We start from the raw sequence: 53423 nt of genomic DNA on the forward strand, positions 1-53423 counted from the left end.
GAAATCTGCCCATGATAAAAATATATATTATTTAAGAATATTTTAAATAAGTATACAAGAATAGGATCAATGAATGATTCTTAGCCAGACAACAGAGCTAGCTTTGATGTAGGACATCCAGAGTGACCGCCCTATATCTTAAGATCCAAGCGGTCCAAAAAAAAAAAATAGTGTGTATATATAAGAAAAGAATTAATATGTATATATTAAAAATAAATAAAATATTTGAACTAAAATTTTATATATAAAAAGGATCCTAATTTTTAAAAAAAATAGGTATTATCTATTGACATATCAATAAAATGAGATTGGCTAATTTGTTTTTATAAGTACTTCAACACTATATGTTTGTAAGTCATTTTTGTGTTTCAAAAGTCCAAGTAGTAGATCCAAACTGTTCAACATGATATCCATACTAAAACGTACTTGGATACCAAATTTTACATTTTTTTTTTTTACAATTTTTAAAGGTAGGTAGAAAATAATTGTTTTTTATGGTTCAGAATCTTATGAATCAATGAATGTTCTACCTATCTTAAATTATAGTAAAAAAAAATCTAATTTTTTTTTAAAATTTGGTCTTCAAGCACATTTTAATATAAATATCATGTTGAACAGTTCAGATCAACTATTTGGATTTTAAAAATGCAAAAATGTCTTATAAACATATGTCATTAAGTAGTTATGGAAGCGTATTAGTCAGTTTCATAAAAAAAAAATTATATATAAAGATCCTAAATTTTTCTCCCGTCAAAGGACTTCAAAATCTTCATAATCGGCCTGCCAGAAAGTTCTCAAATATTTGCTTTCATCGATTTGTAATTCCATTTGGAACAAGTTTTACACCTTTACATCAATATTCAAAATATATTTTTTGTACAAGGATATTCTATAACGCAATGATTCAAATTCACGACTTCTACAAAAACATAAAAAAGAAAAAGAAAGGGAAAATGGATAGTGCTTCAGGGTTGTCTATATGTATCGCAGGAAATTGAAAAGGAGATCTCCCGTATCAAAACGTCTTCGAAAATGATGGTTTTTTTTTTTTAGATTCCAAAAAAAATGATGATTTTTTGCACTAATCTTTGCACGATCCAAACGTACCCTTAATATTTATCTAAACCAACAATACGTTTTATCTAAAATCTCCTTTGATTCCGTGATTCGTGTCTCCGAGTGTTGTGGAACCTCTGTCCTAGGACCGATATGACAATCAGTTCAACGGGTCGTTAAGCTACTGGTAATAACTTGGTATACAAATATCTACCCAAGGGCCTAATTAGTAGATCTGTCTCTTTCATCTCTGATTTTAATTATGAATCATGCCAAGAAGTTCGTGTTATTGATAAGAACGACAAAGCGGCCACTAGGATGAACCACCTTCTTTGTATTATTGAGGTCTAATTTGGCGTAGCTTCTCTGCTCTTTGATGTTTGTTGTTTGGAATAAAAAAATGACACATGCACATCAATCAATGCCTCAATGGGCTTCAAGGATCCTTTAAAAAGATTCAAGAATTATTTAATAATAACAAATGGTTTGACAAAACAATATTAAATGAATATTTATATTAATACCTTATCCATCAATTCTATATTAAATCTGGCGGGTGTATTGTTCTTAATTTTTAGAATATTAATGCCTTATCCAGCAATTCGATATTAAATCTAACAGCTGTGTTGTTCTTACTCATCTTTTATTTTTAGATCATAAATAAACCAAATTTCTTTTGAAATGAGCAGTTTTGGCCTCAAAATTTCCCCTCGTTTCAATTAAGTTCTTGGTATTTTACTAGTTTTCATTCAACGGATTCCTTGCAAACAACCAATATCTCTCTCAGTACAAATAAAAAATATATTTTAGTTTCTCGTTTGAAACTTGAAGTTTTGAATTATAATGGAATAACCATGATCATATGTTTTTGAATTCCTTCTCATAATTTGTTTTCTTAATAGAACTTCTATTTTTGTTACTCTAATAAACTCTACTACATCGTTACTATCTAGAATCAACTAGTTAATTATCTAATAACATTTGATAGGTAATATACGGCTTTTGTATTTGTAATTATGCGTGCAACTAAACGGTACCCATGTTAATAAATAATAATAACAAGCTGAAACCTGAAAGATCAGTGTTCATTACTGCACAAACGGCAACACAATTTAAAAGCATAGAGAATCAACAATTCAGTACAAATCCACTTTAATAAAGCGATCGAGTTAGTATCCTCTGCATTAACTCAAAAGGGAATCTTTGAATTAAAGCATCTAGACCACCCAATCCGTTTTAAAATTCGTGTTATCTAGATGCACACTAATATTAAAGCACCTGTTTTAAAATCAGATGGTCGAATTAATTCCGTTTAAAATCAGACGGTCGAAATACATTAACTCAAAATATTCTCTTTTGAGTTGATGCAGAGGATACGTGCTCATCATCTCTAACATCTCACACTAACCTCATACTCTTCTGAATTCTGATCCATTTCCTATTTTCCTCCGTACAGCGGCGCTCTCTAAACCCTTAAACCAGGTTAATCTGGCTTTCCTTTCTCTTTTGGCATTTCAGTTTAGTAATTGTTTTGTATTCGTACTCTTTTGAGTTGATTTTCTGAAGTTTCCTAGATCTTCTGCATGAGAAATTGAGAAGCATACTCCATGGAGAGATTCTTTGATTATTTTAATTTTACCTTCTTATCCTGTTTAGAAACGATATGATATCATTTTTGCGACGTTTCAGAATATTTCATCCTTTTGAAGCTAGTTTTGTAAATATGTAAGTGAATCTATTGCTCGTAGCAAAACTGATTAGTTTTTTTAGTCTGATTTCTTCACTTGTATTGGATGAATTCCAATGAAGCTTGAAATTTGTCTTCGGATCATTTTATGGGTAACTGCTAGTCAAGTTTGGAACAGATCTTGTGGTAATTTGTGTAATCTAGAGAACTTTTTACTGTTGATTTGGTTTTTAATGATTTAAAACCCCAAAAGTTCAGGTCAATTTCAGTTTTCTTTGCATTTGAACTGATCCTTTGTTTTAATATTTAGATGACACTCTCTTGAGGCAGGATTAGTGAAAAGTTCATCGATTTTTTTCATCACGGTCTCACAAATTGTAAATAGACTATTTTTAATCACTGTTGTAACTGATCTTGTAGTAACAGCAGCGAGCTTCAAAATCCCTCCACCGAACGTTGTCTAAAAAGAGAAAGAAAACACTAGAAGTTTTTTTTTAACTGTTCTGTCCTTGGTCATTAGATCAGAAGCACCACTTTCAATAGATCACAGCTACCTGTTGTAACATCATGCTCATTTAATCACTATTAGATGATAGTTAGTCAACAGAGTTTGTTATAACAGAATTAGTTTAATATTCTGTTAGAGATGTAATTAGGTGGCTGTTAGCAATGTAAATAGGTAGTTAAATCATTCTGTTAGACTGATGGTTAAGAGATGATTCTAGTCACTTTGTTGACTATATATAGAGCATAGACAGAGATGTACAATTACACAAGAATATGAAATAAAGATTCACAAATACAATTCTCTATCTCTCTACCCTTCTCTGTTTCTTTTAATCACTTTTTGGTTTTTAAAGAATAGCAAAGATGGAAGGAGCAATGATGCGATGGATGGCATCTCATGGCACAGCACTGAAGACAGTCGTGCCTCAACAGGTGCGCTTAGGTGGTGGCGGTGGCCGTAGCCTGGCAGTTCTAGTGCAGTCACGCTTTCAGTCCTCAACAGCAGCTGGCGCACCAGCAGCTGGAGCCCGGCTGGAGGAGAGTGGGTTTGAGAGCACCACCATTTCTGACATTCTCAAGTCCAAGGGGAAAAGTGCTGATGGCTCTTGGCTCTGGTGCACGACTGACGACAGCGTGTACAATGCAGTTCAATCTGTATGCCTTTGATTGATCTTTTTACTGATGTGTGGTTCTAATTACTGATTAATTGGTCATCTCTGATTTACTTGTTTGCTTTTGCCTTTTTTTTTGTTCCTTTTTTAGATGACTCAGCACAATGTGGGTGCCTTGGTTGTCGTCAAGCCAGGGGAAGAGAAGTCTATTGCTGGGATTATTACAGAGAGAGGTACTTCAATTTAAGACCATTTTCATATGTGGCCCTGCTAAATGCTACAAGTCTAGATTCTAGAAGTGCTTATTCTCTAGCTTTCAGTGAAGTACTTAAACACTAGTCTGTATCCTTATTGCTTATCCGTCAACTCCTAAAATAATATCCAAACTAGTGATGTGACTCCCCCAAGCATAGTAGTACCCAAAAGGGTGTTATGTTAATTGCAAATGAAGTGTAGTTCCAATTATTCTGTTGCTAATTGAGATTCTATATTACATTGATTCATTGTCAGATTATCTGAGGAAAATCATAGTTCAGGGAAGATCTTCAAAATCCACCAAAGTTGGTGATATCATGACTGAAGAGGTATTCCACCACCCGTTCCTGGAAATCATTCACTGTATTGCCAACTACAGTACTGATTCAATCCAAACAAAACCTAACTCAACTTGCTGTAGTAGCATATTTTGCTGGTTAGGTGGTCGTGTCTGATTCAGTCCAGCTGGTACTGATCATTTTCTTTATCCACTACTAATAATGTGAATTTTTCTTATGAAATTTTGTAAGAGTGAAATATAGTTGTGTGCTGAATTGTAGTTTGCTTTTGTTTCCCTTTCTCATATTGATTTCTTTTATTTGCTTTAATCTTTGATTTCAGAACAAGCTGGTAACTGTCACACCGAAAACCAGAGTTCTTCAAGCAATGCAGCTTATGACAGGTTAGTGAATTTATATAAAGATCCTTAGATTAGATATATGGTTCCTAACTGCTGCTTTTTTCTTTTCTTTTTTCTTTTTTTTAAATTACTAAAACCTATGGTTCCTAACTGTTAATGATATATTGCAATTTGCAAGTTAATTCCAAAATTTACTTGTCTACAATGAACTCCCAACATCTTTAGCTTTGCATACCCGGCCTTCTATATATTATTTGATTATTTGCTATAGAAACACACTATTGGTAAGAAGATTTTAAGTGGCAGGTGTCCAAGTGCAATTAATATTTTCGCATTTATTAAATCAACAAGCCATATAAAGAAAGATAATTTTTGTTGTATCAGTTGGTAAAAAAAAAAAAATCACTTAAAAAAAAAGAGGAAAATAATATTTAGAGTTTCCTTTTAAAGTGAAGTTAGATTTTTATTCTTTTACTTGATTTTAAGTTTTGCTAAAATTGAAAGGGTATTGCTTCATGGGGGGAAGCTGTGTTGTCTATTGCAGAAGAACGTTTCACTAACAAGTTGGTTCTTTATTGGTTTTGGCAGATAGGCGTATCAGGCACATTCCAGTTATAGACGACACAGGAATGGTTGGGATGGTGTCAATTGGTGATGTGGTGCGTGCCGTTGTGACTGAGCACCAGCAGGAGCTTAACCGTCTCAGTGCTTTCATCCAAGGCAGTTACTGATAAAATGGATCCCTCTTTGATTCTGATGATGCCGAAAAATATGTTTGCTCTTGAATTGCATGTTGCTTGTTGCTAGTCTCTGTTTGCTGTGTATATATGCTCTGTGTTTGCCTAGCAGCTTTGCTGATTGAGAACAGCTGATGGAACTTCAAAAGAATAAAATTGTTGCTTTTGTTATGCTTAATGAAAGGAGCGTTCTTTCCTTTCATTTTTTTAGTCCTTGGAAAATTGCTCCTATTCTCATCCCATTGAATTACCAAAGTATCCATCATTTTTTATCCCATTGAATTTGGACTTAAACCAAAATATTCCATCATTTTTTTAGAATTTGGACTTAAACCAAAATATCCATCATTTCTTATCCCATTGAATTACCAAGAAGATGATTAAGAAAGTTCCATGGTATTGAACGGTATTTTTGTTGCTATTGCCACATTACCTGCATTATGCAGGTAATGGCTGCATAACTACAGGATAACTGTCCTAGATACTTGTATAGTTATATGGAAGTTCTTTTACTAATCTCAGAGATTACCATAAATTTTGGTTCAATCAAAACGATTCAAGCCTCTTTCACTATTAACTTTTATGTTTTTGATCCTCTCATCATTAATGTTTCTGATTCGTGTTTAATGAAGATTATTCAAATCTATTCAAATAAACTGAATTTTAAAATTATTAAACTAAATGATAATATATTAATTTAAATTATAATAATGGAAGCAATGATGGTAGCAATGAAGATATGGTGTATTTGAAGCACTCGCTACAGGGTATAAACTGTTACATAGTAACATACTTGGCATGAAGCATGAACCTCAAGTAAAAAAAATAGTGGTCAAATAGAGAACCAAAATGATACGGAGCAGCGATGAATATTTACTATTTAAGTAGCTATCAAGTACAAGTAATAAAAATAAATCCTAGGATTTTTTTTTTTTTTTTGAGTGGAAGAAGTCCTAGAAGTTGGCCAAATAGAGAATAAGTGATACAGCGCAGCAAATTAAAAATTATCTCCATTCTATTATTAAGCATGTTGGACGTCCGATCCGTCAACGGCTACGATTGAAAGATGAAACTTTGGATTTGATCCCAGCCCTCTAATTACATAATTTGTTTTCTTTTGATTAAATACATTTGTTTTATGTATAGAAGTCTAAATTTAGTTAAAAAGATACTCACCACATGTGTTGCCACACAATACGTTACAAACTCTGAAATTTAGCGATATATTTATCTGTTTCTTATTTCTTTGTTTCCGTATTTCTCCTCTTCAATTGAGAAGACTCCACCTTCAATTTTCTTATTTCTTAATTTTCTTACTTCTTCGTTTCTATACAGATCACAATGGAAATCATTTTTTTTTATTTCCTTATGTCTCTTTATTTGTTTTTATACATATTATTGTGGGCAATTTAGAATATATTTCTAATATATAATATATGAATGTGTGTGTGTATTCTAAATTGGAAACAAAGAAGAAGAATATAAATTGAAACGTGTGTGTGAATATATATTTTCCTTATAATATGTATGTGTGTCTATATATATATCATATACATACACACGATAACACTTTTTATTTTTGTTTTTTGTTTTATATCATATTATATGTCGATATTGAATTGTTGTAAGACATTTGATATTAGATTCGAATCGAGCTATTATTTGATATCATTGGCACTTAAAAATAAAGAATCATCACATCATCAAATTGTTATCATAGATCACGATTAAAGTTAATTAAAAATACATAATCATATAAATTTTCTATTAACATGTATCTTAATTGTTGGATAATTATTATTTTCATTGATATATATTTTTTATAATATGTCCCCGTTGCAACGCACGGGTATGATACTAGTATTAGTATTAAATTATATAGAGTACCTATCGCGGGAATAAATAACAAAGAAGTAAAAATCTCTAGATTAGAGAACAAACTGGTACGGCCGTCCAATAAATATTTTCAATTAAGCAGCTATCAAAGGAATAAGGAACAAAATCTCTACAAATTGGTGGCTGAGTCAATACCCCATTAGAGGAAGTCAGAATCTGGCAAAGTATAGGCTCAGTTAAGAATTTATATTCATCTCAAAAACCAAATTTTATTCTATTGAGATCTCTGATGACAGCACCTAGTTGAACATAATTTTACAGGATATTTTAAATTCCAAGGCAAAATTAACATGCACTTTTTGTGAAATGATATATCATTATCAAACCCTTGGAAAATGATGTCTATAATTGTGCCTCAATCGAAGGGTTTACAACAACATATGCTGATTTATATGGAAAATAAATTGCAAAATGAATGATGAACATTTGCTTTTTGTAAGAACAAGTACCACAACAGTGTCTGGCTGACATTCTACTCTTGATTAGAGTTGGATGAAGCAAAGTTTCTGAGGCCAAGCTTGAACATATCAAGATTCAACCCGTTTTCCACTAGGACAGATGTTACTCCCATCTTTGAAACCTGAAATTTATGTGTTCCTCTCAGAATTTAGTCTTCAGGTTTAGTATGATTTATATTAAAAGAAAGTAGTAAACAAATACAAATCTAATTAACTGTTATGTATACTTTATTATCTCAAAAAAAAATTTGTCATGTATATATTGCTTTGTATGGCCCTTGCTTAAAAAGAAAAAAAGAAAAAAAAATGCTTAGCACAAGTGCGCAACCCAGAAGAATTTGCAAAACTATAACTATTGGCTGAATGAGGTCACAGATTGGAGCCTCAGCAAATATAATATCAGTGATTACACCAACTTGTTTGGGACTAAAGGCTCAATTGTTGTTATTGTTTTTATTACAGTTCTGTGATACAGTCAGTGGCCCTTTTTGGTGCACTACCTTCACAGGCCAATGCATTTTTTTTCAAGGTTCCAGAAGCCATATGTAGGTGTACATTTTCTATTATATCAAGAGTTAGACGCATAAGAAAACACCGTACATAAGCAGTGCTTGGTCATACCATATCGGTGAACCATTAAACTTAGTTTATTCAGACGATTTTTGGTCTTTTCTCAGGTTATTATTGTTTTAAATACTTAGGCAAGGTCCAAAGGTAAAAAATTGTCTATAGGCAAAATGTCCAAAATGGTCAGGTTCAACACTGTCACATACAGTACCGGGTGGGATGGGAGACTAGATGAGGAATCTGTATAAGAAAAAGAAAGCCAACGAAACAAGTACTGCACATCCTTTTTCTTCCATCAAGAACATAAATTGCACACATTTTTGTATCAGCACAGGGAAGAAAAAGTTTACCGAATCAATGTTTCTGTCCTCATCATCAAAGAAAAGCATCGACTTGTACGGAATGTTAGTTCTCCTCTGAATGTTTTGGAAATGCTCAGTTTTGTGACTCCAACTTGAGAATATTTCCTGTGCCATTAAATGCAACAACAACAGCGGGTTAAATTAAGTGACTCGCTCTTTGCTTGCTTATCGATAACATATAATATCTGAGTCTGGATGCTTACGGTAGCCACAAAAAGGGATTTTATGCTGAGTTTATCAAGAAACGTGTTTGCAATGTCAGGAGTTGGTGATCTGGAGGCGATTGCCATGTCAACCCCTTTATCCCTCAGTGCATACATTATCCCCTTTGCATCTCGGTAAAGTGACGGCTTTTCTCTTTTAGACCGACATTCGCTGTTAAAAATAATCAATTTAAACAAATGATTGACATAGAGAAACTATTGCTCGTTAGTAGGTAAAATTTTATGCAAGTCTAAGGTGAGAAGTCATTTTGCCAAAATCCAAAATGTTTAGCATCAGCTATAAACTTAAGAAATATAGGTTTTAAATTAAACACTGAAAAATCCAAAAATCCAAAATCCAAAATCCAAAATCCAAAATGTACGACAAAATGTTGGCGCAGTTCGTAAATTAAACACTGAAAAAAGAGGGGAAAAGAGAAAAGATAAACCAATAGAAAGGCCAGAGGGTGTAGTCAAGATCGAACACTACTAAACGAGGAAGCACCTCAATTACGCTCATTATGCGCAGCGCCTCCTCTTTCACCCTCTCCTCCCCCATCTCTCAAATCTTTTCCAACCACAGAAGCTACCGTCTTTTCTTTTTCTTTCCCAGTTCCAAAGGGAAACAAAAGCTCTAATATGATTGGTAAAAAATGGAGCCGTGTTAGACTAAAAGTACGAAGTTAATTATTGGGCTTTCAGCCCGGCCCGAAATTGGTTGGGCTATTCTTTCGATATGCTATGTTTGTTTTTAGGGTAAATTCGCCTTGGGTCATTGAACTTTCGTCTTTGTAATGAATTGGTCACGGATTTATCTTCGAATAATTATTGAACTTTTTATTTGTTCTAATCAAATTATTCCGTTATAATTTTCACTGAAAATATTAACAAAATGTGACATAGCAGTCATCATATTTGATAAATTATTAAAATCTGTAATTTATTTTGGGAACATTTTGGAGACATCAATGATTTCTACTTGATGGCTTCTCTTTTGCTGTTCGATTTGAAGGCCATGCCGATTTCTCCTCTGTTCGATTCCTCAAGTTTTTTTTTTTTTTTTTTTTTTTTTTTTTTTTTTTTCTGTTCTTGTTTAGTTTTTAAGGGTTAGTTCGTAGTTAGGTAATGTGGTTGCTTGTTAAATGTTGGATGAAGCTAAATTTCTGAGGTTTGAGGCCGCTTATGAAATGATTTTGCTAAACGAATTAATTGTAAAGTTTAATTAAAACTTTGTTGTATTGATTTATAACTTGATATGTCCTTGAATGTTGACTCTATTTGGCTTCATATTAGGTCCCTGGGAGTATAGCATAACTTGAGCTAACCAGATAATAAGTTTGATTTTGACTCTTTAGCTTTATAATAGCGACTCTTCTCTTTTTTTCTCTCTTCCAGCGTACTCTTCAGCTTCTTTTTTCTTATAACTTTGTACTCTTCTTTCAAACCCAATAAGTACACTCGAGGTTAATAATTTGCCTACTTGGGTCTTGACTCTTGACGCTGGAAAAAAGAAAGAGATGTCAGAAGAAAGGAAAAAAACAAGAGAGAGAAGATGAGAATTAGTTTATGTTCCAAATAAAAGGTTACATCACTTCACATTCTGTTAGTATTTGGATGAAAATTGTAACGGTATGAATTAATTGGAACAAATAGAAATTTTAATAGTTACTCAGGAACAAATCAAACTTAAGTGACTAATTCGGACAAAAAGTAAGTTTAGTGAACTTCAGAGAAATTGACCTTATTTGTATTTAGTCTTTTCATTGGGATTGAACATATGTGATATGTTGTTCTTCTTTCATTGTTGTAATAGCCAACTGTGTCAATTTTTTTTTTATCGTAACTATTTTCAAGCACATTCGAAACCCAGAGAATATCTTCTCTTTTTTTTTTTTTGAAAACCTTCGCAGAAAAACCCAGAGAATATCAAAAAGAAGAAAAGGAGAAGGAAAAAAAGAAAGGAATATAAGCCATAAAGCCAAGCCCTGAAGTCTAAAAGTATATGTGCGAGGAGATCAACACACTGATAATCTTCTGACATTGAATTCAAATGACTATGAAATCTTTCTCTGGCCCCTTTGATGTCAATGAAAAATAAATGCCCGAGCTTTCACCCCAAAAAATTGTTAAATTAAACAATGACTAGATGTAAACACAGTTGACATTTCTTCAAATAGTCCAGTATTGTAATTTCAGGATCTTATTGTTTCAAGAAATGAAAATGAACATGACTGGTCGAATTCAAATTGTAAATTGCGCCTCTTACAAGCAAGCAATTCTCTCCGGACATAACAATTTGCATCCCAAAAAAGATCAAAGCATCCACTTCTTTGGAGTTTTAACTTTTATTTATACATTTGAGGCTGAAGAGACCCATTCTCTTGGACAGGTATCCTCTGTAGTACCGCACGGGTGGGGTCCACTACTTTATGGCCCAGATTAACTCAAATTAAACTGGATCCAATTACTTCACGGAACAATACCTTTGTAGTACTCAAGAGGATACGATTCCCATTTTCTATACATCTTTCCTGACATTGAGGAAACTGCTGAGGCCTTCCTTTGGGGCTATTTATCATATAATTGCACTCTTTGCAATGTTTCATTCCTGGTTATTGCGCATAAAACAGTGAGTGCTTATTCCTATACACTGAAATTACTTCCATTCCAGGCATAGGAGGAAACAAGGGATGCAATTTCTGAGTTTTGGTTTCTACTACTACATCATACTCAGATCCAATTCAATATGGTCATCTATCAGATAACTGAAGAGAACCATGTCAATCTTGCAGAGAAAAGAATGAAATCAAAGCCACTGTAAAATAAATTTGATCGGGAAGTAATTGGAACAATAATCCCCATATTTACCCTCACAACTATTATACCACTCTATACCGACTTTACAATTTGTGAAATTGAAAAAAAAAGAAAAGAAAAAGAAAAATAAAGCTTTCCCAAAAAAATGTGAAGAAAAAGAATCTAATCCCCGGTAAATAGACTTAGATTTCGATGGACATTGCATTCCGTAGAGTAGAAATCGTTTTTCTCAATCAGGGATTGGAAAGCAGGAGCACTGAGAGGGGAATCAGGAGTGAGCGATTGGGGGACAGTGAAACACGTAGGCAACAAACAGCAACTGATTTGAGATCTAGATGGAACTGAATCACTCACAGGTTCACTCTTCTTCTTCATCTTCCTCCTCTTTGTGGCGATAAACCTTGAAAATCCATGGCAGAAAGACCTTTTGTGGCGACTATTTTCTGTTGCCTGGATGGAAGTTGCATGATTTGCTTCTCCGTTATTAGCAATTCCTTCTTCTTCTTCTTCCTTCTCACCCTCCTCCTCGGTAGAAGGCACGATTTCATCTCCATTACGCATATACGATCACCGATCGAGTCGACGCCAGGGAGAGACAGAGAGGAGAGAGACAGATAGAGAGGGAGAGAGGAGTTATTCGGGAATTCGATTATTATCGCGTATTAATTAATATGTTTAACTTTACTATTTTTTTTTCTTTTTTTCCTTTTTAGTAATGCTTAAATTAAATGGTTGGGCTAAATTACACGTGAACCGCGTCCTTTCGGGAAAATAAAAGAAAACTGACTAAGCCTCCCCATTGGCCAATCACACGAGCCACAAAGTGCGAATCCGATTGCTCTGCATTAACATACCGTTTGAATTAATTAAATGACCGTACGATCATAATTTGGGCCAATCCGGTCCACATCTATAATGCACCGTCTCTTTAATATTAGTGCATTCAAATCGGACGGTTCATATCTTAACTTAAAATTTGAGTTAATACAGAGGATATGGTATTCCAATAGTGCCGACTCACGGCTCTCAAGTACCAGACCCACGAGTTTCTTACATTCTATATCTCCATTTATGTTTTTACTGGAGAGATTATTTTCTTTTCATAGTTTTGCGATTTTGTCCCTAAATTTTCTGACATTTGTATTTGTTTCTTAAGTCTCAATGTGACCGTATACTTGGGATTAAATTTCATCACTGGGTTGTGCAATGATGACAGAAAATATACTATATAAATCAGATGCTTTGGATAAGATGAAAATTTTGATTTCTAAAAAGGTAATTAAAATTTAATTACACAATTGACAGTAAATACTAGCAGTTTCTACTATCACGATTATTAATAATGACATTATGTATGAATTAGAATACACAATATATTAGTCACAACAATTATAAATATCTTAATATAACTATAGAAAGTTTAATCATGAAGATTCGATCTTATTTGTCAAGTTTTTAAAAGCTGTTATTAAAATCTCAATAATGAAGATTCGATCTTATGTTTTTAGTCAAACAAGATATCTTCTAGAATTAACAAAATATGAAACTAAATTTAAAAATCAGGACTACATGTAAACCCTAAAAATAACTTTTGTAATATAATAATGAAAGCCTTATCAGATTTTATTGTTTTGTTATTTTTAAGTTTCCTAAATAACATATTTGTTATTTTCGATAAACAAACTGCATAAAAATTACAATTATACATTGTTTGAATATTAAATATAATAAATTCATCACTATTTTTTTAAGGCTGAACAATATTATAGAAATATTATATGAATATGAATACAAATACTTGTAAAAAACGATTGAGCTTACATAAAGATAAAGTGATAATGATTTTTAAATATAGAGCTGCATCTAGCATCTGGCATCGTCGTTACTTGACCCAAGGAATGAGACAAGGCATCTAAATCTTAGGTTGAGAACTAAAGAGTAATTGGAAAATTGATTGAAGTAAAAAATATGTTATGATAAATCTTGCATGTTAATGGAAAATAAAATCAAAATATAAACTTAAGATATGTTAAATTTAGTTTATATTGAAATCGAGTTGGATTTAAACCGACGCAAAAACACACCCGCGTGTAGGGATGAAAACGGACCAAATATTATTCAATCAAATCCGGATCCACATTTAAAAATTATGTATGAATATATGTTATTTAATATGTAAATATTCATACAGATAGTACTTAGTAGTATATATATAGTTTTGAATTTTAATTATACATATTTAATTAGTAGATATATACTATCTAATTTAATATATATTATGAAAATATATATGTATCTACGAATATTTGATATCCAATCCATATCTGTATAATATCTTATCTGTATCTAATCCGTCTAATATCTGTATTCCAGTATGAATATAATTTTACCACTGTCTCCGATCCGTTTTCACCCGCACTTCATATAAATACAGCGAACAACTTTTTTTTTTGAACACCTAATTTTGAAATGAAAAGAATTGAGGCTGTTTTTTTTGTTTTTTAAAGAGAGGAAACACTCCCAAACATAACAAAAGCAACTGGAGAGGAACTGCTTCAGCAACCAAAATTCTCAGCCGGTAGTAGCTGCTATTCTATCCCTTATCTATGCAACCAAAATGAGAGATATTATGCGGTTTTCTCTCTCCACAATCACACGAATAAACCACAATGTCCCTTACAATTCCCAAATTCACCCTTCCGTTCTCTTCTCCAGCAAGGAAATGCCTGACATGCATAGCACAACTAACAAATGTGCCAGCCAGTATTACCAGTACCCCTAGTGTAAGTGTAGGCAGGAGAGAGGGGCTTTTTTTCCTGACGGCAGTGGCGACGACGGTAGCACAACAATTACCGAGCCTGAGTAAATCATGGGCACTTGTGCTTGAGGCAGAAGATGACTTGGAATTGTTGGAGAAAGTGAAGAATGATAGGAAGAAACGGCTTGAGCGCCAAGGCGTAATCAACTCCTCCGCTGCTGAGACAGGTCCTCTCCGTGCCTCATTTTATTTTTTTTTCTCTTCCTTTATAATCTCTTCTTTTGTTAATTGACATATTAAGATCCTAAGATTTGGTCTTAATTAATTCTTCAGGTTATCTACAAGATCTGGTGTACAAATTGAGCAGAGTAGGGCTGGCTATAGAGAAATTAGATCTTTCAGCAGCCAGTTCTGTGTTAGGTCCGAGTACAAATGTTGATTGGGTGCAAAATGTTAACAAAGCCTTCACAAAGGTTTGATATTTTTTTTTTCCTTTCTTTTTTCCCTTTAAAATGGCTCTATTGTATTGTATTTTTCTTTTATCTTATGATGTACAAGCGGTGAATTTAATGTTGGATATGATGTAATTGATTCTGATCAGCTGAGCTCGAGTCCTGAACAGAAAACCGAGGCGGGTGAATTCAGTTCCTCCTTGGCCTCCTTGTTTTCGTCAGGTACACCAGATACAACTCTAAATCATTTGTTTTTGTGCTTAAATTAACACATGATGAACTATCTTTCGTTCCTTTTGGGGTTTGCAGTGAGCAAGCAAGATGTAGAGGCCTCCAAAGTGGCATTTGTATCATCAGCAAGCGCATTGGAAAAATGGATTGATTTGACTGGATTAAATAGTCAAATAAAAGGTCTTTAATGGATGACACCTGGGTAATTTATCCTTTATTTTTTATTTTGCTGATTTTTTTTGGAAAGAGGGAAAAAAAAATTGACATTGATGAGTTGCGTATATATTGCTCTCGTGGCATTTTCTCTGCCCTTCCCATTACTTCAGTGCTTTACAAGTTCACATTTTACTCCAACGCTTGGTCCAACTGGTATTAGAGAATAAACGGATTTACCTAACTTTTCTTTTTTTATATATTTTAAATGGTGTTGCTTTAATCCTATAGAAAGAGACTTGTGAACTTTCATGAAGACAACAACTGCACTTTAATTATTCTCATAAATAATGTGATGTGCCAATCATGGTTCTTTAATAATCATTCAATCAAGTAGTTTATTTTATTAAATCATTAAATCAAGTCAGCGTATTCACATATAAAGTTCAGGGTCCATTGATTCCCACTTACAACCTGAAATTCATTATTTTTGTAGAGAATTTAGATAATTTCGCATATGTACTACTGTTGTTGTGCTGAAACTGTAGGTTGGGTTCTCCATCCACTAAAAAAATGCAATGCAAATTTAATAATTTTTCTTGGGCCAAAAACAGACCGGTCATTTTGTGAAAACACGATTCAAAGAACCACCAAGCTGAAAATAATTTCGGCCTACTAAACTAAAAACATGACTAATAATGTTATCATAAACATCATGAACCATATCTACAGCACTAACAATTTTAAGTTTTACACTTTTTGCTGAGACCATGAAAAAAACGGTGTTTCCTTCTCCTTGAATGCTTCTCACGTAGTCTTGATGTGACATCTGGCAAGAACTCGATCTGTATCAATTAAATGACAACATGTATCAGGATAAAGAAGGAAAGGGTACATATACAAAGATACACAGCTACAGCTGAATGATAACAAAATGATCCCTTTTAGAAGAACCAAATAAACACAGGATGATAACAAAAATAAGAAAAAAAAACATTGCAATTGCCGGTGGTGCTAGGCAGAACTTAAAGCCTCAGTCATGATATTTAGCTAATTATGAGAAACTTCATTATCCAATTTATACCAAATCATTCATAACCCTCAATAGTTAAATTATGCTTATATACTTAGTTATATAAGACTCGTGCAATGCCAACCAGCTCGAGTCATCTACACTCGCCTGTTGCAGTCGAACAGAAAGCAAATCAACAAAAAGAAAAAGCAAAATATATGTGGCTATCAAAGTGACAAGACATGGTGTCTGGAAAATAGTAGCTGTCGTAGAACAGAAAGAAAGTGCCCTGGAGAGTAGTAAAGTTACCTTACAGTTGTTCCGAATGCCATAAGCAGAGAGAAGAGATTTTTCATTTATCAATTTAGCTCCATTGCATACCAGGCAATAGTTTGCCCACACATGCTTCCTACCAATACACAATCCAATTTCTACCAGTAAGAAATTTTCATTCAGTGCAGTTCAGCAAAAAATGATAATCTCTCTTACTGATTAGAGTTAGTACTAGGCCTTTTTCTTTTCCTTTTGAATTACACAGTCAAAATAATTGAGGGGCTGGGTTAAGCCTTCCAGTTAACACCAACTTGATGAATAATTTGTAAACAAAATAAATTTATGTCCTTCTCTTCTCCTTAAAGGTAGCAATTGCGTGTGTATACATGCGCAGATCTCAATTCAAAATATTATATATTCGTTTATACCTTAAAAGCAACAAAAATCAGCCCATTCTTAAAAGGAGTACAAAGTATAAAACAAACCGCCACGTCAACAAAAAAAAATGATTTTAAGTGTAGCCCTCTATTCCTCATTTCAAAAGATGCCAAAAACAAGCACTCCATTACCTCACAGTTTGCCTCCCAGATGAAAATGTGAGAAAGGAAAGGTAATTTTGGTAAATTCCATGAAATTTGGAGAGGAATCTGGTTGTACTTTGTCATGCTTTGCAAGCATATCATAAAGTTCTCCTTTGGAGTGGTATATAACTTTATATGATCATTGTATATGGAGGGGCAGACATAAATATTCCTTCTATAAAGAAAAATAGCCTACCAAGAGATGTGTCGGTGACCCATATTTGCTTGTTCCATCTCATTTACTTTCTTTCTGACGGCCACTTTTAAATCCTTTACTGTAGCTGAGTTCAAAACTGCAACCTCTGTGAAATAATCATAAAATAAATATTAAGCAATACCAATGAAGTATAACTGAACCAGTTTAAAAAGTGTGCCGATCACTACTCACTAGCAGAATCATCCATTTATGTACTAAATTTGATTTTATATATGTTGCACAGGTGAGGGTAGACGAGTACAAACCAGTGATGCTATATTGTGTATTAATCGAAGAAGATAAGACAGTTTGTCCAATTTAGACAAAAGTGGGGCAAATATAAGGCAAAATAAACTTCAACTATATCTATTCCTCCTCATTCGTAACAGCAAAGAATGATCTGAATTTTTTTTTTTTAAAATAGAGGTTTAAAAAGTGAATGTATATGTACCGAAGGAAGTGTTATCCATCTTTAGAATAGTCAATCTGATCGCACTGCCGAGCTCAAGGTTGATGAGCACATCCGCATCTGAGACGGAGAGAGAATGCTTAGGCACATCAGACAGTATCGGATCTTGTAAGAGAGTAGAGAGGAGAGACTCAACGCGCTGCCTCGCCTTCTCCCTGTTCACTCCCTCTATTTCATGCCTTGATGAAGAAGAATCCATCCCTTGCTCTCCCCTCTTTCACCTTCCTCAACCCCAGCAGTTCAATTTTTACGCGATACGGGAAGGAACTGGAGTGAGAGAGATGAGAATTGTTCGTCCTTGGGTTGAATTTGGGCTCGAAGTTGGGTCTTGGGCTCAGTACGCTCTTTCAGCCTGTCAGATCTCCTGGTCTTTTATGTCATTTCCAGTTAGTTTGAGATCCATACAACTTTTAGTTATGGTAAGCGAGTACTTTCCTATTTGAGGAATGACTACCCGTCTACCGCAGAGATAACAATTTACCGATCTATTTCATTAGTAGTGCATTTACATGCATTTAAATATAAAATTTATAAGTTTTTGAGTTTATTTGATATGAAGTCAAGCGGTCAAATGTTTGAGTTTTTAAGTTAATTTTAATACATTCATTTTTTAATTTTTTTACTGCTTGATTTGACACTAAAATAACTTGAAAATATAAAAAGTTTGCATGTAAACGCATCACTCATAAAGTAAATTAGCTTGAACTGATTGTATTCACCATTTGAATTTGATTTGATAAATTTTGGAGTTGGTGTTATATAAACTAAAATGACACTGATGTTATATTAGTCATACTCAACAAAAATATGTTCTAGAAATTGTTGGGTAGTTGCGCCGAATTGTTTGGATGCAGTTTTACATTATGATCGGAATAAAAAATAACGAGGATAGAGTTCAATTCAATTGAAAAGAGAAGAAAAGATTTGATTCCAAACTGAATTTTGTTGATGGGAAGCTTCAATTATAGATTGAGAATTCAGTGTTTGAAAGTATAGAAAAAGTCTAAGTTTTGACTTAATTTACAAAACATGCCATTAAAACCTGGGTTACGAATTATTACAAAAATTATAATGAAGTAAACTGCTGATAGCAAAATAGAACAAAAACAAATTGAAGAAGATGAAGGACACTTAAATCAAAAGATTTTTTTTCTCTGCTAAGTGCATTTGGAAACTACATCTTAGTTACGTACGAAGGAAGTGCGAAGAAGAAGACAACAAGAACCATTGAGTCTTAACATAGCGTTGAAATCGATTATCATCAAATACCTCCATTTTTCACACGATTTCATTGAGCAACTTTTTTCTCTTCAAATCTAGTCGAATCAATTCTTCTTACCTTTAAATTATACTACCGATCACAAACGGTATACGAATTCTTTTTCTATTTTGCGTTTGTGAAGTCGCGCTGCCATTCCGATCAGAGGGTTAGAATGAAGGGAGAAGTGGAATTGCTATGGAATGAAGTTTGAAATAGATTTAGGACAGAATCAGAATTGAATGGAATTGTATATTACATTTAAATAATATCAATGCAGTGATTTATTACATTTAACAACGTCAACGATGATTGAGAAAGCTATCTTCATTTTTCCCCGTCATTACAAAGGGTAAGGGGGGGTGTCCGATGGGCATCGGATCAAATCCTGTTCGATAGGCTGTTGGAACTGTCGGATCTGTTTTAGGATTCGCACCCATAATTTTGCGTCTGCTTTAAAATCCATACACACGAATCCTAAAGTAGATCCGACGGTTCCAAGAGCCCATCGAACAGGATTTGATCCGATGTCCATCGGAAACCCCCCCTCTCCCCATTACAAAACGACCTGATCACCTGAACACTGACCACAGCCTCCCCATATCAAGCTCAAACTCAAGAGACGCCAAGGAAATAAATGCATCATAATCTCTTTTACCATCAATTAGATTTTACTCGAACAGAAATCTCGTCCAGGGTAACGCAAAATAAATTATACAAAGAACAGACATCAAACATCCTATTAAGACATCTTTTAAATGAATCAAGTAATAATCTTAAAAATAAAAGCGTACATATCCTAGCAAAACAGAAAAGCCCGGGGAGGGGGGTATAAGAGCTAAAAGTCTTATTCATCCATGTTCTGTTGAAGAAATTAGCAACATGAAATGCAAAGTGTAATAAACAGCATCAAAAAGCACAAATGAAGTATTCAAAGGAAGAATAAATACATCAGTACCCCTCCATAGCTATCTTATTGTCACTTTTATTAGAACCCGTGCGCCGTATATTCCCTGCCAAAAGACGGGACAGAATATCAGCCTGCTTTGTGTTGCCTTCTTCATTCAACCTCGCCACAAGTTGGTCACATCCCTTCTTATCTACCACCCCTCCCTTGGCCTTTATCTTGCACAGCAGAGAGTAGGCTGGCATGGTCTGTCCTTGCTCTGACAAACCATCAAGCAACTTGTCAAAGGTCGAGAAGCTTGCGTCACAATTTCTCTCGAGCACGAAATCAGCAAGTTTGTAAGCCTCCACTACCTTACCTTTCTGACAAAGGGCAAGAATCAACTTGTCAAAATCTGGCAAACAATCATTGCTCAAAAACAGACTAACTCGACCGAGTGCCTCTTCCACATGACCCCTTGTAAACAATTCCTCCAGGATTTGGTGTGCCACGTCCATGTTTTCTTTCACACCCTTCTCAACCATGGATTTCATCACTCTACTGGAAGTTTGCACACGCCCATCTCCCATTAAAGCCTCCATTACTGACCTGAAGAGAGAGGCGCTTGGTATGTGACCTTGTTCCATCATGTTATCTAGAGCTGTTCTTGCATCAGCTGCTTCTCCCTTGTTCAGATAACTCTGGACCAACAAGGAGTAGGCATCTGGATCAGTCGTGACCCCACGACGTGCCATTATGTTAAGTATATCCGAAGCCGACTCTGGTGATTTTTCTTTTGCATAGCCCCTTATAAGGTTGTTAAAAGCAACTGTATCATCAACTCCTTTCTTCATCAGTTGACGGAAAAATGTCTCAGCCTTCTCCGTACATCCATTGTTGCACAGGTACTCGATTAAAGGATTATAAGCCGTTGCCTCCAAACATGGGCTTTGAGGATCTGTCAATGTGCCCTCCTTGAGCATTTCATCGAGCAGCTTAATTGCATCGTTGTACTTCTCACCCTTGCACAAGTTGTCAATTAACACGCCATATTGCATTGGGTCGATGCTTACATGCTTGAACTTCCGTGTCTTCTGATGGGCTTGAACAGCACCATCCAAGTCGCCAGACTCACAGAGAGTCGACACCAATCGCACAAACACAGACTTATCCTTTGGTGTGAGCTTCCGCTTTGCCATTTCATTCAGAGCTTCAAGTGCCTCTTTTGCTCTCCCCACATCATCACAAAGCCCTGGCATCAGACCGGCAAAAGTTTTCTCACTTAGCCTGATTCCCTTCTCACCCATTTCTTCAAACATCTTGAATGCGGTATCCACCTTCCCCTCGGAGACATACCCCTTGATCATGATATTGTAAGTAACAAGGTTGGGAGCAAAACCAGCCGCAGACATTTCTTCGAGCAGCTTCTCTGCATCTTCTATCTTCTTCACACGAACCCATCCGTTGAGCATAGTGTTATAAGTAACAATATCAGGCATAACCCCTCTCTCCTTCATGTCAGCAAAAAATCGAGTTGCTGTTTCCATCTTGGAAGAGAGACAGAAACCCCAGATAAGCACATTATAAGTGGACAACTCCGGCACAACCCCGTCACGGATCATGGCATTGAAGTACCTCTTAGCCATAAAAACTCGTCCATTACGCAATATACCCTTGAAAAAGGCATCATATGATTGCACGGTGCGCGGCACACCGAGCTCAGGCATTCGGCTGAACAGCTTGACAACTTCTTGGGGGATTTTTTCACGGCCGTATGCCTCTATAAGCGAGGCGAACATGGCCTCATCTGGCTGGATGGATCTCTTGGGCATATCATCGAGCATGAGGCAACGCGCGTGGTTGAGCATGGAGTGGCTAGTAAGAATGGGGATGATCTCAGCGTAGGTCGCTTGGTCGTGGCGGAAGCCGGTCTTCTCGACCCAACGGAAGAACTGGAGAGCGAGAGTGGGGCGAGAGGATGATTTGCGGAGGACGGAGAGGACGAGCGGTTGAGGGAAGGTCGGGACGAGGGAGTGAATGGAGTTCTGGAGGCGGGTGGTCCAGGGGCGGCTGGACATCATGTAGCAGATGGTGGAGGCCATGTCGTGTCTGGTTTCTCGGCGCTGGGCTCGCTTGGTTGTGGGGTCCGATTGGGGTGGATCGGAAATGGGAGGGGCGGGGGAAGGGATAGCAGCGGCGGAGGATGTGGGGTCTGATTGGAGTGGATCGGAGATGGGAGGGGGAGGGAGAGTAGTGGCTGAGGTGGAGAATAGATGGAGGAGGGAGAGGAGGGAAGGGAGGCGGCATAGGGAGGGGGATGTAGAGAGGGTTAGGGTTTTGTGAGCGGCGGCCAGTGAGAAAGACGAAGAGAGCTGCCGAGCCATTTTTCCCTTTTCCACTACTGCGCGGCAGTGCCTCTGTTAATACATAACGGCGGAATTGTTTATTTCCCTTTTTTTTCTTTTTTCTTTTTTATAATTAAGTCCGGAGGACGGGAATGAAACATGGACTGCTATTTTCAAATGGAAAAATAATAATAAGCTCGCCCAGTCGGCCTCTACGGCTCTATCCCTCCGGGTCCATATCACCGGAGAACTCTCTCTATTTTATCAGGAGGGTTTCAATGCCTGTGTTTTCATACTTCATCATACATCATATTTTATATCTTTATTTTTAATAAATGAATTGGGCTCGGAGAATTACACTCTTGAATAAGAATTGGTAATTTTTAATAGATCAATTCAGCATAAACTTCAGGGCTGGAAAGGACAATCTTTGTCCTTAGGGGGGAGAATTACACTCTTGAATTCTGTCCACTGTCCCTCTCTATACCTTGTCCTTTTATAAAACCCCTGCTCAAATTTTACGTGAAATTGATAAAATACGGCGCCAATTTCTCTGGCAAGGTACTCACTCCAAAAGAAAATATGCTTTGATGTGTTGGCAGGACCTTTGCGTTGCCAAACAATTTGGGGGGATGAGAATTCTTGATCTCCAACAAATGAATTGGGCTCTGTTATCTAAATGGTGGTGGAGATTTAAGGATCCCACCTATTCCAACCTCTAGAAAAATGTTCTTCAGGCTAACATCTTACCATTGTTTCTCAATGAACAGATGGCTAAAACATTGTTGCAGGAATGTCATTCTTGCCAAACACAAATCATTGCAGGAATGTCACCATGTGGTAAACAAACTAGAACTGCTTTTCTTTCTTGCAGGAATGTCATTCTTACCATTGTTTCTCTCGTAATTTATTGGGCAGGACAATTGAAGGAAGATCTCCAAGCGGCAGTCAATGGTTGGCTCCCTCAGGACTTGGATGAGGTACCCATTCAGATGGCTTCCCCTGAGACAGAGGATGGTGCCTGAGTGCCTTCTTTTGTTATTACTTCTGGATTTGTTATTATATAGGCCTGTGCGCCTATTTTGAACCAATCTTCTTTGCCTTTTCTATTTCCTTTATTAGGCTGGTACTTTATGTGTAAGAACTTTGAAAGTTTCATGGTAATGAAACGGGCATTTGTCTTTTTTAATATAAAAAAATATATTTTTATTTTCAAAGTTTAAATTGTCGATTCGAACCGTTCAACATAATATTTACACTAACATATGATTGAAATAAATTTTATAATTTTTAAAAAAAAATTACTATTTTTTAAGATGGATAGAAAATCACATTTTTAAGGGTCAAAAAACAGTGATTTTATACATATCTTAAAAAATAGTAAATTTTTTTTTTAAATTATAAAATTTCATCTCATGCATATTTTAGTATAAATATTATATTTAGCGGTTTAGATCAACAGTTTGGACTTTGAAAACAAAGATATAAAATATGAAATATGATGAGGTATGAAAAAAATGAGGTATTGGATCCCTCCCCTTTTATTAGATACATTTTAAAAATGTTTAAATTTTGAAATATTCATTGGAAGATCAAATTGAGCAGTAAAGAAATGTACTGCTTCGTGGCTATCAAGTGATTTGGATGCAATTTCTTTGGCCAGCTGGCATTCTGATGATGAACATATAACTACTGATGAATATCAGATGGTGGTGTATGAAGGAGATATTAATCTTGCTCGATGAACAGATGGCTACTGATGAATACCACATGGTGGTGTATGAAGGGGATATTAATCTTGCTCCATAAAGATCGCAAGTCAAGAAGATAAGCCGTCAAGAGACAAATTTTATGTTTATAAATACTTACCTCAGCTCTCGTGGTGTGTGGCTTACATGTTGTGTTTCAGTCAAGGGTGAAAACGGAGCGGATAATGCTGATATCATATCCACATTCATTATGAGTGGATACAAATATAGATAGTAAATGGATATCAAAATTCAAAACTAAATCTGTCTTAAATGGATACGGATACAAAATGGATAGTCCACAGATACGAATTCAAATACGGATATAAAACGAATAATTGTTGGATAATTGAGTCATATACATCTGATAATATAATTATAATTTTAACTACATTGAAATATAATAAATAATTTTAATGCAGTTCTTTTTTAATTTCAAATAGATTTTGAATTCCAAATGTCAACTAACAGTTGTCACAAGTTATCGTAATGTTAGACTTTTCACTTTGATATTTGCTCTTCGCCACCTTATATTTATTTATTGATTTTTTGATTTATTCTTTAAGCAGTACAGAAAGGCCTAACAAATAAATGAGCTATAATCAGGCCCAACTATAAACAGACCTTTCATACGTCGCCAAGCTTCTCAGTCCCACAACAATTCATTTCAAGAGGCGCTTTGTCCGTTCCCAGCATTTGCATTTGTTTGGTCCCACAGGAGAATATTAAAAAGAGTAGCTAGGAGGAGGGGCTATAAAATAAGCGGGGTGCAGAGTAAAATTCACTTGGCCGGTCCTCGGAGACTGGCAACCCGCTATTTTTTTTATTAAAATTTAGGAGTCAAGCTCCTAGATTTAATTACTGGCAACCCGCTATTAGCGGGTCTGTGTTTGGATTCTAACGGATCCGGATATATATGGATATCCGTTCCATTTATACCCTTACGGAATTATCCATATCCGGGTTATTTTTACATATCCAATAAAATATTTGGATCCGTATTTGGTATTATCCATATCCATTTTAAACGGATTCGGAGCGGATATCCATCAGATTATCCAATTCTGTTTTCACCACTAGTTTCAGTAGCTCAAATGCATACTTTTGTCTGTGTGTTTCTAGCTGATGATTTTGATTACCATGGCACTAATGGTTGCTATATGACCTTGATATGAACAAAAAAAGAGTGCAAGTTAACTAATTCTTTACGTGTGTTTGGATGAAGACTTGGGTTAGTAAGAATAGTGAGTTAATCCAAATTTGAGATAGTGAGCTAACCCAATTTTGTCTGTGTGTTTCCAGCTGATGATTTTGATTACCAGGGCACTAATGGTTGTTATATGACCTTGATATGAACAAAAAAAGAGTGCAAGCTAACTAATTCTTTAGGATGTGTTTGGATGAAGACTTGGGTTAGTGAGAATAGTAAATTAACTCAAATTTGAGATAGTGAGCTAATCTAATTTTTAGTTGAGTTAGTAGAATAGCATACTAACCCACAAAAGACAAACAAAGAATAGTCCCTTTTTGCTAACCCAAACACATCCAAACGTAAAATAATAGTTCGGAATAATAGCTAACCCGGGTTAGCACTATTCTTTGCCTCATTCAAACACACCCGCCTTTTATCAAAAAAAAAAAAAAAATTCAAGTTATGTCTAATTGTAGAGTAAAGTTACTTCGGATTAAATTGTTTACTTCAAGTTAAGATAGATTGAATTAATTATATTTGGTTGGAGTTTGATGGAGTAAGTTGATGAGAAGCGGAATAAATTATAACTTAGATGTTACTCTAATTGTGAGATTCGCAGTTAGAGTAACTTACTCCGGATTAATTAAAATATTTCTTCATCTTAATCCTTTAAATTTATTTTTTGTTTGACTTTATAAAAGTGAATTAAAATATTTACTTCACTACTTACTCTACAATCAAACATGACTAATAAGAATTCTTATACATACTTTTTTTTTTCCTTTTTATTTAAATGACAGTACATTCCAATATATTTTAAATGTTATTTTTAAAAATTAAACACGTGCTTTTCTAAAATGAGTAACGAGAATTTGTGTACCAGAAAATTTTCAACACCGCCGTTAATTTAGTTTATATACATTCAATCCTATGTTGGTAATCAAAATTCTCCGATATAAGTTCTTCGCCTTTTGTTATCCTCTTGTCATCTTGAAGACTTTAAAGAGTATCTACATTAGCATATTATATCTGTTAAGTTATAACAAGTTGAGATCCTCGACGGTACTAGAAAATTTTCATTGTGAATCACACAGCTAGAATTTGCATCAAGATTAATATCACCAAACTCCTCCCTCTGCGAGAATCAAGACTACGAGTCTCGCTGCCCATCAAGGATCAGGTCATAACTCATAAGCAGGAGCTTATCAACTGGCACCGAGCACACACCTGTACGAGTTAGTGCATGTCCAACAAGGCAACAAACCAAGGGAGCTATTGATCATAATTACTATTATGGTGAGCGATCAGTTCAACACTGCTGTCGCGATAGCTCAATCCACTCAGAACATTTTTTATTTCCTAATTATAAATACAAAACACATTTGCTCCGATCCGCTCCATTAAATCAAAGCTGATCTCATCTATGACAATTATAGCACAATAAATTTTACCTGGTGACATGGAATTATTTCCCAATACTAACGAGTTCTCAGTAAGGAGGCACTTGTCTACCTCTGATCGTTTTTTTTTTCTTCAAAATATACTTCTTTTGTCATTTTTATTCAGAAATAATATACAAACATACTTGTGCTTAACAAATTTTACTCCACCTTATCTTATTTTCTGACTCCGTCCCTAAATTTCCGTAACTAGTGACATAATTATGTTCTCTATTCTATTGTGAACTAGAAGTTCTTTTATATAATTAAGGTGCTACTTTAAGTTATTATTTTGAAATTATATCCCACTGTTTTAAGTTTCTCCTTTTGAAAAGGTGCACATTTACAACGAAAATAACTAATGCTAGGAGAGATGTTAGAGTTCTACTTTATAAATAATTTGTTTTATTAATACAATAGTTACCGGCGTCAAGCTGACTAACCTTAAAAAAAAACTAATGCTAACAGAAATTTTGTTATGCTAGAAGCCTAGAAGTAAACAATAACGAACATTTGCAATAGTGACATCAACTATTTTTCTAAAACAAACATGCTTTTTAACCTAATTCATACAAGACAGCAAGAGCCAGGACCTTTTGCAATCTTACAGTAACGAAATACAAACATCATAAACCGAAGCCAAGAAAATAACAGAGTCTGAATACACAGATTGTAAATAGTAGGACGCGAAACACACGGTTCCGATCATGAAAATATTACAAAATGGGGTAACTAATCCATATCAGGGATAGATTCCACCTGTTCTAATTTTTCAAATTCTGATGCGTCGAGTTGTTGTTCATACCTCTTCTTATAGGGATTAAATGGAGTTGGTGCTCGTGGTGGTCCTGTTCCTTTTGTCTTGTCCCTCGGCCTTGCCTGATCCATCCGTTCACAGTTAACAAACAAAACCACAGAATAATATAAATATTGCATAGGATTAATTATGCCTTAGCTCACTAAATCGTCGGCATATCCAAAATGTATTGCAATCCAAACATAGCCGAGTGCTAATTACCTAGGGCGTACAATTACCATACCAGCACACCTATGCAGCCAGGGGTTGAGAGGAATTTCATTTTCAATAGGTACAATAATTGATCAGATTTAGCCATTTTGCCATGGAGTGTGAGAAAAAGCAAAAGAAAGGAAGGAAAAGATGGGTCAAGATGCATCTCACATTGCCCCAGGAATGGTTGTAGCGTTTGCCTTTCTTAGTCTTATTATCCCCTCTTCCACATATCACTGCCACAAAATATAATCATTTTCATTTTCCAAATTGAGAAATAAAAAAAAGAAACAAAAATAAGGGAAGTAAGAAAAGGAAGTAGAAGAGAATGAGGACCTGGGATAGGCTTTGAAGGGACGGAAACGGAGACGGAGCGAGAAGAGGTGACGAAAGGGGAGGAGCCGGAGGAGGTTCCCTTCAGCCAGTGGCTCTGATTCAGGATCGGAGAGAAGGTGCAGGTTCCAACAGCAGTGAGCAGCGCCATCGCTGATTTTGGATAGAAGAGGAACAGATAAGACTTTCGAGGAGGAAGGAAAAAATGTATTTTATAAGCCCAAAAAAGGAGGCAGTTTTGGCGCAGTTTGGGCGAGCCTTTCTGGGCTTTGATCTAGGCCTTTCGGGTTTCTAATTGTTTTAGCAACCCGGATTGCTCCATCGCACTTTATCATTTACTAAATAATATATGTCAGACTTCCATAATATTGCCGTCTATACAGAATCTTCATATTTCATCCCATCAATTCAAGTGAGTTTTTTAATAATTATTTGAAAAATTAAGATCTTTAAAATTTCTAAACTTTTATATCTTTAATTTTAACATTTCTATTAAACCACATCAACAATAAATAAAAAAGAAGAAATAATTTGAGTCAATTATTTGAAAAACGTGGAGTTTATAAACAGTTTTTTAATAAGAAATTTTTGTGCATATTTACTAAAGAAAAAACTCTACAACATTTCTGAAATTGAATTAGAAACTGTCACTTAGTCAGGCATTGCACTGGATCTGAATTTGTTTATACATCCATTTCATGATAAAAAAATCCTGTCAAGCAAGCTTATTAAAAAAAATTTAATACTTACATTGTTAATCTTGTTGAGCTTATTCAACGGATTTTCTTAAAAGACACAAGATCAAATATTTAATCCGTACTAAAGCGTGTATGTTCGTAAAAAATATAGACTAAGACTATTAAGATTAATGTAAAGAATATCAGAGACCATATTAATCTTTACAGTTTTACATAGGAAATAATTTATATTGCGTGAACAGATTTCGATGATGCTTATATATTATTAGGAATTATCAAAATTAATAAAAATTTATGATAAAAAACAAATGAACTTGAACATTACATATGCTAAGCAAAACCATAGCTCGCATAATTTGACTTATTTATCTGAAATTGCAATAAAATCTCAGTAATTAATCTCAACAAAGCACAACCAACAAAATTATTTTCATTCTCTGTTCCGTAACAAATTGGAAACCGCCAGCAAGTTTAATGTATGTTTAATTATCCAGATAGAAGCAACGTTCTTAGCCCTTTTCTAATTTTAACAAAAACAGTAAATTTATTTTCCATTCAAACTTACGAAGATGATAGATAACAGAGAAACAAGGTAGCCTTCTTTTTTGGATAAATTTTTTATTACAAGTGATTTATAAATGGGTATGACCATAATCATAATTATGTAATGTAATGTTGTTTTATAGTTTGAGGTGCTTTTTTTTTTTTTACTGGTAAAGCCTGTTGTAATGACCTCCGGGTCTTTACTGAGACAAAAAAAAAAGCTGGTCAGGCTATATACCGATACATTAATTTAAATCTGTACCAGTTAGTTCTTAAAAAGGTCATATGCTAAGAGCCTCACTGTAATATACTAATATATATGCGGAAAATTTATTTTCCAATGGTCTCAAATAGTAATAATATTTTTTCTCATGTAATATGCGGTAAGGTGGTGAATCCAAGTGTTTTCATTCATGTCTTATCTGTACTGTATCATTTTGAAAATTGAAATAAATAATTGCTAGATTCTATATAATCTGTTTTGACATGTAGTTCGGTCCATAGCCTACAAGATATTCATTATGCAAAAGAAGCAATACTATAATTGCTTGTTAGAAGTTATGAATATCGAGTTAACTTAGATGGTTGATTTTCTTAATTAGATTCAAGTACGAGCAAGTTGCATTCATTAGTTTCCCAGTTTGCTCATTTCAACTGAGATTGCAAATTGAATCAAGAATCAATTATATTACCTGGCTCGATCCCAATGGTCAAAATAATCGGGTAAAGGTGGTGAATCCAAGTGTTTTGGCTTAACACATAGTCAGTATATTGTACCGGCATATCCTATCAAATGTTGACATCGGTCTGATACGGAGGGGAGATTATTTGGGTAAATCTTTCAACAGAGCAGTTTTGACTCATGCTGCACACGAATTATATGCAGTGCTGTTGTGACTCTATAAAAATCTGTATCACCTCAGGTACCTGTACCTGAGGTGCAAATCAATAAATCTGAACCATTCTTTTAACATGGCACGAATCTCAAAGCAGACCCCAACAGTTTCAGTAGGCTCCCGATTGGATTTGGGCTGGCTGGAATTAATCTGGTCCGTATATATTTTTTTTCAATTGCACCTCAGGTACCTGGGGGGATACGGACTTGACTCTATAGCCCTATATCCCATATGCAGTGTTGTTGTGATTCTATAATCCGTGCGTATCCTAAAAAAAAAAAAAATCTAGCCTGAATATATATTTAAAAAAAGGGGGGCCAAACTGTATGAGGAACTTAGAAAAGCTATAGACTGATTAATTCAAATTATCCAAACTCAAACTTGACAAAAGTTCCCCATATTTTTACTTAAACTGACAATAAAACTTTCAATGAAACAACTAAAATTTCACAGTAATTAATCATCACGAAGAAAAGATACTTCAGTCAAAAAAATTTGAAGGCCCTAATTAATTTTCAGAAATGCTAATCTGTCCCCCAAAAAAAGAAAACTATCAGAAAGACTAAGCTTTTATATTCTACAACCATAATAGAAAATAATAAAAAATAATAAAAAATAATAATAAACTAATACTCTGTTCGGTTCACACGATATGATAAGGTAAAGACCAGGAGGGAACGGAAAGGAAAGGGGAAAAAAAAACTGTTACTATATTTTACATTCTCTTTGTTTGATTTATCTTGTTTGCCTCCGTTACACTTTAATTTGGATTAACAAAATAAAAGCTTTACGAGATTAAAGGAGGTTAAAAGAGTATCATCCATTAACTTTATCCTCCTCTTAAATATCCAACCAAACAAAAATTAGTCACGAGATTTTCTTTCCCACCTGTTTCCTCCCTTTACTCTAATATCCAAATAAGGTGTAATGGTCCATAGTAAAAAGAAAATTAAGAAAAATACATAACAATCAAATAAAGCTCAGAAAAGCAGTTTTACAATTGAATTTAACAAGAAAATTTGCAAAGAGAACGAAAAACTTAAAAGAGGTAGCATTTCAATGCAAAATTAACTATGGGGTCAGATTCATGAGTTTGTAAGTGGAGAGCCGTCTATTTTCACCCGGAAAAAAAATGTTTTTTTTATTCTCATGCCTTGATAACTGTGCATGCTGTTGACTGAAAAAGAATAGAAAATGAAAAGACAAGCAAACGAGGCTCAAGGAGTAATTGGACTTGAAGGTAATAATGGTGAAAAAGATGGCATTTAAGTGCTTAAGAATGCTCTAGGGAGGCCAAAATCTTAAGGGAGAGAGCATTAAATTTTGGTACCAAGGAGAGACGCTTAATCCAGCCAAGAGCTAAAAAATCTAAACACAAGCTTAAGTTTGTATTGCCAAACATGTACATCCATTTCAAAGTGATTGACATATCTTATATTCCGCATTTATTCATCACAGCATACTGAAGTCTGTTACTCCTAAGTAATACTAATGAAAAGAATATGGCACAAATTATTAGTCTGTCAAAATAAAATTCTCATAGTAAATCAGGTGTCCAAGTTAAAAATTGTCAACAAAGTAAACTCATTGTTACAACTTACTACAAAATTCACTAAAAAAGCTTCAAATGGAATAAAACCAATAAATAAAATAATTCAATACATGCCTAAAAAGATTGTGCAAGAAATCAACGGGAAACGTACATATTGAGAGTATAGCTGCTGTTCGTGATAAGAGCCCAGAACAGAAGCAATTCAATGGAAAAATGTAAAAAGGAAATTAAAGATATAGTGATAACCACGGGATCTCAGGACAGTTCTTTAATGCCAAAGCAATGTCATCACTGCCACTGAAAAAAAAAAATAAGCCATTTTTAACAAGTATTGGTCAAACAAACAACGTTGAAAGAGGGGACAGAGAAATCAAAAGAGAAGAGAACCTGGGACAATTCAATTGTAACTTTTGTGACATATGTTTTTTGGGCTCCTCACAGAGAACTATTCCGCTATCTCCAAGCATGCAACTAGAATAAATGGAATAATTACAAATTAAAAGGATTCAAGTTCAAAGTCAAAAATAGAAATTTTTGACACAAAAATTAAAAACACATTGCCATGGTAACAAAAATCAGTAAGACTCACAGAAATAGATATATAGTATTACTCCAGCCAATTATGAATCAAATTTTAAAAAAGTACGTGAAATCAATATGTATCCAAAAGGAAGTGAAACTCAATCAACTTACCAAACTCGCATTAGTGTATCGTATCCCGGGAAAGCCACATGATGCATCGAACAAAAAGATATCACTCTTTCTGACAGCTACACAAGAAACAATAACACCGAGACATTTTATTATTTGTCATTTATTCTTTTTGAAGGGAGCCGTGTACGCTGTTAAATGATTGTGCCTTGTAAAAATATATAAATTAAAGCAATGAACGATGTCCATAAATACGAGGATAAAACCAAGATTTTAAGAAAAAACTGTAACATAATGCAAAAAAGATTAAAAAAAATGCTTAAAGCATATCATTTAGCCTCAATTCTTTCATAGAACCCCCCCTCCCAATTAATTCCTTCTGACTGATATCATACTGGTAAAGCCAGGCTGGGATTCTACAACAGGTTGTCTTAAAGTCCATGTATTATCCTCAGCCCAACCAAAATCATCACCATCCCCAAATGAGGAAAGACACCCCAACATTATGGACAGCCAACCATCTTCTTCATGAGTGGTTTACTGCCAAGTATATCAGTGCTGAAATGATAACAGACAACTAACCTTTTCAAATGTAAGTTCTTCCCCTCCAGTTCTGTGGAGCTCATTCACCATGGCAACCAAGATTATCTTGCCAAACTTTGAACACATCTTCATCCTCTGTACCAAGTTGAAAGTATTTGTTAATAAAAAAAAAATCACAATAGGAACTCCCTGCACTTTTCATGGCTCATTTTATCATTGTTACATTTTTTATCTATTTTCCCTATTCAGTGGTGTACTTAGTGTATTTGTTTCTTGAGTGTTCCCTTTTTTTTTATTGAACTAAATTTCCTCAGGGAGCTTTTACTGAACCAGAATTGGTGATATAAGGCAATCAATTGATAGTACCCTATCTAGATATACTGCATTGAAATTCATGTCTTAAGGAACAAGGTTGGTATCAGACCTGAATATGAGGTGACTTGAATACTTCATCTAGTGCACCTTCTATGTCAGTCAAGCAGACACGTGACTTTCCTAGATAATGCAGATACAAGGACAAAATAAGAAACAAGAAAATATAGAATATAATTCTAATAAATACACATGGAAAGATTTATTAAGCTGCACCCATATTATCTCTGTTCTGAAGAATAATTACAGGCTGAGGTAAGGTGTTTTAGTCATAGAAAAAGAAGTACCTTTGGCTTTGGCATCAGCGGTTTGCTTCACCCGATATTCTGCCATCACAGTGGCACGTTGACAAATTTGTAGAGCACGCCTGGCATCACCTGATGATGCTGCGACCTGTAATAGTGTGATTCATATCCTATTTTTATTAAGTACTTTAAAAGGTCCAAGTTTTGGTATTATGGACCTGATCTACACAACAACAACAACAAAGCCTTTAGTCCCAAAAATGTTGGGGTAGGCCTGATCTATAATAGAGAAAATCAATCTTTCATTTCTGTTCAAATTAAATTGCACAGACAAATTAACGGTTGAAGAGGAGACCTTTCTACAGGCCAATTCAATGAGATTGTCTTCAAAAGCATCTATGCCCTTGAGACGGCTGAATATAATCTGTGCTAACTGTTCGTGGTTGTATGGGAGGAAGCATAGCCTTTGGATGCCCATTCGACTCGAGATTCGAGGCGAGAGATGTTCTGGTAAGTCCATAGTGTTTGCTATTCCTATTAATTAAAAAAGATAAAACAAGATAAGATTTCTCAATTATTTGGGTAACTCTGATAAGATAAAGCTAGTAAATAAAAGAGCACTTGCCTATTACAATGAGCTTTGAGTTAGGTCTAGTAGGCCAATCAAGGATGTTGTATAGCACCTGTAACAAAATAAGTTAACATATTTTGGCAGAAAAACTGTAAATTGCTCTAATATAAAGAGATTAATATTGTAAAGCCTCAAATATGTTACCGATTGGTTGCGAGTTAAAAGCATGTCAAGCTCGTCTATGAGGAGAACAATTGGCTTCTGGTCTTTCTTCCCCATCTTTTTCCCATTTGAAAAATGTTCATCTAAACAACGTAGAGCCTTTTTCCATCCAACCGCATATCCACTTAGCTGTTCGTAAATAACCTGAAATAATTAAATGTGGCATTGTATCAGCACATTTATGTAGCAAATTGATCCAACCATTGAATTAGGTAAGTTCGATATTTTCAAAATGAGGTGTATTGATCAAACAGTAAGTCGCTTCACCAATCAAAAGAAAATACAAAAATATTTTACTTTGTAAATGTTGTTGGGTGAAGATAACTTCATGCCATTAGTCTCAATGAAGCAAAAGGGCTGCAGAACTCCCAAGTCGACCTCTGATTTCAGATTTCTCATCACTGCTCGTACACTCATTGTCTGAATTTCAATGCAGTGTCAGTACCAAAATCAAAGTTCAAAATGTAGATATATGAATAGAAGTTTGAACTGTTGATATTGTATATGCATCCTTACAGGTCTTCAGAAAGAAGGTGTCTTATAGACCCTTCGGAGAAACCATCAACGTGACCAGATGACCCTCACTAATTCAAAGGCTTAAACTCAAATTTGAATAAAGACAGGTACCATTACAAGTTACTAGGTAGATCCAAGAAATTATATATGTCAAGGGAATATCTGTCAAATGACCAAGCACCATAATGATTAATTAACAGAAAATAATTGGTGTTTAGGACCATGATTATAAAACAAGTAATTCAAAACAAAAAAGCCAATCTAGAAATATCACCTTGCCAGTTCCAGGTACACCATGAATATACAAACATCGCCCCAAGCATTGGTCGTCTCCAATAGCACCCTTGACAAATGTCTTGATCTCCTCCATTTCTCTGTCAAATACTTTTTATAAGTTATTGAACTAATGCCAGAAGAAAACAGAGCAAAGCTAGGGTGTGATATGCTCACTAAGAAGGGTTGGTGAGCACAACTCTAAAAGTATATTGGATTGTCTTCGAAGGACGAATCCAAACCATTGAAATTTATCTACTTCATGAGTGATGCATGTACATGAAATTTTTTGAAAGTTTCGGATTCATTTAGTACAATGTCAAGCAGTAAAAAAAATGAACCTTTTAAAAGTTATTTTATAAATTGTTTTTTGTATTCATTTTTCATCATTTTTTTACCACTTAACCTTGTACTAAAATGAATTCGAAACTTTCAAAATTTTGCATGTACGAGCATCACTCATTAAGTAGATAGATTTCAACGGTTTGGATTCGTCATTAGAAGCCAATCCGATAGACTTTTGGAGTTGTGCTCACCAAACCCTCTTGGTGAGCACATCACACCCTAGTTTTGCTCAAGGAAAACATGCAATCAAAGAAATATGTCAGCATGCTGGGTTGCCCGTTAAGTGTCCCACACTCATGTCATGCATTAAGAACTAGAAAGTAACAGTACCAAACAACAATAATAATTAACAAATAAAAGGAAGATGCACACTTGTTCCTGCAAGGATGTGACATGGGACGAGAAGCAAGTGAAAGTGCAGCTGAAGCCTTCTCCAACTTGGTCTGCTTATAGCGCTTGCCATGCCCTTGTGTTTTTGTTTCTGCAATTTTAGGAAGCCAGAATGCTTTTCCTTTACGGGAATTCTACAGAACCAAAAGACCACTGATCAGTTAACAACCCATGTAACCAAGAAGTGAAAAACACTAGAGAGAAAAATAAAATCATACAGCAGCAAACACTTTAGATCTGCTCCTGGGTGAAGAAGATCTCCTAATTGATGTGTCATCATTGTCCGACTCTTGGTCAGAATCCATTTCATAGTCACTTGACTCATTAATTTCAGCACGATAACCATCACATGTATCACCGTCAATGTCTGACAGACGTTTGAAATTATGATAATTTACATCATATTCATATTCACAGTAGAAAACATCATCTCCAGCATCACTAGCTTGTCGATATTCCTCAGGATTCATGACATAACAATGCCTGAGCACGGACTTCATCTCTACATCTCCAAAATCATCGGTACGGTAAAGCTCCCTTCTCAGATTATGCAGCTGCCGCCCAGACGCTGTCTCTTCTGGTGTTCGGTACCAAATACACCTCAGCCAGTGGGTCCCATCTACCTCCCTCCATATACTCTTGATGCGTGCTGCACGCAAATCGCCCAAAAGCAACTTCTCTTTTGCTGTTCTTTTTATTTTCTTTCCCTCCGGAGGTTTTGGCCATACCACCTCTTTTCCACTTTTTTTGTCAGCACAGAAACTGCAAATCCAATCACCTTCTGGAACTTTCCTCAGTGGTGGCTTGAGGCACCGTAGGTGGAAGCCACCGAGGCAGTCATCACACTCAATCATGACTTTTGATTCAGATGCAGGTCTGAAGCAAACCCGGCACTCCTCCACATCTAGATCCTCGGAGTCTGATTCCATACTTTCCCTCTTCTTGACATAAACATCATCTCCAACCTGTTGGAAATATGATCAGAATGGAAGCAACATTTCTTCACGGAAAATCAAGAGTCAAATAGGAGACTGGGAGTTACAATGAGTTAAATGTGTTGGGTTCAGTGATAACATTCAGAGAAATGTAAATGAAGAATGGAATTTCATTAACCTCAAAATGTCACTGTTACATAGTATTTATAGACTTTGCTAGTCTTATAATCCTTTCTGTTACAAAACTAAGCTTGCTGTTGACCACCTTGGGCTGTTATACTCAGGTTAATTTGGCACTTTTCTATGTAAAAGTATAAATAGTTGATTCTAACTGCTAGCAGGTCAAGAAATCATGACCCAGCAAGGCCAGATCTTATCCTCATTGATCAACTCAGCACGCTATGCCGGTATTTAAGCCCAAGCATGTCAATCAGACAGGCAGAAGGGAAGACCGAGGTAATTCTAGGTTTAGCAATTGTTTGGATTTCTTATCACTGTGGCACTGAGCATTCGACTGTAAAGAAAACATCTTTGGTTATTTTTTTTCTTCAAATTAGATGGTTACTTTTCCACATTTGCAAGTAATGCCCTAATAATTTGGTCAAATTATTGTCTGATAGGTCATATTTGGAATAAGAATTTTCTGGATGAGAGAATACCTGAAATTCAGCACCGCCATAAAGCACCTTCTTGCAATTAACTCTTCTCTTTGGTCGCTTGGATTCGGATCGGTTGGGAGTTATCGGGTCAGTGGAGGGAGACTCGAGAGAGAGACGCCGCTTAGCTTTTGTAGGCGAGGTCAGGGTGATCGGAGAAGATGATGCGTCGTTGCAGGGCTTGGTGGGGCCCGGAGAGAGGGTGAAAAGGCGGCTGGAGCGGCGGGGCCCGGTGAAGCCCGGTGTAGGAGGAGGGGTTGCTGCTGGCGAGGAATCAGGGCAGAGGCGTGAGAGCTTTGCTGGAGTTCTTCGTTCCATTGGGATTTCTTGGATGAAGTTCTTGGTAGAACCAAGAGGAGGAAGCAATAGTGACGACTACGACAGGGAGCTGGGCCTGGGCGGGAAAAAGAGGGGGGAGATTGCTACTGTGATCGCGGCAAAGTAAATAACGCACTTTCGGGTTTGGACATACAGATGATATATCATCGGACAATAATTCGGATTGGCGGTCACGTGTTCAAACGGTCGGTTCGGTTTGAACCGAATTAAAATAGACAAACCAAAATTTTTTTTTTTATTTTTAAAAATAGAACCGAATCAACTGAACTATAATCGAACCGAACAAATCAAAGTAAATTTCTGGTTGTTCGGTTGAACCGAAATTTGATAGATTCAAGCAAAATATTCAACAAATATGACTCGAAGAAAATTCGAATCATATTAATCATAAGTACATACCTTCTTTGTCTTTTACCTTGTACCTTGAAATTCGCATGTGCTGTGCAGTTTTCAAACTTTCAGAATGTTTTCCTGCATTACACAAATCAGGTAAATGACCAAAAGGAAGAAGTGAGATAGAGAGCGAGCAAAGAGAAATCACAGGAAAAGATAAATTTTTGAGAAACAACCTTCAAATCGGAGAATAGGATCCAGAAAAAGCGAAAAGGAAGGAGGCGGCGATAGAATTGACGAGGAAAAAAAATGAGACTCAGGAAACGCGAAAATGAACCGAACCGCTGCAGTTATTTGAAGATTTTATTAAAAGAACCGGTCTATTCGGTTCAACCGATTTTAAAACTTTTTAAACCGAACCAAACAACAAAAACCAAAATAATACAATAAATAAACCGAACCGAACCATTTAAACCAAACTTTCTCGGTTCAGTTTAAAACCAAATAAACCGGGCCATTTGAACACCCCTCATTTTCTTAAAGAAATGAGACTGCTATTTTTCAATCCGAGCTGTTCAAAATCGATCAAACGGCTTCAATTATTTTTTTCTTTTATAACAATATAATCTATTAAAACGAATCAGATATAATTAAAGCAGTTTGATTGATTTTGAACAGTTCGGAGTACATAATAAGAGGGTCCTCTTTTTCTCAGAAAAAAGAGCAGATTTGCTTCCAGCAGTTATTACTATGAAAAATGATGAGATAGCTAATAAAAATAATTACAAAGCCGTCATTTTTATTTATATCCAATATTTAATACATTTTATCATAAATAACTAACGTTTTGAACTTTTTTTTAATATCCAAACCGCAACAATTTTCTGCGATTTGAAATTTTTATTCCAAACTGCAAGACATTCCTACGGTTTGGGATTTGATTTTTTTTTTTTGCACTATAAAAAACCCCATTGCACTATATCTCTTTGAATTTTGAAAAAATAATAATAATTATCGTATAAATGACATATATTGAACAATCATAGATAATTTTAATGATATTTAAATAATAAATGAAACTATAATCCATTAAAAAAATAAGTAAATGCACACAATAAATAGTAAATACATTTTAAAATAATTATATGGGTAATTCTTGAATAATTTCTTAGGCTTTTGAAAAAACTAATACCAGTCGTTATATGTCTATCGTTGATAGAAAACTCAAACTGAATTTTTAAGGCACTAATCAACGTTGTTTTGCAATTCTGATTCCGTCGGATGCCCATGGAATTCCCCCGACAAAATTCCAACCCGTCTCGTCCCTCCCTTTCCGAATTGGGGTCATACACACAAATCTGACTTTCTTAACCAGAGTTATGGTTATTTAAAGTTAAAAAAAAAACGATGCTTCTGTGCAAAAACACTGATAACGCATCGATACTTTATGCCCGGCTTAACAATGGCAGAAGTGCATCGATGTTTCATTGCCAAAACATCAATGATGCACCCATGCTCTCTAAACGCCCATAACTTTATTATTGCCAAAACATCGATGACGCACCCATACGAATTAGTCATAACCGGTATTATTATTTTTTCAAAAGCCTAAAAGATTATTCAATAATTATCCATATAATTATTTGTAAATGCATTTATTATTTATTGTGTGTGCATGTTTATTTTTTTAATGGATTACGATTTTAATTTATTATTTAAATATCATTAAAATTATCTATGATTGTTCAATTATGTCCTTTACACGATAATAATTATTATTTTTTTCAAAATTCAAAGAGACAGTGCAACGGGGTTTTTATAGTGCCAAAAAAAAATTAAATCCCAAATGCAGGAATTTCTTGCGTTTTGAAATTTTTATTCCAAACCGTAAAAAATTGCTGCGGTTTGGATATTTTTAAATTAAGTTCAAAAAGTTAGTTATTTCTGATAAAATATATTAAATATTGGATATAAATAAAAATGACGAATTACAAAATAACTTTTTCATAAAAGTTTCTAAATTAAAAAATATGCTATACATATTTTAAAAAAAAAAAAAATCAATGCATATGCTCCGATAATTAGATTTTGAGTGAGTCTATGGTACTATGCATATTACGATTTGGCCCGTGCTACGGCTCAATATTCGAGTTTTCAAAATCCTAACGGTCAATCCGAACCATTCATCTTGTTCTCCATATTAACATGTGTTTGGAGACCAAATTTTACATTTTTTGAAATTTTTTTACTATTTTTTTAGATTTATTGAAAATCACTGTTTTTGGATGGTCCAGAATTTTCAGATCAAGTGATTTTCTAAATATCTAAAAAATTAGTAAAAAAATTTCAAAAAATGTAAAATTTGGTCTCCAAACACATATTAATATGAAGAACAAGATGAACGGTTCGGATCGACTATAAGAATTTTGAAAACTCAAATATTGAGCCATAGCACGAACCAACCCGTGATATGCATAGTACCATAGACTCACTCTTAGATTTTTTTACCTGGATTTTTTTATTATCATCTATTTTTTTATAGAATCATTAGATAGTGTATATATAATAAGTATGAATAATTAATATTGAGCTTTGGTTTTCTACTTGGCGTCAACAAAAAAATCAAATCTTTCTTCACGACAAAAAAAGTAGGTAGTTGGTTGGAAGTTCTGATAAAAGATTGTAGCAAGTGTTGTGCTAAGAAGGTCGAGCGATATTGTGTAGTAGAGAGTTTGTGTTGCAGAAATATTGTAATAAAATTATATTTTGAGCTTAATTATTTATTTACTCAACACAAACTGTTATTAAATTTAGTGTTGTCGGCAGTGGAGTAGCCAGGAATTTTGTCAAGGGTAGGCGAACATATATGAAATAATATATATAGTTGAAAAAAAAAAATTCAACATAACAAAAACTACAATATCAATCAAGAAGTCAATGTTATATAATTGAACATCAAAAGTTTCAACTAAGTCAAAAATTTATAACAAATATTCGTTTACATTTAAAAATAAATAAATATAGATTCCTTCTTATATCTGTCCATTATCTAATTGACAAATTTAAAGAAAGAAAATCACAAGTCAAATCACTTAAATCATAAATGGTCAAGTGTTAAATGCATAATCATAAAGAAAATTGATCTTAATGTTGGATACTACAATTTTTGGATACTAGAGTGAAGTAGGCAAACCTGAGAATTGCTCTGTCTTGACGAGTCCTAGACTCCTATGAGCATCTATAAATAAAAGAAGACGTATACAATCTCCAAATCCCTTATAAGCAGTTCTACAATTTGCAAATTACAAATTATAGATTTTAAAAGTAGAATTCAAACAGAAGCAAGTAAAATGCCCTCATTCTCTTATCTGTTGCATTCAACATAAGTAAATTGGTTGTTGGTTCATAAGTCATAACCTAAAGCCCCATTTCCTTCCCATGGTCTCTTGCTTCTTATTTCCTAACTTTGGCTTTAACCAACTTGTTAAAAAGTAATAGACAGTGATGCATAATTATAACATTTTTACATTCCTAAATGATACTCATTTTATGCGGCCATTTTTTTTAATACCCAAAAAAAAAAAAATATAAAAATAACCTCTGTTTTGGATTTTTTTCATATATGCCCTGACCGCCTGGAAACGGGGCGGGCCAAAATTTTAGCAAACCGCCCATTGTATGGGCGCTTCATGCCATTACCAAACCGCCCATACAATGGGCGGTCCACTTTTTCTTTTTTTTTCCTTTTTTTTTTAAACAGAAATTTTTTTATTTTTTTTATTTTTTGTATTGAATATATTTCTTTAAAAATAGATGAAATACAATATAATTTAATTTATTAGAAAGACTACAACAAATAACCCGGATCAATATTTTTCAGGCCGGATTTTTCGCGGCTGTAAGAAAAATTAATATATTTCTTTATGTGTTATTGGACAAAAATAAAAATGCTTAGATTCCGAGTAATTGATCCCGGTTCAAAAGTTACTTCTATGTAATCTAGAAAATATTATAATCCTTCTAGGACATTTAATTTATAAAAAGTTGTATCTATTTTTGAAAAAAAATAAAAACTTTAAGTTATTTAATAATTGTTATTCAAAAAGAATTCTCAAAATAGATACAACTTTTTATAAATTAAATGTACTAGAAGAATTATAATATTTTTTAGATTACATAGAAGTGACTTTTGAACCGGGATCAATAACTCGGAATCTAAGCATTTTTATTTTTGTCCAATAACACATAAAGAAATATATTAATTTTTCTTACAGCCGCGAAAAATCCGGCCTGAAAAATATTGATCCGGGTTATTTGTTGCAGTCTTTCTAATAAATCAAATTATATTGTATTTCATCTATTTAAAAAAAAAATATTCAACATTTCTAATATTTCAATACAAAAAATAAAAAAATTTCTCTTTAAAAAAAAACTTTCAAAAAAAAAAAAAAATGAACCGCCCCAGGCTTGGGCGGTTTGGGGTTCTAATTTTTTTTTTTTTTTAAGTTTTTTTTTTTAAACAGAAATTTCTTTATTTTTTTATTTTTTGTATTGAAATATTAGAAATATTGAATATATTTCTTTAAAAATAGATGAAATACAATATAATTTGATTTATTAGAAAGACTGCAACAAATAACCCGGATCAATATTTTTCAGGCCGGATTTTTCGCGGCTGTAAGAAAAATTAATATATTTCTTTATGTGTTATTGGACAAAAATAAAAATGCTTAGATTCCGAGTTATTGATCCCGGTTCAAAAGTCACTTCTATGTAATCTAAAAAATATTATAATCCTTCTAGTACATTTAATTTATAAAAAGTTGTATCTATTTTGAGAATTCTTTTTGAATAACAATTATTAAATAACTTAAAGTTTTTATTTTTTTTCAAAAATAGATACAACTTTTTATAAATTAAATGTCCTAGAAGGATTATAATATTTTCTAGATTACATAGAAGTAGCTTTTGAACCGGGATCAATTACTCGGAATCTAAGCATTTTTATTTTTGTCCAATAACACATAAAGAAATATCTTAATTTTTCTTACAGCCGCGAAAAATTCGGCCTGAAAAATATTGATCCGGGTTATTTGTTGTAGTCTTTCTAATAAATTAAATTATATTGTATTTCATCTATTTTTAAAGAAATATATTCAATATTTCTAATATTTCAATACAAAAAATAAAAAAAATAAAAAAATTTCTATTTAAAAAAAAAAAAAGTGGACCGCCCATTATATGGGCGGTTTGGTAATGGCATGAAGCGCCCATACAATGGGCGGTTTGCTAAAATTTTGGCCCGCCCCGTTTTCAGGCGGTCAGGGCATATATGAAAAAAATCCAAAACAGAGGTTATTTTTAATATTTTTCTTTTTTTTTGGGGTATTAAAAAAAATGGCCGCATTTTATGCCTTGTTTCTCAATTTGGTACAAACAACAAAGGATATTTTTTCCCTTAAATGAATAAAAATTAGATTCCATACTGATATTCTCTTTGAGATATTTCATCAAGTAACTTGCGTGTAACGGTCAGGGATTACCAAATGGTAAATTCATGTGGACAAATGTAGTACCAAATACAAAAGATCTTAAATTCTGCTAAATAGAAATACTTATCCAAAATTAATAGGTCTGACATGTTTATTTAAGATGTAATTTCACCAATATGGCACAAGGCACAAGGCACAGCCGGGTCAATCGAAAAGAACCCATACCGGGCCAGCACAAGGCACAAGAAAGCAAAAAAAAAGGGTAGCACAGCCGACACAGCCGGCCCAACCAGTCAAGCCGAGAAAATCAACAACTCAAGACTTCATCCAAACAAGCAAATTTGACAAGAAACAATTAAATGATGAAGTGTGCTTATTAATTACCCCAGTTTGGTGAATGATGATGCTACGCCACTGGAGATGAGGCGCAACCAGTGATATTTTGCCAAAATCGATCTCCAATTTCTTCTCCCTCCGTGCCGCTATCTCCTTTTCTCCCTCCCTCCGTGCCGCTATCTGCCAAAATCGATCGGAGTGAGATTCTCCTTTTCTTCTCCCTCCGTGCCGCTATCTGCCCAATTTCTTCTCCCTCCGATCTCCTTTTCTCCTCTTCGATACTGCGCAACCAGAGTTTTTTTCACCTTCGCTGCTTCACTGCAGAGTCCAAAGACACAGAGGCAACATCTGGGGCTGGGCCACTTCGCTACTTAATTAATTTTTCTTTTTTCACCTTTTCTTCTAGCGGGCTGGCGGGCTGAAAACATGGGTAGACAAACTACAACAAGATCCATTAAAATACCTGGTTTAATTTATTTATTTTCAGGGGTAGGCAGCTGCCTACGGCCTACCCCTGGTGAACAGTAGCTTCGTCCCTGGTTGTCGGTGACTTTGTCGATGGTGACGATCAAGATCTAAGTTGTGGATCAGCATGCGTAGATGGAATATTACTAGACAGTGCGTGTGTCGTCACTCTGCCAAAAGAGATGTCTTAATTGAGATCCTAAATGACGAAGTCAAACAATTGAAGGCTTGTGAGGCTGATTTGTTATGAACTTGACAAGTACAATTGATGGCTCTGAGTCTGAGAGATCAATTTATCACAACTATGCATATCGAAGAACATGCATAGAATTCTATCTCTAAGGACATAGACTCGTAGTTTTGGTAGTCACTACTCACTACCAAGTTTTCAAAAAGGACATGACTCGTAGAAGGCTGTAAGGCAGGTTCAAGACAATTCAGTCAAAGAAAACTAAATCTATTGTTATCTCTGAAAATAACATAAACATGTTATTCAAATTTCAAATCATTTAAACTTTTTCATACGTGAATCTCAACGAAATAAATTTTTCACATACAAATCTAAACGAAGTTTGAACGTTTGAAATCATAATAACATATTCCCTTTATAACAACAAATTTATTTTCAAAGAAAATACCATAGATCCATAAAACAGAAAACAAACTAAATTATTTATTGTCGCAGAGAAAGAGGACGGATTCTGCCATAGGCCCATAATTATAAATTGGAGTAAAAAGAGAGAGCATTGTATACTTAAACCAACAATTAACAAAAAAAAAAGTAATTGAGTACATACGCAAAAAAAAAAATGTGTCGAATACTATAGGAGTCATTTTTTAGCACCTCTGCTATCTAAGAATAATGTCGCTTACTTTTGATTACTCGAAAGTGGACTTGTAACGATATAATTGAACTCGGTCTCAAAAAGGAAATTACGAGAATGACATTCATTCGTGGCCTAAGCAAACAGTTGTATATGTCTCTTATCTTAGCATTTGTTATTTTCTATTTTGTTAGAGTTCATTTTTACATATTTGAATTCAAACCTTAGATGAAATTGATGTGGCAGAAAATTGCCTGAAAGATTACCATGTTTTGCTTCTAGTCTCCGTGGCTGAAAACTTAATTAGATTCATAATACAATTGATCTGATGATCTCTATCCAGGAAACAAATAAGACCATATATAGCATTCTATTGTTCACACTTCACAGAGATGGAACCAAAACTTTTAAGTATAGGGAAGCTAAATAATATTATTAATTTTACCTTGAGGAGGGTTCAAATACACCCAAATGCATCCTATCTTTCAAATTTTTTTTCTTCGTTTTCAAAGTCCGAATAGTCAATCCGAACCGTTAGATGTGATCTATGTACTAAGATGTGCTTGGAGACCAAATTTTACATTTTTTGGAATTTTTTTACTATTTATTAAGCCACTTTAAAAATCGCTGATTTTACATTTTCTGAACCATTGGATCAGCGATTTTCAAAGTGGTTTAATAAATAGTAAAAAAATTCCAAAAAATGTAAAATTTGGTCTCCAAGCACATCTTAATATATAGATCGCATCTAACGGTTCGGATTGACTATTTGGACTTTGAAAATGAAGAAAAAGGATTTGAAAAATAAGATGCATTTGGGTGCATTTGAACCCTCCTCTTTTATCTTTTGATTTATGTTTCTTTTCTATGTATTACCTTTGAATAAATTTGAGAGGTAATTGAAATGCATTCTTTCTACCGTTTTTTTTAAGTACCACCCAATAAATCGAAATTAAATAAATACCACTGGATTTCATGAATTTAAGATTCTGCCACGTTCACGAAATGAATTTGCGCACCGACCCGTTCCCTGATCCGTTCACAAAACTATTTTGCGAACCGACCCGTTCCCGACTGATCCGCTTCAGAGACCCGTTCTCAAAATGAACTTGCGGATGGATCCGTTCACAAAATGGTTATGCGCACCGACCCGTTCGCACGATGGATATGCAGACCGACCCGTTCCCGATAATTTCTGTTTTTTAAATTCTGTTTTTGAATTTCTGTTTTTAATTTCTGTTTTTTAAATTCTGTTTTTTAATTTCTGTTTTTTAATTTCTGTTTTCTAAATTCTGTTTTTTAATTTCTGTTTTTTAGTTTCTGTTTTTAAAATTCTGTTTTTCAATTTCTGTTTTTATTTCTGTTTTTTAAATTCTGTTTTTTAATTTCTGTTTTTAATTTCTGTTTTTTAAATTCTGTTTTTTAATTTCTGTTTTTCATTTCTGTTTTTAAAATTCTGTTTTTTTAATTTCTGTTTTTTAATTTCTGTTTTTAATTTCTGTTTTTTAAATTCTGTTTTTAATTTCTGTTTTTTATTTCTGTTTTTAAAATTCTGTTTTTATTTCTGTTTTTTAAATTCTGTTTTTTAAATTCTGTTTTTAATTTCTGTTTTTCAATTTTCTGTTTTTTAATTTCTGTTTTTATTTCTGTTTTTTAAATTCTGTTTTTTAATTTCTGTTTTTAATTTCTGTTTTTTAAATTCTGTTTTTTAATTTCTGTTTTTAATTTCTGTTTTTTAAATTCTGTTTTTTAATTTCTGTTTTTAATTTCTGTTTTTTAAATTCTGTTTTTTAATTTCTGTTTTTAATTTCTGTTTTTTAAATTCTGTTTTTTAATTTCTGTTTTTTAAATTCTGTTTTTTAATTTGTGTTTTTTAAATTCTGTTTTTTAAATTCTGTTTTTTAAATTCTGTTTTTTAATTTATGTTTTTTAATTTATGTTTTTTAGATTTATTTTTGTAAATGTTAGATTTATTTTTAAATGGGTTAGATTTATTTTTTTAAATGTTAGATTTATTTTGAATAGGTTAGATTTATTTTTGTAAATGTTAGATTTATTTTTAAATAGGTTAGATTTATTTTTGAAAATGTTAGATTTATTTTTAAATAGATTAGATTTATTTTTAAATAGATTAGATTTATTTTTAAATAGATTAGATTTATTTTTAAATAGATTAGATTTATTTTTGAAAATATGTTAAGTAATTTAAATGAATATCACCCGAATTAGATTTAGTAATTCGGGTGTTAGATTTAGTAATTGGGGTGTTAGATTTAGTAATTCGGGTGGTATTCATTTAAATTACTTAACATATTTTCAAAAATAAATCTAATCTATTTAAAAATAAATCTAACATTTTCAAAAATAAATCTAACCTATTTAAAAATAAATCTAACATTTACAAAAATAAATCTAAAAAACATAAATTAAAAAACATAAATTAAAGAACAGAATTTAAAAACAGAATTTAAAAAACAGAATTTTAAAAAAGAAATTAAAAAACAGAAATTAAAACCAGAATTTAAAAAACAGAAATTAAAAACAGAAATTAAAAACAGAAATTAAAAAATAGAATTTAAAAAAACAGAAATTAAAAACAGAAATTAAAAAAAAAGAATTAAAAAAACAGAAATTAAAAACAGAAATTAAAAAACAGAATTAAAAAATAAATAAAAACAGAAATTAAAAAACATAATTTAAAAAACAGAAATTATCGGGAACGGGTCGGTCCGCATAACCATTTTGTGAACGGATCGGTCCGCAAATTCATTTTGAGAACGGGTCTCTGAAGCGGGTCAGTCGGGAACGGGTCGGTGCCCAAATTCATTTCGCGAACGTGGCGGAATCTTAAATTTATGAAATCCGGATGTATTTATTTAATTCCGATTTATTGGGGTGGTACTTAAAAAAAAACGGTTCTTTCTATTATGATTCAACATATTATAATTGATTGTTTATATAGACTACAGTTCACTGGTTCTATTGTAATTATTACATCCATCTCATTTATCTAACTATTTACAATTACATTATCAAATCTAGTCTAATTGCTCTAATTACTGCCTTCATGACTCTATTACCTTTCCAATTTGAAAATGGATTTCTTTTCCACTGGGCACACATAGAAGGCTCAATTGCCTAAATAGAGATGAATCTGATTTTATTTTTTATAATATACACTTAAGCCTTCTAACTTTGTTATATTATTGTAGGGGCAATTTAAACATGTAAAATAAACAAATTAGTATGGTTTTTTTTCCTAAAGAAAAAAAAGTATGATTTCTATATACTTAGTAATAAAAAAAATTCAAACCTTGGAATGGCTTAGCACTCTACAGCCATAACTATAATCCGTCTGTGTCTATTTAACAATCAAAAGAAGAGTTGGTCAAACCATAATTTAAAGCCAAACTTTAAAGATGAGCCCACTCAACATAAGAGGTAGATCCAGAGAACTAATGCTTTTAAAAGTGCTTCGCAACCAAAGAACGATAAGCATCTATTCAAAAGCAATGCAAATTGAGGCGATTGTTGCCCCAACTGTGACAAGAAGAAGGGTCACTGTGTACGAGATCGCTAGCACAGAAAAAAGCAACACTCACGAAACATGACAGTTTTAAGCAACTGACGAGAAATCCGAGCTTAAAAAGGTCAAAGTAACGACTACGAATGATAATTGACTCCGATTACTTGAACCATGTAATTGGGATTTGAAAAGTTGAGGATACGCTTCTAGAACTATCAGTCTATTATGTATATTTTAATGCACAATATTTTGTATATGCTTATAAAACTATTAGTATATCATGTATATTTTTCAACTTAATTAATTGAACACATATTAAGAATCAATTTTATGCATTTGATCCATTATTTTGTCCATTAATTATTCCTAATTAACCACTGACACGTCTTTATTTTAAACAATCATGCAAAGTTTTTCTATGCGATTAGATTCAAATTAAAATACAAAATACAATTAAAATAGCAAGATCTTCTAAAATTTTATATTATTTAATGAGTAAGGCTTGGGTGCTATGATAGCATAAGACAATCCATGCTACGCAGGGGCGGATTTACGTATAGGTCAGGGGGTGATAAGCCACCCTATGATTTCAAAATTCTTAATTATGTATATTAAACTTTTGAGCTTTTTGAATTTTTATATAGTCTATCACCCCTCATAAAATAACAAATGTTTGTTTGTAGTCTAGTGGTTTGAGTTCTAGTTGTTATATGTGAGGTCAGGGTTCAATTCCCACTAGCCACATTTTTTTTTTGTCTTTTTCACATATTACATTTTATAGATTAGTCCCTCCAATTTAAATTTCCTAGTTCTGCCCCTGGTGCTACGGTCTCAAAAACTTATCGTATAAACTTCAAACTTTGATTTAAGTAGCTCAATAAATTGATTACATAATAAACTAGTAGAATAGTAATTTTTACTATTTTTGAAATTTATTTACTATTTTTTATGATTTATGAAATGTGACAAAAAATAACTTAAAATATTAACAATTTTCTTTTATTTTTATATCATTTTTTGTCATCTTTCATAAATTATAAAAAGTAGTAAAAAAAATTTAAAAATAGTACAAATTAGTATTTTATAATTTTATAATTTTATTATATAATTAATTTATTGAGCTACTTAAATCGAAGTTTGAAGTTTATACGATAGATTTTTGAGGCCGTGACAAGAATAACCTTATGCTATCCATAGCAGTATAGCACCCAAGCCTTACTCTTATATAATTACCAACAACGCAAAGAAATGAGATATTCCTGTTAAATTGAAAGATTAGACGACTTAGGATCGAGTAAAATTAATCGTGAATGTAATAGGATGAGGTGGGCTTTAATTTTAGCTTGATTGCAAGAGTTTAACGGATCGAATCTAGAATTCGAGATAACAGATCGGACTGGAGCAAACATCCTCTGCAATACTGTATGAATGTATGGGGTCTTATTAGAATAGAACTAAGGTGTATGAATGTATGGGGTCTCATTAGAATAGAACTAAGGTATTCTTAAGTTCATTAAACTTTATTATGAACTAAAATCTAAAATCTGAAACCTATTGATACGGACTATGTCAAGACAAGACGCTAGTACCATAATGAGAGATTTATTTGGGTGCGCACGTGTGTCGTCCCATCTCAAGGAGACTGTTCGAAATGTAAGAGGTCGGGATTAAGAACCCAATGGTAGTTGTGAGACACTATAACTCTACCCTGTATTGTATCTTGATAGGTCAAAAGTGTCAGTCCCGATTCAATGGAACTATTCACCTTAAATAGCCTTCTCCAGTTTTGACATTCCGCGTTGTCAAAACTGTTAGAGGAGTTCGCATAGGAGCGATTACGCTTCTGTGGAGCGCGATGAAGCCCGCATATTTGAAATGTGGGGTTTGCATAGTAAGTGGTGACGTCCGTATAGAAGGCAGTGACTAAGTCGCACCCGTCTCCTACGGACGATCAATGGAGGTGACCCTAAGTTAATTCTGGACCGGGCCATTGCAAGGCAAGGCCTGCTAATGCCGCCCTTGAGGCACGCGACCCGTCTGGATTAGGACATCGAACCAAGGTGCCGTGATCTCAGGTTGGGCCTTGGATCGAGACACCAAAGTCTCAAGGTGGGCCATAGATCGAGACACCAAGGTCTCGGGTTGGGCCATGTGATCGGGCTGCCTTTGTTATTCTTTCTTGGGCTTTTGTTTGTTCTTGGGTTGATTTCATCAGAGTAGTTTTCAACCCAAGCTATTCTTTGTGACCCAGGATTGGTTTTATAAGGGCTTTGGCCACATGGCCTTATCACCTATCAAATTGGATTTAAATAATGAATATGATCCATTAAAATTCACCTACTGGTGATTTTTTTAATCAATTATGTATAGAGTCAGGTAATAAAAAAAGTTAAAAAAAATGATTGCGTAAAATTAATTTATAAACCTTCTAATTTTGACTGCTTGACTTTATACTAAATTAATTCGAAAGTTTTAAATTTTTTATATGTAGACGCATCACTTGTAAGAAAAATATATTTTGATAGTTCGAAATTGTCATTTGAAATCAGTCTAGTAGGTTTTAAAATTAGATTCACAAAAAAAAAACTTAATAAACTTAAGAACATCCTTGATACGGACTATGTCAATACGAGACGATAGCGTCGTAGTGAGAAATCTAGTTGGGTGTGTGTGAATCGTCCCGTCTCGAGGAGGCGATCCGAGATGGAAAGAGTAAAGTCGGGAATACGAAGGTAGTTATGAGATACTCAGACTCTACCCTGTATGGTATCTCGCTTGGGAAAAAGTGTCAGCCCCGACTTAGTGAAACTATTCACCTTAAAAAGTCTCTCTCCGTTCTGACATCCTGCGTTGTCAGAACTGTCAGAGGAGTTCACATGGAAGAGGTCACACTTCTATAGGGAGCGGTGACACTCGCATACTTCGGATGTGGGGTCCACATAAGGTATGGTAACATCCACATAGAAAGCGGTGATTAAATCGCACTTGTTTTGTACGGGTGGTTAGCAGAGGTGACCGTAAGCTGATCTTGAGCCGGTTTTTGCGGGATGAGGCCTGATGAGGTCTTTTCAACCCATCCCAACTCGAGGCCTCGAGCTGAGATGCCCTGATCTCGGACTGGGCCTTTGTTCTAGTTTCCTTTGTTCTTTTTCTTTGGACCTTTTGTTCATTCTTGGGTTAATCTTATGAAGTGGTTCAAACCTAAGTTATTATTTGGCCCAATGTTCGTTTCATAAGGGCCTTGGGCACATGGCCTTATCGTGAGCCCCCGGAGTCAGAAGGCATCTTGTGAGATGCATTTCGGGTTGACCATATGTCTCGCGCTTTATCGACATGCATACATTTTGAGTGGTTTATCGATTTTTACTCCCTTCGGTATCAAATTAATAACTAGGGGCGACGTTGTTAGTTCGCGCATGTTGCTACGTTTACAGTTTGTTGGCTATTTCAAGAATATGTTCGAGAGAGAAAAAACTAAAATGACATGAAACAAAAAAATACATTGATTTAACTAAGGACATTACACTATCATAAAAGTAACTTAAGCTAAAACTAAGTCTTGATAGAGTTCTATTCAAGGGGTATGATTGCCCTCTTGCCGTGATCTCGGCGCCACTGCGGTATCCTATGAGCTATGTATATACTTCGTTCTTGAGGTCTTCGAAGTCGTTGTCCACCTTGACCTCCGCTTGTGTCACAGTATCGGGGTTGAATAGTCCAGGAAATGCCGAGCGGTAGTTTGCACATCTCCAAAAGCAAAAACGAATATCGACGCGCCCTTCGCGTATGATTCCTCCTTCGTGCCATGTGAAAAACCAGTAGAAGCACACCCGGCACTTTGTTATCTGATGACTCTAAATGAGTACTACTAACTTTTAGTATATAAAATATATATTTAGTTACCCTAATTCTACTCTATCGGATTACAAGCGCATAATCCTACCATGTGAAGTCATTTTACAACAAACTAGACTCGAAATATCATCTATTTAGTTGCAAAAGCAATTATGTTCATAACCCGTATCATATTTCTGAAAATGAAGAGGACACCCACCCTGATTGTGGCCCATGGGTCGTTCTTCCATGTTACTAAGAGACTGTAGACTATCATTTAAAACATAATAATAATAACGACTATGTAATAGTTCGGCTTGCAGGATTAAAATAAGAATAAGGTCTTCGAAGCATCATGAGTTTTTCAAAAAAATTTAAATCACATCTCTTGTACGTAAAATGTAATATCTTTTGATATACTACATATTTATGTCTTATTTTAGACAATATTATTTGATATAAATTGAGCATACTTGTGTACATGTTGAAATTAGTTCAATTTTTTATTTAATTAACTTTTTATAACAGTAAAAAAAATTTGTTATTGAGAACCATTTCATCTTGCAGGGAGATTTTTAAAGGGATAAATAACATACATGTTGACAACCACACTCATGACAATATCAATAGGAAGACAGTGATATTATGTGTGCTTTGTGACAATGAAGTTGTAGGTAAAGTCATCGGCACATCCATAGTAGAGTTTCGTACAGGCTATCATCTACCTCTACTACT

General features: G+C 34.1%; 7 protein-coding genes, 1 long non-coding RNA gene and 1 other non-coding gene across 10 annotated transcripts; 2 read left to right on the forward strand and 7 right to left on the reverse strand.

The window, feature by feature from the left end:
• Positions 1-2519: 2519 nt before the first annotated feature.
• On the forward strand, positions 2520-5715 carry LOC144565167 (CBS domain-containing protein CBSX3, mitochondrial-like). 2 transcript variants are annotated; one of them, XM_078314842.1, is made up of 6 exons: positions 2520-2538; positions 3604-3904; positions 4013-4094; positions 4372-4445; positions 4738-4798; positions 5345-5715. In XM_078314842.1, exons 2-6 carry the CDS (start codon positions 3614-3616, stop codon positions 5485-5487), a joined length of 651 nt encoding a protein of 216 aa, XP_078170968.1. In that variant the 5' UTR covers positions 2520-2538; positions 3604-3613; the 3' UTR covers positions 5488-5715. The 2 variants fall into 2 exon arrangements, with proteins under 2 accessions (XP_078170968.1, XP_078170967.1); XM_078314841.1 differs by lacking the exon at positions 2520-2538 and adding an exon at positions 2705-2781.
• A 1970-nt stretch (positions 5716-7685) lies between these two features.
• LOC144565169 (Haloacid dehalogenase-like hydrolase (HAD) superfamily protein) lies at positions 7686-9625 on the reverse strand. The gene is made up of 4 exons (XM_078314844.1): positions 9429-9625; positions 8980-9151; positions 8765-8881; positions 7686-7969 (listed from the first exon to the last, which is right to left on the reverse strand). Exons 1-4 carry the CDS (start codon positions 9536-9538, stop codon positions 7862-7864), a joined length of 507 nt encoding a protein of 168 aa, XP_078170970.1. The 5' UTR covers positions 9539-9625; the 3' UTR covers positions 7686-7861.
• A 4789-nt stretch (positions 9626-14414) lies between these two features.
• Positions 14415-15547, forward strand: LOC144565415 (chloroplast thylakoid lumen protein). The gene is made up of 4 exons (XM_078315163.1): positions 14415-14781; positions 14888-15027; positions 15156-15228; positions 15316-15547. The coding sequence occupies exons 1-4, from the start codon at positions 14466-14468 to the stop codon at positions 15423-15425; spliced, it is 639 nt and encodes a 212-aa protein (XP_078171289.1). The 5' UTR covers positions 14415-14465; the 3' UTR covers positions 15426-15547.
• Positions 15548-15964: 417 nt separating this feature from the next.
• Positions 15965-18194, reverse strand: LOC144565416 (Ubiquitin-like superfamily protein). The gene is made up of 4 exons (XM_078315164.1): positions 17904-18194; positions 17453-17558; positions 16712-16811; positions 15965-16235 (listed from the first exon to the last, which is right to left on the reverse strand). Exons 1-4 carry the CDS (start codon positions 18118-18120, stop codon positions 16134-16136), a joined length of 525 nt encoding a protein of 174 aa, XP_078171290.1. The 5' UTR covers positions 18121-18194; the 3' UTR covers positions 15965-16133.
• A 1730-nt stretch (positions 18195-19924) lies between these two features.
• Positions 19925-22517, reverse strand: LOC144565136 (Tetratricopeptide repeat (TPR)-like superfamily protein). The gene has a single exon (XM_078314797.1). The coding sequence runs from the start codon at positions 22447-22449 to the stop codon at positions 20131-20133; it is 2319 nt and encodes a 772-aa protein (XP_078170923.1). The 5' UTR covers positions 22450-22517; the 3' UTR covers positions 19925-20130.
• Positions 22518-27323: 4806 nt separating this feature from the next.
• Positions 27324-28320, reverse strand: LOC144565273 (small ribosomal subunit protein bTHXc-like). Its single transcript, XM_078314985.1, has 3 exons — positions 28135-28320; positions 27970-28034; positions 27324-27668 (listed from the first exon to the last, which is right to left on the reverse strand). The coding sequence occupies exons 1-3, from the start codon at positions 28280-28282 to the stop codon at positions 27522-27524; spliced, it is 360 nt and encodes a 119-aa protein (XP_078171111.1). The 5' UTR covers positions 28283-28320; the 3' UTR covers positions 27324-27521.
• Positions 28321-31783: 3463 nt separating this feature from the next.
• On the reverse strand, positions 31784-37991 carry LOC144565171 (origin of replication complex subunit 1-like). The gene is made up of 14 exons (XM_078314845.1): positions 37543-37991; positions 36167-36913; positions 35931-36082; positions 35215-35314; positions 34722-34844; positions 34407-34568; positions 34257-34314; positions 33987-34165; positions 33674-33779; positions 33439-33509; positions 33054-33149; positions 32514-32590; positions 32208-32291; positions 31784-32117 (listed from the first exon to the last, which is right to left on the reverse strand). Exons 1-14 carry the CDS (start codon positions 37855-37857, stop codon positions 32048-32050), a joined length of 2340 nt encoding a protein of 779 aa, XP_078170971.1. The 5' UTR covers positions 37858-37991; the 3' UTR covers positions 31784-32047.
• Positions 36311-36388, reverse strand: LOC144565881 (small nucleolar RNA snoR28). Its single transcript, XR_013515057.1, has one exon. It is a non-coding gene; the product is annotated as a small nucleolar RNA snoR28 (small nucleolar RNA).
• Positions 37992-41131: 3140 nt separating the features above from the next.
• LOC144565704 (uncharacterized) lies at positions 41132-44454 on the reverse strand. Its single transcript, XR_013514941.1, has 3 exons — positions 44088-44454; positions 41405-41499; positions 41132-41260 (listed from the first exon to the last, which is right to left on the reverse strand). It is a non-coding gene; the product is annotated as an uncharacterized LOC144565704 (long non-coding RNA).
• Between the last annotated feature and the right edge of the window lie 8969 nt (positions 44455-53423).

Source organism: Carex rostrata, chromosome 14 (assembly GCF_964058835.1).
Source record: "Carex rostrata chromosome 14, lpCarRost1.2, whole genome shotgun sequence".
NCBI classification, from domain to species: Eukaryota; Viridiplantae; Streptophyta; class Magnoliopsida; order Poales; family Cyperaceae; genus Carex; species Carex rostrata.

Excerpts from the sequence above, each read along its gene's own strand:
- LOC144565273 (XM_078314985.1), bottom strand. The coding sequence starts at position 28,282 with ATGGCGCTGCTCACTGCTGTTGGAACCTGCACCTTCTCTCCGATCCTG. Across the intron at positions 28,035-28,134 it reads CCCTTCAAAGCCTATCCCAG|TGATATGTGGAAGAGGGGAT; the intron begins GTCCTCATTCTC and ends ATTTTGTGGCAG. Across the intron at positions 27,669-27,969 it reads ACAACCATTCCTGGGGCAAT|GCAAGGCCGAGGGACAAGAC; the intron begins GTGAGATGCATC and ends CGGATGGATCAG.
- LOC144565167 (XM_078314841.1), top strand. The coding sequence starts at position 2,720 with ATGATATCATTTTTGCGACGTTTCAGAATATTTCATCCTTTTGAAGCT. Across the intron at positions 3,905-4,012 it reads TGTACAATGCAGTTCAATCT|ATGACTCAGCACAATGTGGG; the intron begins GTATGCCTTTGA and ends TTCCTTTTTTAG. Across the intron at positions 4,446-4,737 it reads GTGATATCATGACTGAAGAG|AACAAGCTGGTAACTGTCAC; the intron begins GTATTCCACCAC and ends CTTTGATTTCAG.
- LOC144565416 (XM_078315164.1), bottom strand. The coding sequence starts at position 18,120 with ATGGATTCTTCTTCATCAAGGCATGAAATAGAGGGAGTGAACAGGGAG. Across the intron at positions 17,559-17,903 it reads GATGGATAACACTTCCTTCG|AGGTTGCAGTTTTGAACTCA; the intron begins GTACATATACAT and ends ATTATTTCACAG. Across the intron at positions 16,812-17,452 it reads GGTCACCGACACATCTCTTG|GAAGCATGTGTGGGCAAACT; the intron begins GTAGGCTATTTT and ends GTGTATTGGTAG.
- LOC144565415 (XM_078315163.1), top strand. The coding sequence starts at position 14,466 with ATGTCCCTTACAATTCCCAAATTCACCCTTCCGTTCTCTTCTCCAGCA. Across the intron at positions 14,782-14,887 it reads CTCCTCCGCTGCTGAGACAG|GTTATCTACAAGATCTGGTG; the intron begins GTCCTCTCCGTG and ends TTAATTCTTCAG. Across the intron at positions 15,229-15,315 it reads GGCCTCCTTGTTTTCGTCAG|TGAGCAAGCAAGATGTAGAG; the intron begins GTACACCAGATA and ends TGGGGTTTGCAG.
- LOC144565136 (XM_078314797.1), bottom strand. The coding sequence starts at position 22,449 with ATGGCTCGGCAGCTCTCTTCGTCTTTCTCACTGGCCGCCGCTCACAAA.
- LOC144565169 (XM_078314844.1), bottom strand. The coding sequence starts at position 9,538 with ATGGGGGAGGAGAGGGTGAAAGAGGAGGCGCTGCGCATAATGAGCGTA. Across the intron at positions 8,882-8,979 it reads AATCCCTTTTTGTGGCTACC|GAAATATTCTCAAGTTGGAG; the intron begins GTAAGCATCCAG and ends TTAATGGCACAG. Across the intron at positions 7,970-8,764 it reads AGGACAGAAACATTGATTCG|GTTTCAAAGATGGGAGTAAC; the intron begins GTAAACTTTTTC and ends CATAAATTTCAG.
- LOC144565171 (XM_078314845.1), bottom strand. The coding sequence starts at position 37,857 with ATGGAACGAAGAACTCCAGCAAAGCTCTCACGCCTCTGCCCTGATTCC. Across the intron at positions 35,315-35,930 it reads TCACATCCTTGCAGGAACAA|AGAAATGGAGGAGATCAAGA; the intron begins GTGTGCATCTTC and ends AGTATTTGACAG. Across the intron at positions 33,150-33,438 it reads TCAAGTCACCTCATATTCAG|AGGATGAAGATGTGTTCAAA; the intron begins GTCTGATACCAA and ends AACTTGGTACAG.